The 62,535-nt window shown below is 36.8% G+C and overlaps 1 protein-coding gene across 6 annotated transcripts; it reads left to right on the top strand.

The window, feature by feature from the left end:
• Positions 1-2,357: 2,357 nt before the first annotated feature.
• On the top strand, positions 2,358-58,380 carry LOC106785339 (visual system homeobox 2-like). 6 transcript variants are annotated; one of them, XM_014745714.1, is made up of 8 exons: positions 2,358-3,137; positions 3,561-4,687; positions 16,412-16,453; positions 35,292-35,382; positions 36,933-37,062; positions 55,076-55,250; positions 55,589-55,840; positions 56,515-58,380. In XM_014745714.1, the coding sequence occupies exons 2-8, from the start codon at positions 4,222-4,224 to the stop codon at positions 56,676-56,678; spliced, it is 1,320 nt and encodes a 439-aa protein (XP_014601200.1). In that variant the 5' UTR covers positions 2,358-3,137; positions 3,561-4,221; the 3' UTR covers positions 56,679-58,380. The 6 variants fall into 6 exon arrangements, with proteins under 6 accessions (XP_014601200.1, XP_014601201.1, XP_014601202.1 ...); XM_014745715.1 differs by having other exon boundaries at positions 2,358-2,683; XM_014745716.1 differs by having other exon boundaries at positions 36,939-37,062; positions 56,515-58,379.
• Positions 58,381-62,535: the final 4,155 nt, after the last annotated feature.

Consider the following 62,535-nt stretch of genomic DNA (forward strand, 5'->3'; position numbering starts at 1 on the left):
GAGATAGAGGTATTATTTCATCTAAATATCCCTTGATTATATTTTATATAAGGATTAAAGGAATATTAAAAGGAAGATATAAGTTTCATTCAATTGTTTACATTATTCACTTATTATGAAAATATCCACGAAGTGTGTATAATGTAAAAATAATGCACGAGTTTGAGGAAAAACCAATGGGCAAATATATATTTTCTTTCGATCAAAACCTTTTCTTTCATTTTTTCTTTAGTCATTCATTAATTAGTTTACTACAACGTTTTTTATGAATGAATTGTTTCATTTAATTCTATGATATTTTTTTTATTCAGAAATTATTCTAACACGTTGTATGAGAAAGAGGTAGATAAATAATTTGCAAGTCTAATGAATTTTTATTTTCAATGAAAGTTTTCATTCATTGAATTATACAAAGTTTCAATGATAATTTTTAATCATTCATTAATTAATTTACTACAACATTTATAATGAATGAATTGTTTCATTTAATTCTACGTTACTTTTTATTCATAAATTATTGTAAAAGTGTATGAGAATGAAATAAATGAATACCTTATACGTGAGGTATGTGAGGGAAAACGTTTCATTCATAAATTATTATAAATTTGTACGAGTAAGATAGATGCCATGTAAGTTGCGTTTACATCAATGAAACTTTACATTTGTAAATTACTTTAAATTAATACGAAAGAAATTAAAAAATAAAAGAGAGGGAGAGAGAGAGAGATAACATGCAAGAAATAAAACAATATATTATGCAAAAGAAAATATCTATATTTTTACAAAAAAACAATCTCACATAAATAAAAAATCCCGCACAATAGAAATTGAGAACTAAAAGAAGAACGCTTTGGAAGGATTTAAAAAAAGAAAAAAAAAAAGAAAAAAAAATCATATCGTTAATATTTTTACTTTCCCAAAAACTTTCAGCCCTTTTTATTCCTTTCTCGTCCCTTTTCTTCCCACCCTAACTTCCTGTGTGTCCTTCGCCAAGTAGGATTCCAAAAGGATCAGGAGACGCGACCTTAAGGGCGTGTTTCGATTCACGACCGCCAAGAGAGGGTGAGTTATAAATCGATTTACGTCACGGCCAATGAGGGTTGAAAGTGACGCTTTCTGATTGGCTACTGCCCAGACCACTCCCACGTCGTTAATAGAGAACCCACCAAGCGAGAAAAGCCCGGTTTCACAACGCGACACAACAATTCTAATCCTTGCATTTAATATACTTGAACTTTTCTATCTTTATGAAACTTCTTATCATAAATATGCTTACCCCCCCCCCTAAATCTTCCTCTAGATAATCCTATTACGCGAATATCTTTCAAATCAATATATTTACTTAACGTTAATAATTAACCCCATTGTTATCGTTCAATCAAATAATTAGTAAAATAGAAAAAGAAAGAAACAAAATGGGTACAGGGAAAGAGAAAAAGGAAAATAAATTAATTGAGACAATCGAGATGATCGAATAACGTTCTAATCGAATATATATACCTTAATTAATAATTAATAACTACAAACTTCAGTCACAAATTAGTAAAAGTACCTTCCAACGATAAACTAATAATAAATGATTAAATAATTACGTTAAAACAAAAATATAAAAATCATCCTCTTCCATAAGAAAATAATGATTGAAAGAAAATCTGAAAAGAAAAAATGGAAATATGAATAACTGTGTATATATGGAATCTCGAAAAAAGAATAAGGAATAAAAAGTGAAGGAAAAACTAAAAGAGTAAAAAAGGAAAAAGAAAGAAAAAGGATAAAAGAAGAAGGTAAGAAATAGCAAGAGGGAGAAAGAAGAAAGAAGAAGTTTTTTGGGGTGTAGATGAAAACGCGTAGCGGCGTTTCGTAGGCGTATCCTAGGCCTCGATGTTGAGGCGTCAACTATAGTAAAGCCCACCTTCTGTGTCGGGTAACTAGGGCTATGTCTGCCTGGTTGGGAGTGTGAAAAAACGGACCAATCGGCGATGCGAGAGGGCCACTGTCGACTTAGGGACGGCCACCACCCACCCCTTCTCTTCTTCTTCTCTCTCTCTTAGGGTAGAATCGTGCGCGCGCGCGCCCGTACCACACCACACCATTCGAAACGAAACTGAACGAAAGGGAAGCTTAGGCATTACGAAGGGGGTGCGAAGAGACGAGGAGGAGGGGAGGAGGAGGAGAGGAGAGGTGGCGGTTAAGAGAAAAGAGTGAACCGAGTGAATATGAGAGAGTGCGAGTGCGAGTGTGAGTATGAGTGAGCGAGTGAAAGAGAGAGAGAGAAAGGAGAGTTGGTGGTGGCCGCCCCTGGGGGCTCCCAACCCCGTACAGCCGACACCGAACGAGCTCAGTTGCCCATCGCCGCGACGACGACACGGTTGCGCTCCGATCAAGATCTCGCGAGTGTGAGATAATATATTACATCTATATATATACCTTATAATATTTCATCAATCAACGTTTACGTTTTTCTCATCGAAAAAGAGAAAAAAAACAAAAATCAATATATAAATAAATTCATCTGACGTATATTATATTATAATAAATACAAGTAATTAATTTAAGTTATACATTGGAACACAAGTTTGAAATCCGGATGAGAACATTTAACAATCATCAGCATCAGCATTAGCATCATCAGCATCAGCATCAGTGCATAAAATAATTGAACCAATAAGCAACATATTATTTGGTGCATAACTGAACTTTTGTCGTCGTATTTGTTGATTTATCTCACTCACCCCCCCCCCGTCTCACCAGATTATGGAAAACAACTGGGTTGTTTTATTCGTCACGTTGATTATTGGATAAAGAGAGAGATTGTTCCTTTGGTTTACTATATATATATTTTTCTTTTTCGACTTTTTTTTTCTTGGGGGAGTTTTCGTTTGGTTTTTATTCAAGGAAAGATAAATAAGTAAAGTTGTATCGTGAAAAAAGGATTGCATTTTGTTATATACTACTACTACTACTACTACTACTACTACTACTACTACTACTACTACTACTACTACACGTATACACGAGTATTCTGGTGAACTTTTTGATTTTTATCGTAACTATTTTCCTTCATGAGATATGGTTTATGCAAAGTGTGAGATAAGATATGAAAAAAAACGTGAGAAAATATAAAGAAATAGCCTGAGGTAAAAGAAGACGTGAAGTTTATCTCATTTCTACTATTATATATATATATATATATATAATAGTATATATATATATATATTCTTTATTGTTATATATCTTGAAAAAGAGAAACAAAATATATCATTTCTGTTTCACTCTCTCTCTCTCTCTCTCTCTCTCTCTCTCTCTCTCTCTCTCTCTCTTTCTCTCTCTCTCTCTCTTTCACTATTTCGCATCCACGAGAACACCCGTTGCCGTCGCTAACTGAAAGTTTGCCCGCCGGCAAACTACCACCACTTGTACTTTCTTTCTATTTCTATCTTTCATTTCTATCTTAAGCAATTCATATTTAGATATATTCATATATATGTATATATATATATTCATCTAAGTATCTATTTATCTATCGAACCATTTGTCTATCATAATATATCTGGTTTAAGATACGAAAATATACAACGAAAAATAATAAGAAGAAGATAAATCAAAGGATAAGTGTATGTAGACATTTATCTAGCACCAGAAATAAGATAGAAAACTTAAACCTAGGGATATTATAATCCAACCTAGGGAAAATTAAAAATCCATTATGAAGATCTATGGGGAGAATAACATAGGATAAAAGGATTAACAAGTATTCTAACAATACCAAGTGAATATCTCAACGAAGTATCAACGAAAGTTAGCCTAGAAGAGTATTACGATCAATGATAAAAAGAAACGTTATAATAAAGAAGAAAGTTTTATTTGAACGTGTACATTTGTTACGGAGCGTCGGATGCTGTGTACGGACGGACGTGTACGGGTGAGCAGAGAGGGCCTATCGTCAAACAAAAATCGTGTTTTTAATCGAATATTCATCGGAATATAACGAAACGAGTATATATTTACATACATATATATATATATTACGTATAACAAAGATAAAAAGTTCCTAATTCTTAAATAAAAAAAGAGAGAGAGAGAGAAAAGAATAAGAAAAGGAATAAGAAGAAGAAGAAGAAGAAGAGGAAGAAGAAGATAGTCATCTCGCATGATGATGACATATTGAAAATTATTGATAATAAAAAAGGGACAGAAGTAAGGCTGAAGAAGGACAGCAAGATGCCGCAACGCACGCCGTTCGCGATTCAAGAGTTATTGGGTCTGAATGGTACCGGAAATGCAAGTGGTACCGATCGTGGCTCACCTCAAGGATCGCCACCCGCCGGCGTATCGGCGGTTTCTTATGCACCTAATGCACCCCATCACAAACTCTGGGATTACATGCCTAGCCTGACGAATCATCTAGGTAATCTTGGAAATCTTGGGAACCTAGGAAATTTGACGGCCTCGCGTATGGCCTACCTGAATGCTCAGGCAGCCGTCGCGGCTGCTTTTCTACCACCACCGCATCCTCATCCGGCGCATCATGTACCTCATCATCAGGTACATCAACCGGGTCAACTTCCTGCCTCACCTGCCGGTGTCAATGTTCATCCAGCGGCACACGCGCAACATGTACTTCCTGGTACTGCTGTTACCGCCAATCATCATCAACATAGTCCAACTCAGCATACACCGCCACACGGTACGTTAGATAATCCTTTATTTCATATTTTTCATATTATTTTCTATTCTATTTCAAGAATAGATCTCTGTGTATGCGTGTACGTGTGTGCGAAGTCACAGATATTTTATTTCCAAGTTAGTTCTACTCATCCTTCCGTCGGGTAACTCGACTTCAATCGATAGTATATAGTATCATCGTTCTCCCGTTAAACGAGCACTTAACGTGCCACTTATGGCTATCGTTTAACACCCTGAGCCTACTACTCGAGGATCGTATTACCGAAAATCGCACCTTTGTTGCTCGTACGGGAACGTGCCCCCGCACCCCCGTTCCCGTTCCCGTTCCCGTTACCGTCTTCATCCCCCMCCCCCACCCTCTTCATTGTGTCCAACGATATCTTTCTACGAGAATCGAGGGAATTTCCACAGACAAATTCTCTAACTTACAAACAACAGCTGAACATTTTCTCTCGGGGTTGTCTGCTACCCATCTATGACTAATCAAATTCTAACTAATTGCTGTAGATTTATATATATATATATTTCTACAAGGTAAATATCTACTTCTTCTTATTATATTTTTGTGTATTTGTTTTCTTTTATAACCATATTGACGTCATGAAGGAACGCGTTAGAATATAATGTAACGGTAGCCACGTTTTACGCGCCTTGCACGTTGTGGGAATCCGAATATTTTTGTCGGAATAATCCCCAACGTTATGAATAATTAGTGGTATAATGAGTTGAGTGTTGGGTAGAGACCTGCAATGTCTCACCAAAACACAAAGAACCTCGATGAATCGTAAAAATAGCTCTAAACGCGCGCGCGCAAAACTGTTCTCAACTCGTACCGAATTAATTCCTTGAATCATCGTCATTTATCAATCCCCATACCAATCCCCCACCCCCATTGATTTTCGCGAAACGTATTAGAAATCTTGATAAGTACGATTATTATTATTATTGTTCCGCAAAATGATCGTTCACCGGTATCATTTTATTATGGAAACGAGGATTAACTGTTTTGCAAAGAAAACAAGAAAAACGTGTGAAAAAATTGTTTCCCTTTTCTCCAGGGAGAAACTACCCCCACCCCACCACTCAAAAGAAAAACGAACATAATATATGGATAAAAACACACACACACTTAATTCAAGAAAAAGAAATATATAATATTTAATATGGTGTTAAATCTTGATTGTGGTAACAGATTGATTTAAGTAATAAAATATTACTCGAACCGAGAAATGATCTATAATCGGTGATCAATTATAAAGTCATTTTGGAAGAAAAAAGGTATAAGAAGTATGATTACATACGTATCATCGGTCAGCGTTAATCATTGAAAGAAAAAATGCAACATAGAATTTGAACGTCGGCTCGTTCGTTTCGTAGTGAATTTTGAGAACGTTTTTCGAGTATCGGGTTCCCATTCGAGGAGGGGGTCAGGACAAAGGATCAGACCTTCCATTCAAACGTCACTCTGGCACCTCGTCTTACAGTAGAGAGCATTTTTATTTGCCCCGCGTGCGTGCGCGCGCGCGAGCACTCGTCTCTCTCTCTCTCTCTCTCTCTCTCTTCTCGTACGTACCTTTATATTTTGTCTTAAAAAAATCTTGGGCAGACTTAAAGAAGAAAGTACAGGCCAGGGATAGGAGGACTCGGATCAAGGATTTTGTTTTCTTCTTTATCATTATTTTAAACGATAGATAATAATAATAATAATAAGAGGAAGAAGAAATATAATGATCGTTCTTGTCAATAAGAATATTCATATAAACTAGGATGGAAAGAAAAATCATTGAAAATAAGATGTGTGTGTTTCCTCTCAATGAAATTAATTTAAATATTATAATACTACTATTACTACACTACTACTATTAAGCGATGAGATTAGAATAAAAATAAGAAAGGAAAATCATTTAAAATAAGGTGTTTTTTCAATGAAATTAATTTAAATACTATAATACTACTACTACTACTACTATTACTACTACTACTACTACTATTGCTATTACTACTATTAAAATAATGATTAGATTAAAAATAAGAAAATGGAAAAAAGGTAATTGAGGAAGAAAAAAAGAGAACACTAAAAATGATTTTATCTCCTTTATCTTTTTCTAAACAATAGATAATAATAAAAAGAAGAAAAATATGATCATGGTTGTTGTCAATAAATAATTCATACGAACTAGGGTGGAAAGTAAAATCATTGAGAAATAAAATTTTCTTAATGAAATTTATTTAAATATTACAATACTATTACTACTACTACTATTAAAAAATGATTAGAATAAAAATAAGAAAATGAGGAAAAAAGGAAGGTAACTAGGGAAAGGAAAAAAAAGGAGAACAACAACAACCAAAAATGAACCTTTGATGAGGGTTGATGAAATCGATAAAACGTCTAGAGAGACGACGACACGGAGAGAAAATCGTATTTGCCTGTGATCGGGATGAACAAGGGTGTGGTAGAAATGGTGGTGACGGGGGTTTGGAAGGGGTGGGGTGGGGGGGGGTTGTGAAGAAGTGGAGAAGGTAAAGGAAAGGTGAGGCCCAAGAGGTATTGTTCCAAATTCTTAGATTCGTTCTCTCGCTCTTGATTCTCCCACTTTCTTTCTCTCTTTCTTTCTTTCTTTTTTAATTTATTTTTTTTTGCCTCGCCATATCGACTTTCGCACACAGCTTTTCGGTTCGTTTGAAGTTGGCAATCAACTAGATTGCCTATCAACGCTTAGCGGAGGAGGACACATACTCATTCCCTATCTACTTTTCTTCCTCACTCACTCCCTCACTCACTCACTCACTCACTCACTCGCTCACTCATTCTTTCGTAGCTTATTCCCTTTCTCTTTCTCTCTTTCAAACGATCTTACACATCTCTTTTTCCCTACTGCAGAAGATTTGCTTGCTTCTGCTAACGCTTCTCGACACGAACCATTCAACAAATCGTCGTATAATCGCGCAACCCTTGCTACACACCGTCCTCTTCTCTGCATTATAAGGAAAAAAAAAAGAAAAGAAAGAAAAGAAGAAAAAAAGGAAAGGAAGAAGAAGAAAAAAAAAACAAGCGCGATAGGGTATTTGACCTTAGAGTGAGAACAAATTTACGCATACTATTACATGTTCTACGAATGATAGAGGGTGGTAGGTTGGATGAGGGAGAGGACAAAAAATATCCAAACGACGTATTTAGACAAAAAAAACTCGAGAAATATTTTGTTCCCGCGATACCACATTTGACGGGGGCCATCAATTTATTGTATCTAATCCGAAATAAACGAAAAATACGAAAAGAAAACAAAAAGAAAAAAAACCTTCTCAACGTTTAAATAATGGATGTAATCGTAAGAATTTCGAGTAGGTACTTGCACGCAGGAACGACGCGCGCGCACACACACACACACACACACACACACACATGCAGAAACAGAATACAATTTTTATCAATGAGGAGGGGGTGGAAAGGGGATTAAAAAAAAGAGCTCACAGTAGAGGAAGAAAACGAAATGAAGAAGGAAATAAAGAAGGAAGGAAATAAAAGAAAGAAGGAAAGAAAGAAAGAAGGAAAGGTAGACAGAGAGACGAGTAACGAGAGAGAACGAGTAAGAGAGTGAGAGTGAGAGTGAGAGTGAGATAGAGAGAGAGAGAGAGAGAGAAGGAAAAAGGGATTTCATGGAGAGGGGATTAAATTCTGCGCACCCGGGGGTGGTTAGCTGACGGTGATGGTGGTGGTAGTGATGGTGGTGGTATCGGTTGGTACTGGTGGTGGTGGTGGTGGTGGTAGTCAGCGATGAAGGAGGAGAAGGAAGAGGATATGGAGGAGTAGGAAGAGGAGGAGGAGGAGGAGGGTGGAGACGGAGGGTGCGGCCTATAGGCGCAGGTCGATACTGATTAGTACTTCAAAGCGACTCGAAACCCGTAACCATCCCCCGTTTCTCGTTCGGTGCCGCCGACATTTGCGACAAAGCCATACTACCCGAGCTAGCGTCGGCACTCGAGCAAAAAATCTTCAACAAATTAGCGAATTATGAATTCGCTCGGTCTTTGTTTTCTGGAAAGTGCCTGGAGTCGGTTGTAAGAGACTCATAATACAATCCTCTCTCTCTCTCTCTCTCTCCCTGTTTCTACGTTCACAATTCTTTCTTTCTCTCTCTCACTCTCTCTTTCTCTTATATACTTTTTCTCTCTTAGGTTACGTGCGAACTACTTGCACTCTAGGAACACACGGCTTCCACGCCTTCTTTTCTCTCTACTCTTATACTATATTCTTACTCTCTCTACTACGTGCCCGCACACGATATTGCGCGATCACGCGTGTGCGTAAGTGCCATGCAATTCAAATTAGCCTTCTATACGGTTAAAATCCGATATCGTTCTCGCGTCAAACCCCCCGTCGCGAGACCATCTCTATTTCTTTTATTTCCTCGATATCCCACCCCCTAAGCCTCCCCCGCTCTCCCCTCTCTCTCTTCTCTCTTCTCCCCATCCCACAATTCCTTCCGTTCCCTTTCCTATACTCTCCCTCACCACCCCCACCTATCTGCTCATTCTCTCTCTTATTCTTATTTTTTACGGCTCTTATTAATTTCCTTTTTTTATTTTGCTAATTCGTACACGAGAAAAGTCTTATCGTGTTTTCTTTAAGGCTTCCTATTTCTTTTTGTTTTTTCTTTCTTTCTCTTTTTATAATATAGTAGGGGTTCGTAGATTTTGATAAGAGAAATAGATAGTTGCCTATTCTTTTTGTTTCTTTTTTCTCAGTAATAATTTCTAATTAATTCAGAGAAAAAAAGGATTGTAATATCTTGAAATTAGATTATGATAAAGTAAAAGAAAAAAAAAAAAAATTATTTTGATTCAGCGCGTTAACAGAATATTATAGATGATCAAAAATAATCTGATTTGACATTAAACCTTGAGAAACGTATTAGTTATCTGCGAGATGTGTATTTGGTATTTTATTTTCTCGAAAGACGAAAGAGAAAATCTTAAGTAAGAGATAATATTATTAAATATCGATTATAAAATATATATATATACATATATAAGGGAATGGTATAACTATCGGAATCGATATTTCTGTAGAAGGTCTTATGCAATCGCCGAAATGCAAATTAAACGAAATTAAACAGTTAATTAAAGCACCGCCGCCCTCGGAGAAGTTAATTGAGATTCTTGGGAGATTTGTCGCCCGGAATGTCTTAATTTAGTCCCTTAAGCGTCCTAACTCGCCTTAACAACTTAGAATAATTGGATAACACTACCGAGGGCGCTTCTCTCTCTCTCTCTCTCTCTCTCTCCCTTTCTCTCTTATGCGTACTTTAACTTTCTAGGTAACAAAGAAATGTTAGAAAATACAATTTTTGTTGCTAACGCTCGAAAAAAATACATTTCTTTTCGATTATCGTCATCATCGTCAATAAAATATACTTTCGACGAATAGATATTCGTTCTACTGGTCGAATCTTTTTTACCGTTTAATAAATCGCATACAAATAGTATAATATATAAAAAATCGCACCTCTTCGAGGACAATTAATCATGTGAATTATTTATTTTCCTCATTTTTTCTTTTTTTCTTATTATAAATAAATGCAATTTATATCTTGGATAATGCATAGATCATCGTCATCGTCTTGTTTATTATCGAAACTGCGAAACTGCGTAATTGCGGATAGAGGAACATTTTCCTCCCTCATTTCCCCCCTGTTTCCACTCATCACCATCGATTGATTCGCCACAAATTTTCTCCTGCATTGGTCAGAAATGATTTTCTCTCATTACGATAGAATCTCTCTCTTTCTCTCTTTGTATATATATATTCGCGGTGTCAATCATTTGACCCTCGTTCGTAATAGTAACAGACTATCGCCTAATCGCCTAATCGCGTAACGCGCTTCAACAAATCAATCCGAGAGGAAGTATACCTCTCCCCCCATCCAACGACGAAATCTCTAATCGTATCTTCTCTCTCTCTGGTAATTATATATCCCGCTTGCGGGCTATACTATACTAGTTTATCTCGCAAACACTTGTCGATGATTACGAAAAATTGATTGATTACTTTCATATATATATAATGAAAAAGAAAATATTATCTCATTCACAACATTTGAACGATTCAATTCACTTGCACGATACTCTGATGGCAGCAAGAAAAAAAAAGAAAAACAAAATATCGTCGATAATTACAATTTATCAAACTTATTAAATCGATACAATAAATAATTATACAATAAATACTAATATAAAAATATGTTATTCCAAACAATTAAATTAATCAATATATATAAATCAATCAATCAATCGTAATACTTTTCTAAGCGTTAAAAGCGCAGCGGCGTTTGAAATTTATTATATGATATAATATAATATACACAGAGATCCGATTGAAAAGCTTATGATCTTTTACCAATTTAATAAACGATATTGTTTTATTTTTCTTAAACTTAAGAGCAACAAAAACCCCCATAAAAATCTAGAAATAGCAAACTTTTACATACCACCTTCCCCCTATTTAGCCTCCCTCTCATAGATTTTATTTCGATATAATATTCCATTAAAAAGAAAAATAAAGAACAGAGAGAGAGAGAGAGAGAGAGAGAGAGAGAGAGAGAGACAAGAACTCCTCATGGGTTAGAATAATAGATAAAAAATTGGAAGGAATCGTGGTCGTAAATTTGGACCCTTTGACACCCAAGTACAAGTAAAAGGTTTGAAATCCAAATGGGGTTGGTTGTTGGGTTGGTTGCTTGACGTAGGGCCCTACGAAGTGTAAGGTTATATGTCGAGGTCGTTCGTCGAGGTCGTGTCCGGGCCACGACGAGGTGTTAGGCTGTGTTGTATTCTATATAGTGTTAGTACACCTACTAGTGCGCAATACTAGTGGGAACGCGTTATGGCAATGGTGTTAAAGCGACATAGTAGTAGGTGCCAGAGAGCTAAAACCCCTCGGGGGAGCTGCGGGGACGTTAATGAAATAACACGGGAATTAGTCTCGGACATTAGCAGCAAACTATGTCCATTAGCGTGCCTCGGCGAACTCGCCGGAGTTTCACCCTCCACCACCCCCCTCCCCACCCTATCCCTCCGTTCGTGGAACATCCCTCGAGCAGCCAGCCCTTTCGGTCGATCCCCCCATTCCCTTTTCCCATTCGTTCATGCCACTTCCATGCCAAAGTCCTACGATTTCCACAGGGACGATTTCCCTAACTTTCCTACAATCTATTTTTATCTATTTCCCTATGTTCTAATAGTTATTTTCAATATTATTCTCTCACACCTTTTCCCTCCCCATCAAATAGGAATTATGAATATCGCATATTATTATCCAACTATGACTGATTGAATGTAAAATATTCGTTTATATAATACCGATAAAAAAACAAAATGACTCATATACATTTTTGATATAGATGAAACCCCACAATCGACTACTGAAAGATATTTTTCTTTTTTTTTTTTTGAAACATAATGTTAACTTCAAATAACAAGTTTTCTTCCAAGATGCAACTTATTAGGGTGAACCGAACATTCGCGGGTTTAGTTGTGTTATTTCAGATTAGTGTAATATTTTGAAGTCGATAAAATTACTTTGCGTGCAAGTAGAATATTAATTTAAAAACGCACGCACTTTTTTGGTTCACTCTAATATATCAACGCCGATCGTATAAAAATCGATTGGTATTTCTTAAATGAATCATTGAAAGATAAATAAATTAACGATTCACGTATGTTTATCATGGAGCTAACGAACAAACAAACAAACGAGCAAAAATAAAATCGCAAAACAACTCTTTATATAATAAAAAGTCATATTAATCCCAGTTCATCTAATCTCGACCGTAGAAAAGAATTATAGCAAGATCTGTGATGTAATTCTCATCGGGTTCTTCTTAACACTAGTCCCTCTCTCTCTCTCTCTCTCTTTCTGACGTTTAGTATGCGTATGCGTGAGGTGTAGCGAATGCATACAACGTAGTCAGTCAGTCAGTCCTCCTCCTATGGTGTGGTGGTCGTTGTTGCGGGCTTTCAAGCGAACGAGCGTAAGTCGCTCAAATTGGTATGGATTTCCAGTCCAACACCTCGATTGTCCCCCCCGGTGAAGAGTACTTCGCGAGCATACATGAATTCACGCCTCAAACACACACGCGCCGATCGTCATCTCTGTGCGTGCGCGAGCTTACCTCACCAACACACACATAGACGTATATACACAGAGGACAGAGGAAAAAATACGTAAAATACGTGCATGCTATATGTACATGCACATATATATGTATACACGTATATACACAGAAGATACAGAACAAACACGCAAATACGTATAGACGCACTATACGTGCATGCATGTGCATATATATACATATATATACGTGTGATTCAGACGCAGGCGCAAGAAAGTAACGCGTAGTTAGTTGCGTGTGCGTGAAACACGGAAAACGATGAGGAACCTTGATTGCGTGCCTCTGAATACATTTCCAGCCGTTCTCTAAGTAGCAGCTCATTCCGAGCTTGCTTGCTTGCTTGCCTGCTTCCAAGTTGGGAAAGCGGAAAGTAGTATAGTAGTATATAGGTAGGTAGGTAGGTAGATGGGTAGGTAGGTAGGTAGGTAGGTAGGTAGGTAGTAGCCTCTTCGAAGGGCCAACGTGGACGTGCGTGCGTGCGAGCGCGCGCGCGCGCGCGTTCAAACGATTTTCTTCATCTCCAACATTCCCCTAACCCCTCCCTCCTCATCACCGTTCTTCGTCATTCACGTTTGCTCTTCTTTCTCTATCCGTCTTCTGGCCCCTTCTCCTCTTGTCGCTAATTTGTAGGGTGAAAAAGAACTCGCAATTTTCCGTAGAATCCGCGACAAACTTACTTACACGATTATATTCTCGTAAACATACTATTATTCCTAATTATTTTCTTTTCTATATACTTCTCCATAATTCCTCTCTCTCTCATCTAACCAATTTTCTTATATAAATATATGAAAAATAAGGGTAGGAATTATAGTTAAGGTAAAAATGTGTGATACGTACACACACTTACATGGAAATCAAGCGCACACGCGTATGTATGTTTCTTTTATTGAATAAGAATGAAGAAGGAAAGTAGAAAAAGGAGAGTGAGAGAGAGAGAGAGAGAGAGAGAGAGAGAGAGAATAAGCTTTTCAAGGAGTAACCGCAAATCCTAGTATAATACTAATAGGGCCATAATAGGGTCAATAGGGCTTAGCCGTGCGACGACAATAAGATCCTGTCAAAATACACGCCTGTAACACGAGACTTAGGAAGTGGATTTTTCTCAATGGACTTTGCCCTTGTCTCTCTCTCTCTCTCTCTCTCTTTCTCTGGTTCACTCACTCACTCTAACTGTCTCTCTCTCTCTCTCTCTCTCTCTTTTTCCGTGTCGTGTTAGTATTATGTGGTTTTCAAAAAATTTGAAACCTCATGGGCCTCTGCAACCCAGCCGGCAGCAGAGCCAGGCAGTGTAAGGACTGACACGATGATCGAGGTTTAAATTTCTCTTCATTCTCGATTCCTAGTTGGCAGCAACGATTATTGCCAAAAGGGGGGACGACGGACAGGGGAAAAGGTAAAAAGGAAGAGGGAAAAAAAAAGAAAAAGAAAAAGAAAAAGAAAAAGGAAAAGGACAAGGAAAGAAAGAAAGAAATCGGGTAGAAAAAGAAAGGCCAGGAAAAAGAATGTATAAGAATGCTATAGAAAAAGAGAGAAAGAAAGAAAGAAAGAGAGATCCTTAACGCGACACGCAGGCACGCACGCGTCCTTAAAAAAGTGAACAATTTAAAGAAAAATTCTATTGGACGATTTCCAAGTAATTGATACTTAAATATAACGGGAAGGGTGATATTGCACAGGGGTTAGTAACAGTTGAAAATAAAAGAAGAATGAACGAGAGAGAGAAAAAAAATAATTTTTCGAATGTCATTAGACATGTTTTTCATAGATCCGATCCCCCCAATGATATTCTTTTTTAGGTTAATTTATCAAACAAACGGCGCAAACTCGGTTCAAGCTCGGCATCCCTATTTTAAGACGACGACGGCTCGTTAAAGTCGTTTTAGGGTGGAGCTCGACTCAGCAAGCAAGCAAGCAAGCAAACCAAACCAAGCCAGTCTACCCGTTCCTCCTCCTCCTCCTCCTCCTCCTCCTCCTCTTCTCCTCCTCTCNTCCTCCTCCTCCTCCTCCTCCTCCTCCTCCTCCTCCTCTTCTTCTTCGTCTTCTTCTCCTCCTCTCGACAACCCACCCCCGCGCAAAAGTGTTGAGCTTATATACGAAGGCACACAGCAAAGCCGGAAGGGGGGGAGGGGTTTTCAAATGACACAGAGTTTCACCAACACTACTAACATTCAACCCTGAAGGAGGAGAGTGACTACCTACTATGCGCCTAACTTTCTTAGAGAAAGACCAGGGGGAATCTTTTTCAACCCCTGTTTTTCAAACCCTACAACTGTGGTGTCCTCGATGTTACTTCGGCAAAAGTATTAGTAGTAGTAGTAGTAGTAGTGGTAGTAGAAGATGAAGAAGAAGAAGAAGACGACTTTATTAGAAAATGGCCGTACTGAAACATCTTAATACTACTAGCGAGACTTAACCTCCTCGCTAACTCGACCAGGAATGCTTCTCTTCCCTTTTCTTCTCTTTCTTATTCCTCACTTATTTTTTGCCCCTATTTTTTTTCTCTCTCTTTTTACCTACCCCAACGACGCGACGAATGAAAGGACGAGTAAGTATATCTAGCTAGCTCTTCTCTCTCTCTCTCTCTCTCTCTCTCTCTCTCTCTCTCTCTCTCTCTGTCATCTTTTGGAATTGAAATAGCTCGTGCTACTTCGTAATGGTCAAACAAAATTTTCATCTTCTTTAATCTTTTTCGAAAGCAAGAAAAAAAAAGAGACACGATGCGCGATATTTAAAAGGCTAACTTTATCTCTCCCTTTTTTCTTTTTCGTTCTTTTTTTTTTCCTACATACTAGGTAATTTAACGAGGCAGAAATGAAGAGAAAATAAGAAATTAACGAAACGGTTTAGAAATCTCATCGGAATTACCTTTATATATATAGTTTATGTTACAAGTATTTTTTTCTTTTCTTCTCTTCTTCTTCTTCTTCTTCTTCCATCCTTGCACACGCATAAAAAATAAGTATGTAAGTATATACGTAGGTATGTATGTATGTATGTATGTATGTATGTATGTATAAGGAAAATTACGTTCTGTTCTGTTCTCTCATTACATTATCGGTACCTATTTTAATTGAATTTAGACGAAGCAGAAAAGGTCAGGACTCTTGGCTTTTCGCAGGGACTATTCGACGAAGAAATGCGACCTCGTGTCGTGGAGTTTCACGGAGTTTTAATTAATCGAATCGCTGCCGACTAACTCCTCCTCCTCCTCCTTCTCCTCCAACCCACGTCGTTAAAAGAGAGAGAGAGAAAACGGACTCCGCGAAAATCCACGGAGATTACTCGAATTAAAAATATATTAACGAGGTGTAACGAAGTAATCAAGTTTACACACACACACACACACACACACACACAGACACACACATATATATATATATATATATATATTTTATACTTTGAATTAATACAAACAAACATACGCACAGAGAGAGAGTATGTAGAAGAAGGAGAACACGAAAATGATGACGATGATGATGATGATGATGATGATGAAGAAAAGGAATGAAGATAGAAAAATATCTTTTCGTTTTTTTTCTTTGTTACAGGATTCTCACAGACGAAAGGCACCTTCTCGAATGCAAGTCCAGGTGAGAGATGATGATTTTAATGTCAATTGTAATTGTCATCGTGAGAAACAAACTTCCCTAGTTTCTTTCCAATTTATTATTATTAAATTAAAAGAAAAAAAAGGAAAAAGAAGAATATTCTGTTCTTCGTTATCATCGTCATACAGATGGCTCGTTTGCTTCAAGGATGACGTCATCCTAACGAAAGACGAGTCAGGAGAGAGATAGGAGAGAGGAGAGAGAGAAAAGAAAGAAGAGAGACACTCATTTCATATTCGGGTGCACGATGATGATTCTGATTTTTCCAAGCCATTAAACAAAAGTTTTCTCGGTTGGTTCGCAAACCGATGCCACTTGTAACGAGAAACGACAGTTTGAAAATGATCACCGCAACTATGACCTTCCCTTAATATTATTATTATTATTATACATATAGATATTATATATTATTTTTCATACATGGTTATCGATCATCTATTTCTGATTCGAATTTAAATAAGTTCTCTGTCCTTTTCTTTACCATCATCATCATCATCATCATCATCATCATCATCATAATCATCATCATCATAATCATCATCATGATTATCATTATCATTATCGTCGTTAACATATTACAAATTTTTGTCCATTATCCATGAGAACGAGGGAAAGAAAAATTTACGGAAACGATTTATTAAACAAAAAAAAACAAAATTGGATATAGAAGAAAAATAAATAGGAAAGGAAGAAGAAAAAAACTTAAGAAAAGAATCTGAAGAAAAAGAGAGAGAGAGAGAGAGAGAGAGAGAGAGAGTTCCAATTACAGGAAAAAAATGTACTAAACGAGAGAGAGCTAACTCGTATCGAGTGTCCTGTCAAAACATTTAGAAAATTTTCTATCACCCGGACCACGCCCCCCTCCCCGCCCCGAAGCACACACATTGAAACGCTAATCGGTAAGGAGAGAACTTTTTTTCCTTCTAAAGAAATTCGATTCTGAGGCTAGGAAAAATATCGTTAGAACGATTAGAAAGAAAATAAAAGAAAAGAAACGAGACGAGATGAGAAAAAAAAGAAAGAAAAAAGAAGAAGTAAAAGAAAATAAGAAAAAATTGTTCACGTGCAATTTTTTACATTCTTATTTATTATTGTTATTATTGTTGTTGTTGTTGTTGTAGTAGTTGTCTAAGAATAAAATGAAAATAAATTTCTTCTTCTCGGCTTCTATATTACTTTTGTCTTGGCTGCTTTCACGAAGTAACGAACCTTAATCAAGTTCGAGGGAAAATAGAAGGAGATGGAGGAGGGAGACCAATAGAAAGAGAGAGAGAGAGAAAAGTAGCAGATATATTTCTATCGACGAATACAAAGCTCTTCCTCGGTAGGATCGAAGGACTTGGGAATAGAGGAAGGGGTGTGGGTAGAATGGGTTGGGATGGTGCTTTCCGGGGTGCAGGGAAAGCGATGGAACGGTAACGAGCTTTCCGTCAGAATTGCTTGTTTTAACAACTGTGCGGTACTTTGAGAGCTTAGGTACGAGTTGCACGAAATGGAGCGACGGGGTAAGAAAGAGAGAAAGCGAGAAAGAGAGAGAGAAAGAGAGAGAGAGAGAGAGAGAGAGAGAGAGAGAAAATACGGCTGACGGGTTTCGTAAGGTAACAGCGCCTTTGCGAACGTAATAGTCCAATTTGTTGGTAAAAGAAAAATACCGAAAGATTTCTCGGAGTAAAGGAAAAGCTCCTTCTTCTTCTTCTGCTTCTTCTTCTTCTTCTTCTTCTACTTCTTCTTCTTCAAACTACCCCTTTTGCCCGAGGCTAGGACGATAACGGTACACTCTCTGTAAAGACGTCTGAGAAAATTGGAAAGGCGAGGGAAACATCATCGTTGCTGAGAAGAAAACTTACAAGCTTTCCCACCCCACTATTACACCTCCTTCTTTTCCTTATATATACAGAAAAATCTCCTAGAACACGAAATCCCATAACACGGTTTTGCTATAACACGATTCATTAATTGCGGCAACCCTTCTACAACGCGGCATCCTATAAAACGGTTTTGTTCTAAGACGATAAACAAATTACGAAAATCTTAATACAACATTGTACTTCTACAGCACTGGATAATATAATTTCGTTTAATATATATTTAAAAACTAAATTACCTTAAAATAATATATATATATATAACACGGGCATTTTTTAGAAACCTATCTATCGTGTTATATAGAAGGGTTATCTGTATATATATATTTTATTGTTACTTACTATCGAGATACCTACTTTGATAATATCGAGAATCGACGGATATTAACGTTCGTATACCACGCGTCTTAACTTTGAGATGGTGTGGTTGCAATAAATGAGGGTAGAAAGGATGTACTGGGGTAGGGTTAGGAAAAGTCTCGAATAAAGAAGTAGATGAGATAGTGGTGGTAATGGTAGTGAATGAAAAAGATGAAGAGAAAAAAAGTACGACGTCCGATCCAATCATCTTCGTTGCTTTCGTTATCGATCTCGTCGCGTAGCTCGTTGGAAATTGACTACTATCTTCGTTGAAAAGAAACGCGTAAGACGGTAGCCTAAGAAAAGAAGAAGGAACAGAAGTAGGAGGAGGTGGAAGAGGTGGAGGAGGATGAGGATGAAGAAGAAAAGAGTAGAAAAGCCGCTTTATATAAAAGGTTTAAAATCGTAGTCCAAGGCTGACTAAAATCACGGTCTCGATGGAGAACGCAAAATGGTAGAACATATTTCTTTTACTTTTATTTTCTTTTTCTTTCATTTGTTAAAATAAAAAGAAGAATAATATAAGAAGATAACCATTGCTTGATTACTAACAATAAGTTTAAAGATCGTACCATTGTAAGGATAAATTAAATCTCCCATTCGAACATCGTACAATGCAAGAAAGATAAATTTGACTGATCCATCCATACGATTAAAACAACTAAATATTATACGTTATTTTCCATTCGATCGAAAATATATTACATATCTGTCGCGAGTATTCTTTTATCTTTCTAAAAATCAAAGTTAAAATGGGTGGAGATGGAGTGATGAATAAGAGAGCAAAACCAAAGACATTTGAAACGTTTCTTTTGTAAAAATAAATGACGAGGAAAACAAATATATAAAAAAAAAAATGGGGTCGTAAATTTACGAAAGTAAATTTACTAGAAAATGTCCACTACTGGTTTTCTCTCATCTATTCATTCTGTGCACTGTTCACCACGACTACTACTACTATTACTACTACTACTATTTTCCTCTCATCTCTCTTATTCCGTTCAATACACCTTCGTAAATCTTCCTCTTCTAATATTCTTCGATTTCCTTCCTTCCTTTCTCCACTTCTATTGCAATCCATCCATCCAACCAACCATCCTTCCTTCTTTCCTTCCTTCCTTCCTTCTTTCCTTCCTTCTTTCCTTCCTTCCTTCCTTCCTTCTCTAGCATTTGATTGTAACCGGGCGGTGACTCGAGGATGCGCGTGTGTTCCCATACAGCTCCTTTCATTCGAGAGACTCCATAAGAGTAGAAGTGGATGGACGAGACCGAGGGTGTCGTTCGAGAGGTGAAAGGAAAGATATAAATAGAGAGAACCTACCACCAACGAGAACTTGTACCAGAGAGAAAGAAAGAAAGAGAGAAAGATAGAAAAAAACCTAAGAGAGGGAGAGAGTGTGTATAAGGGATGGGTGGGCGTGAGGGGGTGAGAGGGGGTGGGGGAGTGGGGTGAGAGCTGCTACGCCGGAGGAGGCGACAAAGATATTAATTAAGAATTAACACGCGTACTGTGAAACCAACCCTTAATTAGTAACAGTCAACGCCTGGAGCAGCAACAGCAACAGCAGCAGCAGAAGCAGTTTGTTTGCACGGACCTGTACTACTGGTGGCTGTCGCCAGGGCGATTCACTCGAGATGGAGGGTAAACGCGGGGAACGAGTCGCGATCAAAAAACATACCGCGGGACACCCAAGTCATTTCTATGAAAACCTTTATATATATATATATATATATATTACATATACATATTTTTTTCTTTTTTCTTCTTATTCTTCTCTCTCCATTTCTCTCCATTTCTCTCTCTCTCTCTCTCTCTCTCTCTCTCTCTCTCTCTCTCTCTCTCTCTCTCTGTTTTTTTCTCTTTTTGAAAACAATAAGGATTTGCTNAAACCTTTATATATATATATATATATATATTACATATACATATTTTTTTCTTTTTTCTTCTTATTCTTCTCTCTCCATTTCTCTCCATTTCTCTCCATTTCTCTCTCTCTCTCTCTCTCTCTCTCTCTCTCTCTCTCTCTCTCTCTCTCTCTCTGTATTTTTCTCTTTTTAGGTCTATCTTTTCTTTTCTTTTTTTGGGGGAGTTTCTTTTTTTTGATTTCGTCGTCGTCGTAGTCGTCTATACGCGAATCTTCAATTTTTACACCTAGGTTCTATTTTTTTTCAATCTTAATTACCACACACAGAGAGAGAGAGAGAGAGAGACATACGCACATACACGCGAACACTCCTATTCCTTTCAACCCTTCCCCCCCTATATCTATATAACCACCCACTTTTCCTCCATTAAGAAGACTTGACTTTTTATTAGATACTAATTTATTATTCGCGTACTCTCTTTTCGCGTATACGCTTCTTTTTCTTCTTCTTCTTTTTATTTTTGTATGTTCTTTCTAAAGAGGTAAGATAAATTATTAGGTCAGTTTGTTGTGTATCTAATTTAATATAATTTCTTTACTCGTTCTCTTGTCTCTTTTTCTCTTTCTTTCTTTCTTTCTCATATTGACGTTACAGGTGATGTAACGTTTAATTTACAATTTTTTTTACGTCTAATTAGTGTCAAATACACTAATTAACAAAAAAGAAAAAAAAAACAAGAAGAGAAAAAAGAAATAAAATTGAAGGTATGATAGGTAACGTTGATTCAAATTGATTTTATTACGCCGACGCGATTTCATTCAACCCCAAGTAATAATGGACAAAATAATACAAGAAGAAGAAAAAAAAAAAAGATGAAAACATTTATCAGATAATATTTATGAATAGATTTAAACGGACGATCGATATACACGTAGGAGAGGGGGATATGTGAGTATATGTCGATCGATAAAACTCGTTGTGCTACTTTCTTTTCTCATTCATTTAAAAATCTCGTCATATCTCGAAAAATTGTTTCTCATTACTTTGGCTGTTACTTACATTGAAATTATTTCTAATTATCATGGATATTATAACCTTATTTCAATTGTTTAGCTTACGGCCCGGCACAGGCATCACCAACACAATCATCAGCACAAACACCAACACCTTTACCTAACGCGAAATTTTTCTTTCGCGTAATGCCGAAGAAATATAATAATAATAGGCCGAGGCTTTTCCTTGCACAGAGAAAGTGAGTATGAAAGAGAGTGAGAGAGGAAAACCGGGAGATTTTATTCTTTAAGACGTTTGCCCCGGAGGCTGAGAGAATGAAGAATATTAAGAATTAAATAATGGTTATATAATATTATAATAAAAGGGTAGAGACCCCTAACGCGCTTGTAATTTTTCCTTGGACGGTAACGAACGAACGACGACGCGTTTATTTTCCGTTTGCGACCGTATTCGTGCTTCGTTTAGGTTTGAAGAAGAGGAATAAAAATATATATATATATATGAAAAAGAAAATAAAAATTACAACAGAAGAAGCAGAAGGGAAAAGAAACAAAGTTAAACAGAGAACAAAAAATATATATCTACCTCTAATAACTTTTAATATACGCTACCTAACAGTGAAAACATATATATATTTCTTTTAGTTTCTCCTTTCCTCTACCCAGCCACCCACCTATCTACCTTCTTCTCGTACACGAGAAAACGAAGAAACGAGTAGAATAAAGAAAGAAAGAAAGAAATGAAGAAAAACAAGTTTTCCCGTTTCTGTCTATTAAAACGTCAAGATGCTTTAAAACAGAAACTTTAAGAAGCTTTTCCGTATATTACGTGCGCGCGCGCGTGTTTATAAGATGCAAGTTTAACGTCTCGGATACTTTTTCCTACGAGAATTATTATCTAATTTTCTATTATAATTGATAAATATAATAATATATAAATAACTCGCGTACAGATGGTGTAACCAAATTTATTGAAAGAAAATATAAAAGATTAGCTAATAGATGATGAACACATGTATATTCTCTTATATTAAAAAGGTTTCATAGGAAACAGGATCGATGTACTATACGTATGTATGTATGTATGTTACTTAAGCCATGCAAGCACACACATATATATATACTCATACATACATAGGTAGTAGCGTCGGTTTGCTTGGAGCACGTGAAATCATGACGTCACGAATTGGAGGCCATTTTGGCTCAGCTGGTCTTGACAAAAGATTCCGAATGGTAGGACGCCATATCCTGCGACGACGGTCGTTAATACAATGGACAATGATTCGCTTACGGAGTCCTACGCATACTCTGACGTTTGCATAAGTAAGAGAGAAAAAGAAAGAAAGAAAGAAAGAGAAAGAAGAGAGAGAGAGAGAGTTGTGCGCGAACGTACCTCACTCACAACTTTAACCCCTTTCATAAGCAATAGTCCGGTAGTTTGCGCGAGTAACGTACGAGGAGAGTAAGAGGGAAGAAGATGGGCTCTCGAGGAAACGTGAGAGAGAAAGAGAGACAGAGACAGAGAGAGAGAGAGAGAGAGAGAAGCATATAAAAAAAAAAGAAAAAAAGAATAAAAAGGGGGCCGGCCTATACACGTATTCTCGTGGAAATATTTTGACACGGATGGGCGTGGTGTGTTAGTAATAGTAGTAGTAGTAGTAGTAGTAGTAGTAGTAGTAATAGTGGTGGTGGTGGTGGTGGTGCATGTTGGCAAAGGTGTAACGACTATGACAACACTACCGTCGTATGAGGTACGAGTTTATACGACAATATAACAACACAACGATGATGATTTCTTTCAAGAGGGAGAGAGAGAAAGGGCCCCTCTTTTCTTTCTTCTACTCCTCCTTCATCTTCTTCTTCTTCTTATTCTAACAGTAAGTTTTAGATTTCACTGAGTCTCTCTTCTCCCCCCCCCACCTCTCGCAAGCTTTAAAACGATACAAGGATAAACGTTACACGGTGTTGTAGTAAGGCTGAGAATGCTTGAATCAACCAACCAACGGATGGATGGATGGATCCCAACAACCATTCCCGACTTTTCTCACTTTTAGTCGCGAAGGAAAGTAGGAGAAGATCGAAGAATAAAGGAAAGAGCGAAAAAGACGAACTAGAATGAGAAAAAAAGAAGAAGAAAAAGAAGAAGAAAAAGAAAAAGAAAGAAAAGAAAAGAAATAAAGAAAGATAGAGTGAGAAGAAGATCAGTGTGCCCTTCTCGTACGGGATACAGTGCTTACATTGTGGGTTCGAGGCTCATTGTGAGACACGCTACCCATGCCCATTGTCAAACCTTTCCTTGAGTGCCGGAGATTCACACCTTTTCAACGCTGCGATTTTTCCACGATGGGCGCGCGTTCCATTGAGCGGAAGATAAACCCCCCCCCTCCCCGATGCGGGAGGAAAAAAGTAAGGGACTTCTAGTCGGTTAAGAAGAAGAGAGAGAATACGAAATAAAGATAGAAAAAGATAGAACGGCCGAAAGAAAAAAGGAAAAGAAAGGAAGGAAGAAAAGTTCGAAAATAAGGAGAAGAGTTAATCCTGTTGGAGATCGAATCTTCTTCTCTGAATAGACAAATTTGCGAGACACGTTCTACATTTTTTATTTCTTCTTTTTTTTTTCTTTTTTCTTGAAACGCGTGTCGATAAAAAAAAAGAGAAAGAGAGAGAGAGAGAGAAAATACGCGGGTGTGGAGTCGTCGACGTTTATATTTAGAAACCGACACGTGTGAAACGTGTAACTTTGTCTGGCGCCAAAGAGCAAAAGTACATAACCGCGTCTCTTCCTCGGCATATACAACTCTACTAGAAATATAAAGTTACTTCGAAAACAGTCGACAGTCAGCACCTTCCTGAAATGTTCCACGTGCTTCTTTCTTTCTTTCTTTCTTTCTTCTTCTACGACGACGACGACGACGACGACGACACATCCGTTTTCTTGCGCGATGAATTTTACTTACAGAAATTTGTCCGATTTACATACATATAACACGTACACACACATATATACATGTGTATTCTTTTCTATCTATCTATCTATTTATCTATCTATCTCTTTCTGTGTGTCCCATAAATCGTATCAAAATCATGTCCGATATTATATTAGCTATATATATATATATATGTGTGTGTGTGTATAATCGAATTAAATCGAATCGTCCGAACTAACACAAATTTGCCAATGACAACGGACAACGATAACGACAACGACAACGACGACAACGACAACGACAACGACAACGACAACGAATTACGAGAGCAACCATTCGTGGACAATCGCAATTCGAATTTCATTTAATTCTCGATATTTAACCGATCTGTTTCAAACGACCAAAGAGTAATTTATATATATCTTTGCCCTTGTCGTCATTAGTATCAATCTCTCTCTCTCTCTCTCTTTATCTTTGTAAATTACGACTAACCTACCTATTATCGATTTCATATCCGTATAAAACGTGTATATCCAAATTCTTTCAATACGATTCGCGAGTATTAACATATAAAACGCGAGTTCCCATAATAAGAATCAAAAATCATTGCGTAGTCCTTCATCGATCGGGGGTGGAAAATGGAAAAAAAAAACAAAAAAGCAAAAGGAAAAGAAGAGAGAGAGAGTAGTAGTAGGAGGAGGAGGTCCATTGGGTAGTAGAAAAGAGCGACACGTACTATCCTACGAGTGACGCTAATTAGTCGCTTGGCACGTTTCATATTTTAACAGCAATTAGCGCGTGCGATCCAACGTGCTGCTCGGCTTATTATTACTATTACGTGGGGGGCCAGAGTAACCGCAGACGCCGCAAATTTTCCGCGCTTTTCCACAAGTCGTAGTAGTAGAACACAATAGCATCGTCCAATTCAATTATTACATCCTCGACCAGTGTTAGAGATAGAGATAGAAATAGAAAGAGAGAGAGAGAGAGACAGAGCTAGCTAGGCTAAAGTGAGAAAACAAGAGAGAGAAAAAGAGCGAGAGAGATTGAGAGAACATTGCACAACCCTTGCGTCTCCATCAAGCGGAGATTTGCGAAGAGCAGAGGGAGATAACTGGAGAGAAAGAGAAAAAGAGAGGGTAGGAAACCAGGGGGAAGGGGGAGTGGGGTTCTGGGTGGATGAGGGGGTGGGTGGTTGGTTGGTTCGTTCGTTGGAGAGTGGGTGTAAAAGCTTTAACCGGTGGTTGTGCTAGTACCGGTGGTGGTGGTGGTGATAGTGGTGGTGGTGGTGATGGTGGTGGTGGTGGTGATGGTGGTGGTTGTGTGTAAGCGATCGTACAACGTAGCCTTTATGAACATCGTAAATTTTCGACGACAGTGCGAACAATTTTAGCAGACCATCGGCGTAAAGTCGATGCTCGTTGTAACTCGGCGTTTAAGGATAGGTCGAAACGTACATCTTTCTCTCTCTCTCTCTCTCATTCTCTCATTGTCTCCCATCCTCCGACAAGCACCGAGAAGAAGTGCGAGGGAAGGGAGTGTAGTAGGAGGAGGAGGAGGAGGAAGAGATAAAAGGTGCGAGAGAGGAATTAATAGGTACGGAATGTAGCGGTAACTACGCTTACCAACGCGACGGGTAACTTCATTAAAAGTGCTATCGGCTTGCCTTTCTACCCCGGAAAAGCCGCCCGTAGAATTATCGAAAATTACGTCGATCGTCGTTAAGGGAAGCCGATATTCCCCCAACGTGTATTACTCTATCTATCTATCTATCTATCTCTCTCTCTTCTTACTGTTATACTTCTCCAATATTTGCCAATAATTACGAGTGGATATACACTCCAGAGCAACGATTTTAATCTTCCTTCTTTTTTCTTTTTTTTTCTTTTATTTCTTTCTCTTTTTTCTACTTATTTCTATATCTATCCCTTTACATATCTCTCTATCTCTCTCTATCTCTCTCTCTCTGGGTGTTTATTTTTCGTGGTTTAATTACATAAAAGATAGTATTTAAAATAAATCTACGTTATTTATTTCTTTTATATCAAGCCACGTCGAAAATCTTCTTAACATTACCTTCTAATTTCTCGTCGCATAACGTACATATGTGTATTTGAAGAAAGATTGATTAAGAAAAAAGAAAGGGTCAAACATTTAGCAAGTCTCATCTAAACTGTTTTCCAAATCTTACATCTCCGAGTTTATTGCATTATCACAAGTTCCTATTTTATTACCGCGACAAGTAAAAGGAATAGATTTTGTATATGTATTATATACGTGTATATGAGAAAGCAGTGAAGAAAAGAGAGTATAGAGAGAGAAAGAGAGAGAGAGAGAGAGAGAGAGAGAGAGAGACAGGAGTTAATGGGGACGGACTCTAGAAGTGGCTATAGCCTAGAGCCGTGTTAGGGCCAGGCCATTAAGCTTAATGACATAATGAAGTAAATGGCTGTGCATGCCATGCCATGCCATGCCATGCCAGGGACTATAGCTTATAACCGCCACCCTTTCCACCCCCGCGCAATATACCGCGTGCCAGGAATTCCTGACTTATGCCGGGTACTGCCCAGTCGAAAGGGGTAGTTTCCGTACTCTCTTCTCTCAGTCGTCCCTCTTTCAAACCCCCACCTACGAACCTAACCCCCCACTAGCCCCTCGCCCACCTACTCACCCTGCCCCTTCTTCTTCTTCTTCACTAACATCACCAGCACCACCACCACTATCACCACCTACTTTTCCTCCTCCTCCTCCTACTCCTCCTCTTCCTTTTCCTTCTATTACTCCTACTGCCTGTATTTTCAACGGCAGAACATATTACATAAGGGTTGCCGCTGGAATACGCATCCGTGGGCTCTGCTCTGGCACACTGGTAAACGAATTTATGTATGTCGGAGTCGTTCCCGTAAGGCATCAGACAGAGATGTGTATGAGAGAGAGAAAAAGAGAGAGAGAGGATAGAACGAAACTCATATCTCCCTGTTTTCCAACAGACAACGATGATTCGCTAAAAATCGACTACTATTAGGGTGAAAAAAAAGTTCGCGCGTTATTGTTGTGTTATTTCAGATAGTGCAATTTTTGTTGAAATCAGTAAAATTACTTTGTATGCAAGTGAAATATTAATATTAAAAAATGCACGAACTTTTGATTCACTCTAATACTACTACTACTACTAAACCTTTTCAACTCTCGAGAATTTTCACGTTTAATCTTACAATTATCGTAAAACGTGTTAACCGTTTATTTTATTCCGTAATATTTTCCGGGACAAAAATTAACATCTCTCTTTTGATCATTCTTCCTTTTATTATTCGGCATATATGCGAATATAAGATCGTTTAGTTTGAAAATGAGTGCAAGTCCATTTTCTATTGTTACGAAAAAACTAAAAGTTTGCATATTTATCAATTAAAAAATATAGTTTTTTAGTCAACCCTGGCAATGTGTTTCTATTAATTTATCAATATGAAATTTCATTATATCAATTTATTTTAGGCGAATTTAACAAAAACAATGTATATTAACAGGCTGCAAATGAACTTACATCAATTTCAATATAAGCGGTCCAATTATAATCTACGAACGTATTCCAAAATATCATGTTTTTTTTTTTTTGATTTAAGGGATATTTTTCAACAGAGATATCTGTGGTCTTGTTAATGAAAAAAAATTTCGTAGAGAAATAGCAAGGGGAGGAGAAAAGAAAAAAAAAAACAGAAAAAGAAATAACCATAGCGTTTTGATTCTCGTTAGACGTTCGTAGGATATAATTTGCAACGGATCGTTTAATTTCGAATTTTTGTCCGAACGAACGAACAAACAAACGAACGAACGGACGAACGAGAATTGAAGAACTAAACTAAAGAGAAAATAGATTTAAATATTTTTTCCATTTATATCCTCCCTCCTCCAATTTAATTCTTAACGATAGATAACGATATTTTGTTTGATTTCTACCAAAAGTTGATCAGACGAATAGATTTATCAAAAATATTCTATATATAACAAGTTATCGATATAAATAATATAAAATCACGGTATGTTTCGATGAAAACGTAAGGGGGATATCGGGTAGCCGAAATTTCTCAACGTCGTCCTTGAATATCTGCTTGAGGAAGAGACTTAGGTCGAACAAAGTCTTCTTAAATAAAGAAAAGAAAAGAAAAGAAGAGTCTTGTTTTCGGGCAATCAACACTTACGTCTTTGTTCTTAACTGGCAGCTCAATGCCTGACCATCATAATATTCACACCGTTCTTCATTGGGTCTCAGATTTCTAGTACGTAGAATGGACCAAGAAGGCTAACGCGTGAAAAACACGTTCACGAAGAGCTCGCGAGGTGTGAACTTTGCAAAAGAAAAAGAACAAGAAAAGGGGGTGTTGGTAGGGGGCGGGGATGGATAGAGAAAGAAGCAAAAAACAGAAACGAAAAGAGAAAAAAGGGATTACGAGGTTCCAAGAAACGAGACTACCAACGAGATTCACTCTCTCTCTTACTTTTGTTTTTTATCTTTCATCTTACATACACACATAGATATATAAGTATAAGTACATAGGTATTTTCATCATCGATCTGGTCTCTCTCTCTCTCTCTCTCTCTCTCTCTCTCTCTCTCTCTCTCTCTCTCTCTCTTTCTTCCTCGAAGTCTCGGAACGTTTTGGAATTAGAATGAATGCGTATATATAACGCGATTCGAAGGTACTATTACGTTCGAGTTCGCACGTAAGTCGAATTCTCTAGAGAATCGAAGATCCGATCGGTGAAATTAATTCGATCTGAAAAACACCGTGAAAGCATTGGCAGCTTAGCACCCCCCTATAAGCTTCTGATCGGTTGGACGGTTGTTGTTGGTCCGATCGGTTGGTTCGTTCGTTCGTTCGTTGGTTACTTGCTTGCTTATACCATGTTACAAGTGTTTTACACGATGTTGCATGCTCTAACGAAACTATCGAAAACGGAGAGGGGTCTTTAATCTAGCGAAACATCCCGAGGGACGTGTTCTGAGGCCTCCACTTCGCTCGGACACGCTCCATTCGCCCCCTACCGACTATGTAAACGTCCGTGTTACTCTCATCTACTCGAAGGCTACGATAAATGATTACCTCTTCACCATGTTTCTTTCCCTTTCCCTTTACCCTACATCCTCACCACCCCCTCACCACCCCGAATCGATCCACCTAAAGAAATGAATATCTTTATTTCTTCCTTCTAGAACGTGAACGCGCGCACGCACACACACTAGCAAATAAAAAACAAACAAATGTCAAAATAAATGGTCTATTTAATCATTTATTACACAAGCGTAACGTCATTTTATTTTCATATTTATTCTGTTTTCTTTCTTTTCTATATATAACGTAACAAAATAATATACTATATTATTTAGCGTGATATATTTTTGGAACAAAATTTTATCCTACAGGAGATCGTTGGAAGTGGGTAAGGGGTGGGGGGTTAAAATTGAGTATAATTTCTATTTAGGAAGGAAAAGCTTCTCTTGTACGATCGATGAAAGGGGTGACAGGAAGGCGTGACTAAATTCGAGACTAGCGCGTCGAATCGACGAATAATGTTATTTCGTATAACCGAACCAAGGGTTCTTTCTTTTTTTCTTTTTTTTATTTATTTTCTTTTTTTTTCTTCTTCAATTCTAATCTTAATTATTTGTATCAAAAAGCATCATCGAAAAGATTGGCAAATCGTTTATATAGCGTTGAATTGGAATTATTATAGGACGCTCATTGGGTAAATCAAAATCGATTCAACCAAAGTGGCTCATTTTCGAACACGATCTACGTGCGAGACTGAGCTGCCAAGCGAATAACGAGCGAAATCGTACGTAAAATCGTCGCGGTACTGGAAAATCCGCAAATTCGAGTAAATTCGAACGCACCCGAGAGAGAGAGAGAGAAAGTGAGAGAATGATAGATCGACGGAATAGTAGTATAGTAATAAATAAATTCCCGATGTATAACATACAATATATTTTGTTTGTTAAACAAACCAAGAATTTCAGAAGATAACGTGACAAACGTTAAAAGGTAAAGAAGAATTAAAATGTATAATAGATTAAAGAAAACACTAAAGAAAACGAAACAAGACGATGTAAAAACAAAAAAATGAAATTTGCGTTTTATACGACGGGACGGAAGAAAAAGAAGAAAAAGAAGAAAAAGAGGAAAAAGAAAAAAACTTAAAGTACGCGCACATGCAGACATACGTAGAAAACGACGAACGTGATCTAAGAGAAAAAAATCTAAAACTAGTAGTATAGTCCCGAATTCAATACGAATTTTCAATTATCAGGATACAAAAGGGGACCCCGCGTCCGTTACGGGGGTTAATTCCCGATTTAAAACGTCTTGCTCGCGTACACTCCTCCTTTTTAATTCCGTCTTTCTCTTTCTAAGCGTTGAAGTAGCACGAGCTCTAGAGGGTGTTCTGTTGTTGCTAGTGGTGGTAATAGTAGTAGTAGTAGTAATAGTATGGGATGTAACACAAACGAAATCGTACTGTCTCGTGAAAAGATTTTCAAATTAAATTTCGAGATTAGTACCCGGCCTTAATACGGACAAGTGACGGCGGAAGATGTCCCAGGGGTGTGCTACGTGCTACCTTTGGTCCATCCCATGGGACACGAAACTCAACGATGTTTCGACCATCTCACCAGTTTACCATTACGAATACTACTACTACTATCACTACAACCATTCCCAGTAACTACTACCCTTTTAACATCTCCTTTTATTTGCCTCCTCCTCAAACTTTATCTTTCCTATTTTAACGAATAACAACAACAAAATCCAAAAAACTATGCCATTCCTTAAACATGAACGATTAAATTAAGTCATTTAATAATTATATCTAACATCTAATATAAATATATAAATAAGATGAGAAAGAGTGTCTCTCTCTCTCTCTCTTGTAACATAGATGATACATACACACTCTCGCACATATATCCAACAACCCACCTATACGAAAGCATACCCATATATATATGTATATATACATAGTAAGCAGAGTTTTGCTTCTCGGTCACAGTCTGTCGCAAAGGCACGGACTTAAGGCCTTAACAGCTACTAAAGCAAAAGCTCCTTCTGTCTCGCTCTTAAGCACGGAAAACAAGCCGTGTTAGACGAAGGGGGTATTTTGAGGGCCGCCATTGGCTATCCAGGCTCCTTCATAGTCGGTTGCTTGGTAACCGGCCCGCCACCGGCGCACCGATGGCAACTACCCCCGTGTGTAGCGTGACAGCACGACGCACACCCTCGTTTAAGCATTGCAACCCCCCACCCCCTCCCTCCCTCTGCCCCACCACCCACACTTCTACCCTTCTCCACCGCTACGGGATGTACCCTCTCTCTCTTTTCACACAACGACGTTATAACCTACGCGTATATTCGTACATGTCGCGAGAATATATTTAGTGGCGAAACTACCACTGTTTTCCCCGTTGGATCAAGAGAGAGAGAGAAAGAGAGAGAGAGAGAGAGAGAGAGAAAGAGAGAGAGAGAGAGAGAGAAAGAGATAGGGTCTTTCGAGAGTCTTTCTCTCTCTTTCTCTCTCTCACGCCCTCTCTCCCGGAGAGTTCTATAAAGTCTGCTCCTCGTCGAGAGACCGACGTTTCGCTAAAATTCACTAAATCCTTCCTTTTCTCTCGTCGACTATTTTCCAACTGGTCGACTCGCCACCTTTTTCAACCTTTTTATTTTTATCTTCTTTCCGAAAAGTTTCCTCTTCTTTTTCTTCTTCTTCTTCTACTTCTTCTTCTACGAGAGGATTCTTTACTCGAGTTAACGATTATTTTTTATCATCTTTCTTATATCGAAGATAAATAATAGATACATAGAAAGATTACCAAGCTTGATAACTCTTATAATTTATAAACTCCTTTGTCCTATCCGCTAACTTCCGATTGCTCTGTCAACAATAAACAAAAAACTACTATCATAAATATTTGATTTGGTTTTTACCGATATAATAGGAATATAAAGGATTGTTTAATTCTTTAAGAAAACTATAACCTAAACGTGTTAACGTAACGTAGAATTACATGTAACTCAACTAAGAAAATATTCGAGAACAACTTAATTATAAGTCTGACTTGTATCATTTACGTTTTATCCAAACGAAGTATACCACAAGTCATGCTCGTGCAGTTTATTCTTTTTCGCCTAAACTTCTTATCACGAGTCTAACTCGTTGTTGTAGGACGACGGATTTTTCTTCTTCTTCTTCTTCTTCTTCTTCTTCTTCTTCTTTTTCTTCTTTTTATTAGGACTCTTCGTCCTGTTATAATAACTTTTTTATTGCTACTTCTGGGAGTGATTTATTGTTTTTACCGAGGGTAGGTTGCTAACCTTAGATGTTAATTGAACAAATTATTTTTTTTTGAGGTGGAAAAGGTGGGACATCGTAGAACGTGAACTTCTTACGTGGGAAGAAGATTGAAATTGAGAGATATATTTGAGGAATGACAAATTTGTCGGATTAATTTTATCCGAAAAGAAATAAGCATCGATTTTTTTGACAACGTTAAAACGATCGATTCGATTGTCCGTCGCAAATAAGCGTACTCTCTTCGTTGGTAAGAGAAGAAAGAAAGAAAGAAAGGAAGAGAGAGAGAGAGAGAGAGAGAGAGAGAGAGAGAGAGAGAGAGAGAAAAGAAGAAAAAAAGGTTTACGCGGAGAAAAGCGCGGGGGTGGGGGTGGGATGGGATGGGAGTTCTCGTAGAGAGGCCTCTTTAGAGCTCGTGAAAACAATAGATCGTACGAAGTTGGGAACTCGACGGAATTCAGTGTATTCCAAGGTACTTACATACATATTTACCTTTTTTATTTTTTTCCCCTTCGCTCTCCTACCAACTTTTTCCATTTTGTTGTGTTTTGATTTTGTTTTTTTTCCATAGATACACATAGATGCATAGATATTGTTTGATCGAAATTTATTTTTTTGAGAGAAAAGAATGATAATTAATCGGTTTAAGAAAAAGTAGAGAAAATTAGTGATCGGTTAGAAGATTTTCGAACAGCTTACTAACGTCATCGTACTTATGGTTGGCAACATGTTTGACTGACTACGTCAGCAACATAAGCCAGTCTACGCTTTCGGGGTCCAATTAGTCGAGGGAACACGTATAACCTGTATCAAGGCCGTAATTAATAGTTAATTAGCCTAAAGTAGTAACGTGGGCGGGCAGTAGGAACGGCAGCGTACCACCAACAACGCGTTTCATCACAGGCTTTAGCAAAAGAAGCTCAACAGAAACCTGGCACTAACAGCAGCAGCAGCAGTAACAGCAACAGCAACAGCAGTAGCTGTCGGGTTAGCTGATGCTGGCTGATGCTGATGCTGATGTTGGTAGTGGTGGTGGTAGGTAACGAGAGTTAGCCTCGGGGAAAAGGGCTTGCAATTCATTGTACACGGTTGAACCGCTTTTCGCTCGTTAATTCGAAATTAATGTATAATTGATAATTATTTTCGGCTCGTGGATCCAGGCCGTCGTCGTAGTCGTCTACTATTGCAACTGCAACTGCTATTGCAACTGCTACTGCAACTATTACTGCTACGATTTCATCGTTACGTATTTCTTTGTAGATAGAAAAAAATTATCGTGTTAACCAGAAACGCACGCGAATTTTTCTCTACTATCTTTATTATCCCCAGGGATCTCCCCTTAATTGGCGAATCGCAAATTTTATCCCGTTTAAAAAGAAATAAATAAAGAAATAAAAAGAAAGAAAGAAAAATCGTCAAATGTTCAACGTGTCATCGTTAAGTATATTCAATTTCTTTGTTTTTTTTTGTTCTAACCACTATTCGATCAAATTTTCTTTCCCCCCTCTCTCTCTTTCTGTCCCTTTCTATTATATGTTTCATTCTATTCGTCAAGAACGGGGTAACACGATACATGTTAACAGGATCTACAACGTTAATCCGATTAATATTGCGTTAGAAATTTGTGTGGTTGAGAATTGTATTAACGAGCGAGGTGTACTTTTGAAAATGGAGAACGAATAGATCGAACAAAGTTTGCTATACATACATACAACCATCTATCTATCTATCTATCTATCCATCTATCTATCTATCTATCTATCTACATGAGCTAAAGATGATAACGTTAAATTAATTTCCTAAATAATAATCTAGGCTTGTAACGTAGCGAGAAGGAGAGCTTGTTAAATCATGAACACGTAGGCTAGATTTTCGTAAAAGAGAGAGAGAGAGAGAGAGAGAGAGAGAGAGAGAGAGAGAGAGAGATAGGTAGGTACCCATATTCTCTGATTCATTGGCAAGTCAGGTATAATGGGTAATTTGATATGCGACGTAGGTGAGCGGCTCGCTAACATACAAGAGAGAGCCCATGTAATTATCAATTACAGCCGGTGCCACAGCGAATAATGAGCTCTGAATTCAATGAAATATTACTGCCAACTCACTCACTCACTCACTTACTCACTCACTCAGCGGATCTTTCATAGGTACCAGAATATATCACGGACCGTGGTAATTTCAACAAGATTTCAATCTCGAGAATATATATGTAGATACTTTAGATTAAAAAAAAAAAAAAAGAAAAGAAAAGAAAGAAGAAGAAGAGGAAGAAAAAAAAAGTGTCTGAGTAACCAGTAATAAGACGAGGAGAATCGATACTTGAGCTTGTCCATGCGAATTATAGTAACGTTAATTCGTTAATAACCATTCATCAACGCCGATCGATCGATCGATCGATCTTTCTTTCTTTCTTTATTTCTTTTTTATATCTCTTAATTATCTTCTTACAGGTGTTGGACATAACATCGAGTCGGGCAAGGATTTCACAGTCGACGGTCTATCTGGTTTTAGTAAAAAAAAGAAGAAGAAACGTCGTCATAGGTGAGTCTCTTGCATAAACTCTTCTTCCTCCAAGGTAAATCATTTAATGAATATTTTAAAACAGAAAAAGATAAAAGAAAAAGAAAAAAAAAGGAAAAGAAAGAGAGAGAGAGATTATTACTATTAATATTATTTTATTATCCTCTGTCGTTATATCATCGGACACTATCGATTTTGCTTGGAATATACATTTTTTTCTCCCCCATCCCTTATATTATATTATTTTTTGTTGTTTCTTTTATCATATTATTTTGTTTTCTCGTCGTGACGATTCGAAATATTTCATCCTTTGGTATTATCTACCTCTCTCCTGCCCCCCGTTTTTTTCGCGTTAAAATCGTTAAGGGGTGCAAACGGAAACGCGAGGGGCTTTTATAAAATTTCATCTCTGTTCACACGGCAGGTAAATCTATTTTAAAAGTCTCAACGATATTATATACACAAACATACGTATACATATATGTATATATATATATATATATATATCATTTTGGAAAGCATGCTCGGGATTCGGAAACGTAATCAACGACTATTGATAATTATTGCTTCGTGTTATATATTACGAATCGAGTATTAAATTTACGATTGTTAAGGATTTTTTTTTTTTTTTTTTTATGGGGATAAATCGACGACGGTTCAAAACAACAAATTATTGGCCCCCAAAATTTTCCAACCATTTTTTTCTCTACCATTTTGTATTATTTACCGAAAGAAATAATTTTTCGTAAATTATCGTAACACACATTATATCCTTTCTTTCTTTCCTTTTTAAATATAAGTGACTTTCGATCCCTGCGTTTTAACCAAACGTATGCGAGAAAGAGAGGAAGAGAAATAACGTGTGTGTATGTGTACGAGGGATATAGTAAACGTTGGAACGATTTTCGCGCGTCCACCTTAACGAGAGCCGATGATCGTCCGGGAAATGACTTTCAATTTCGAGGCTTTCGTTCGAGCAACACAAACCCAACGATGGCAGATGCCAGCAGCTCGTTCCACGTGTACAACCTACAATTTGTCGAATCGCGAGACTAATTGGACTGTCTTGTCGTTAAACTCGTTCTCGTTCTCGTTTTACTCCCTCTGCTTCGATATTTTTGTGATCGATACTCTCGATAAATGGAGATTATAAACATTGAAACTAATAAAAGAAAAAAAAGATAAAAGAAAAAAGAAATGAAAATATAGAAAATAAAATGAAAATAAAATGAAAATAAAATGAAAATGAATATGAAAATAAAATCAAGTCAAACCAAATAAAACAAAACGAAACGAAACGAAAAAATAAATATCGAATGAAATCCAATTGACTAATGGGATTCTCGATCAATGTGAGTGTGTGTGTGTGTGTGGGTGTGTAATACGTGAAAATCCATTTAAAAAGCAAAAACGTACGCGCAAATATTCTGATCTATATTTTTTCTTTTCTTTTTTTTTTGCGCTCATCCAAAATAAAAAAGAATAAATCCATTTCAACACGAAAAACCGTAGGGATAGTTATGTAAGATAAAAAGCTGTAATGGCATATAACTAGGTTCATGTGGTTGTTGCTCCAGGACGATCTTCACGTCTCAGCAGCTGGAGGAGTTGGAGGCAGCGTTCAAAGAAGCCCATTATCCCGACGTCTATGCTCGCGAGATGCTCAGCCTCAGGACGGATCTGCCCGAAGACAGGATACAGGTGAGGAGATAAATTCGAAAATACAGAGAGAGAATGAAAGATCCTGCGTGTGCGTGAACGATAAATAGAGAAAGAGCAAGAAAGTAAGGAAGAATGAGTGACAGAGAGAAATCAGGGGGGAGAGGGACAAAACTGGGGGTCCATGAAATTTGAGAATGTCTTCTGACTCTGCGAATTTCCTTCCTACGATCTTACAATCTTATCAAATTTCCAGAAAGAGAGAGTCTTTGTTAAATATCTACGAACTAATTTATGTTAACTAATTATATAAACACCCTCCCGTAAAATCTACTGTCAACGTTATCATAAACATTAATCCTTAATCTCGTATTAGCGAGAAAATCAATTTCTCTATATCTGACATATAATTAAATAAAAATAAATAAATAATAAAGTGTTAGACGCGCGAAATAATTCTGATAAAACAGAATCATAAACGTAGAATGAAAATTTGTCGTCGTAGATTCGCTTATAGGAGGTTTATCATTTTGATGATAATAATAAAGAAACCCATGGATGCCGGCACACGAGTCGGAAAGAGTTAGATGGGCGTCGGTGTAAAGAGGAAGGGCCGGGCCCCGTTCGTTGTCATGCAAATAGGGAGGAAGCTTGAGTCGTGGTTGGAGGACGAAAAGGCACACGAGCAAAAGTGTGCGCGGAAGAAGAGACCATAGAAGAAAACAAAAACAACAAAAAAAAGAGAAAAAAAAGGAAAAGAGAGAGAAAAGAGAGAGAAAGAGGGATAGGGATAGGTAGATAGATAGATAAAAAGAAAGACAGAAAGCACCACGTTTTCTCTCTCTCTCTCTCCAGAGAGGGCAGAAAAAAGGGAAAAAAAAGAGAAAAGAGAAAAAAAAAGGGAGAATAGTCGTGTGTGAGTCTGACGGTTAGTTACCGCGGATCCACGAGAAACAGTAGGCTGAGATCGGTTTCCGCATGGCGGCTTACGAACAAGGTCCTCTCCTTCGCCGCCCTCGGCGAACCTCTTCCTCTTTCTCCACCTCCTCATCCTCCTCCTCCTCCTCCTGCTGCTGCTCCACCTCCTCCTGCTGCTACTACTCCTCCACCATCATCACCAGCTTTTCCACTAGCACTAGTTCCACCACCACTACCTCGTTCGTTCGTGGTCGTCGTGGCCGTTGCCACCCTCAGTCGACCCTTTCGTCGTCGTCGTCGTCCTTCCTCGGACTCGTCCGTTTCCCTTTTCAACGATGCGTACGAGAGAATAGGAGTCCTTCTCCGTCTTTCTTTATTTCTTCTTTTTTTTTTCTTTTTTTTTATCTTCCTCTTTCTCTATGCCTCGGGCAAATTGGAAGAGAAGAAGGCTAAGGCTCCTAAATGGGGAGGAGAAAAAAAAAGTTTCGCTCTCTTCTTCTCTTTCCTTTCGTATTTATATATATATGTATATGTATATGCATATATGTATTTTGTTTTTTTGCCATCCTTTTTTTTCCTTTTCGCTATTCTCTTCCCTATATCACGTCGATCTCTAACGGCTAGAGGGGTGATGGGTGAGGAGGCGGAGGTATCGATTTTTCGATTAGATTCAAACGAACTTTTATAGATAAAAGAAAAAAGAAATGAAAATATAGAAAATAAAATGAAAATAAAATGAAAATAAAATGAAAATGAATATGAAAATAAAATCAAGTCAAACCAAATAAAACAAAACGAAACGAAACGAAAAAATAAATATCGAATGAAATCCAATTGACTAATGGGATTCTCGATCAATGTGAGTGTGTGTGTGTGTGNAAGAAAAAAGAGAGTAAAGTACAGAAAGAAAAAGGGAGATATATATATATATATATATATATATATATAGAGAGAGAGAGAGAGAGAGAGAGAGAAAGAGGAGACACACGCATGGTTATTATATTTTGATATAACTTGAGGAGGGTGCCCGTCAAACGTGGAGGGTAAAAGAGAGAGAGAGAGAGAGAGAGAGAGAAATGAGAGAAGAGGAAGGGAGGATTTCGAGGGTGGGGTTCGTCGAAACTCGGTGCTCGTGTAGACTCGCGTACGCGGGTGAGTGAGTGAGTGAATACGAGAGAGAGAAACAGAAAGAGAACAAGAGAGAGAGAGAGAGAGAAAGTAGCAGCACGGTGCAGGAACGACAAAGCGGCCATTGCAGGATGGGTGCGGTCCCGCGGGCCAATCAGAGACGCGAGCCGCGGACCGTTCGGCCAATCAGGCCGCGCCTTCTACCCGTCTTTTGTTTCTAAATTCGCGCGCGCGACATAACGAGGACGAGAAAGAGAGAGAGAGAGAGAGAGAGAGAGAGAGAGAGAGAGAGAGAGAGAAAGAGAGTGAGACGGAAGGGGGAGGGGGAGGAGCGGGAAGAGGGCTTGCCTGGTAATCGTTAACGGAGATATTTTTCTGCGCGAGTTATCCCTACCTTTCCTTCCACCCTTTTCCTACCACCCTACAACAACCCCTCTCCCTCCTCCTAGTCCACCCACACGTCCAGCAGCAGCAGCGTGTTCGTTCTTCCTTTCGCGAGAGGACGATTTTTCTTTTCCGTTTGTTTTTCTTTTTTTTCTTTTATTTTTTTGCATTTTCTTTCCCCTAATTTCTTGTTCTCCCTTCCACCTCCTCTCGACTCCCCCTTCACCCCATTCTTTCTCAACGATTACTTTGCGACTCTCTTTGCGACTCTCTTTGCGTTTTTCCTAATCTCCTAGAATCTTTCTTCTTCTTCTTCTTCTCTTCTTCTTCTTCTTCTGGTATTTCTTCTTGTTACGTCTTGTTCTCGTTGTTCTTGTTTTCGTTGTTGTTGTTGTTGTTCTTCTTCTTTCTCCACTTTCTTTTCTCTTGCCTACTTCCAATCCAAGCCAAGTTCTATCAGTCTGAGTAGCGATGACACTGTATCTCGGAGGAAGATAATTATTATAAAAGGACCGACGTCTATATTCTGGGTGGACGTTCGTTCGAAGAGATTGCTACTCTCTTTTTTAAAGAGAGATAAATTATAAAAATAGGAAAGAGAGCGAAAGAGAGAGTGAAACAAGCGTAGAGAGAAATACAAGTTCGTATCTGTATGAATTTATTGCCAGAACTATACGACATTCCCTCCCCCCTATTTTTTTACAATTCTTCACTATTATTTTGTTCGTACAAAGAAAAATACAATCGTAGGAATCTCCCGCAGTGAAATTAATCGAAACGTCTTCAACAGACTTTTCTCCCGTACTATGGTTCGTTACAATCGAATTAGAAAGCATAAAGATTTCTTTATCCAAGGGAAGGGGGTGGGACGGACGAGATTTATTTTTTTTTTCTTTAATCTTTTATCACGTTAACTATTTTCTTCCATTTAGTGTATATATATATTTTTCGCGTTATTGAAAGTACCACGATCAATCGACAATCTAATTCGACTTTAATAAATCGTCCGGATCGTTTTGACTAGACCCTCGTGGTGGTTGGTTGGATGGTTGGTACCTACCAGCATCCTACAATTCTGATTGCTACGAGAATCGAGCACAAACGGACGTAATTTCGGTGCTTCGAAGAGGGCTCCCGATACTTCTTCTTATGGGGGTGCCAAAATTACACCCTGACTTATACCCTGCCACGCGTCCTTTTCACGAATCAATATATATATATATATATATATATATNAACGAACAAAAGCATTGAGTTGATTTGTGTTGTACACATACATACATATAGAGTAGTTTGTAGTCGTAGCAGTAGCAGTAGTAGTAGTAGTAGTAGTAATATCTTCGGCTCACGTCAAACGAGTTCGCTTGCCAAAGGAAAGAGAGTCGACAACGATGAGTAGGGTGATACGTTTGAGAAGAAAAAAAAGAAAAAAAAAGAAGAGGGGATGATAAAAAGAAAGAAAGAAAGAAAGAAAGAAAAAGAGAAAGAGTGAGATAGAGATAGAGATGGAAAAAGAGAGAGTACCGAAAAGCTCTCACAGTCTCTCATATATTTTCCCAGTACGAAAGATTCATCGACGACGTCCTAAGAGAAAGAGAGAGAGAGAGAGAGAGAGAGAGAGGAGAGAGAGGAGAGAGAGGAGAGAAAGGAGAGAAAGAGAAAGAGAGGATGGCGAAAAGGCGAGAAAGCTCGTTAGGTTTTAGACGCAATCAATTTAGGCTCCGTCCTTTGTCCCAAAGCCGCTGTTTCAAGCTGCAACGCTCAATATACATATATATATGATATTACATATATACATATTTATATGAGTACACATGTAACTATATAGTATTTATATGGTCGTGTATATGTATGTATATGTATATTACAATATGTATATAGAATATACACGCCGAGGAGGACTCGTCCGAGGACATCGCACATCTCAAGTATTTAATGCGTTTCTCGTAGCTTTGTAACCCCTCACGTAGTCGTCATCATCGTTGTCGTCGTCGTCGTTGTCGTCGTCGTCGTCGTGGTGGTCGTGGTTCGTGGTTCGTGGTCGCGTGGTCGTGGTCGTGGCTCGTAGTTGTATCGTAGTTGCTCGTTGCTCGCCCAGCACAAATCTCTCTTTCTCTTTCTCTTTCTCTTTTTCTCATATATATATATATAATACACGTACACATTCTCTCGCGCATCTCTCTGAATTTCTATCTCTGTCTCTTTCACTCGAACGAACGTGTTCCTGGTTGCTTGCCTGTGTGCTTGCCTGCGTGCCGCGGCCATCCGAAAGACAAAATCAATAATCGGCCAGTGACTAACGCCAAAATATATATATATATATATATATGATACGTGCAGGTGGGGTTTTTCTATACTTGGTATTACTATTCAACTCCTATCTTTTTCTATTGATATCCAAATAGGAATAATACCTAAACAACTTATCTCTCCGATCTCTATATAATATATTTATTATAATTGATAACAAGATACTCAAACGAGTTCAATTTTCAATTATGAATAATAATTCTCGATGATAGGGGAGAGAGAGAGTTACTCGATCTGAAGTACTAGAAAACATTGATAATAAATCAAATACCATCGACGTAATTTGTGAAATTAATTTATACGATTGACAATAATCCAACTGTGAAATTTCATTCGACGCGCATATAGATATATATATATATATTAAATTGAATATTTGTCAAAATAGTTCCTTCCTCTTATTAATAACAAATGTATTAATTAATACATTCTTTTTTTTATTACTTTGATTCACAGAATAGGATTAAGAGTAACTCTCCTATACCATATACCTATGTATAGATGTATTTTGTTCATTCTTTTTATACATATACATATACATATATATATATATATATATATATATATATATATATATATAACATAATAAACGTAGAACTTTGTCGCAGAGTCACGTGCAAGAGAGGTGGTAAAACGAAAGTGATATTAATGAGAGCTTGCGTCTCGCTCGAATCGATGGTTTTAGCGGTCATTAGATAATGTGCCGCCGCTTGGGCTTGTTAAAATGACACGGCTGCGTCGTTAGAGTTATCGATTTCGAAGGGATGAGGGTAATATCCGTTAACGTATATACATACGACGAAACTTTGTCGAGTTTAACCTGCACAGAGAAAAAGAAAAAAGGAAAAGAAAAAAAAGAAAAAGAATGAAAAAGAAAAGACCAAGTTTTCTAAATCGTTAGAAGAAAGGGCTTGATCAAGTAATAGTAGAATTTTCTTTTAATACACCTTTACCTAACACAAACACAAAGCTTGGAAGAGGGGGACATAAAACTCTACTTAAGTTTAAAGTAGTTTTACCGAAACAAAATCTACTAACCAGTATAGTAGATTCTTTGATCTTTAAACTTATTCGAGGGCGTCCACGTGCGAATCGTTCTAACCTACGGATGCATAAAATTATTTCGAGTTTCGCTAGTACGCGCGAGTTTTGGAATCGGATGAATTCAAGTTAAACCAAATATAACCACTTTGAAAATTTTCTAATTGCATCGAGGAAGCTGATATTTTCTTTAATTATCTCTATACTTTCTAACGTGGTGAAAATGGATCAAAGCAAAGAGATGGATTAAATGCTCCTTTTACGCTCCTTTACACCCCTCCCCTTTTGCCCCTTCCTCTTTTATACTTAGGCGTAATTTTTTTGTTAACTAACGAATACTTCAAATAAGAAAAAGGATTTTAAATGTAAAAATCCGATAATCGTAATCACGGATAAAACGTTAAACGAGCGTGGTGAAATTACTTTTTAATTCGGTTTTTCAAATTGACGCAAAGAGAAAGGGAGAAAGAAAAAAAAGAACTTTTTTTTAATAAAAAAAAAAAAAAGAAAATACAAAGGATATCCTACTCGTGGCGTTACAGCGAGTAGCGAGAGGAGAGTCGCCCATTAGCGAAGAATTTTGACGTCGTGGCGCTTAGGTTTACGTGTGGTATTACGTGTGGTAAGAAGATGGAAAGCCCTTTTGCTTTGGGTAGGGGGAAAAAATTGAGTTGAAGTAGCGGCGAATGCCTTAACCAGGAGAGCAAGTCATCGACAAAGCTCTCTCTCTCTCTCTCTCTCTCTCTCTCTCTCTCTCTCTCTCTCTTTCTAAAATTTCAAGAGAAAAAGAGAATGAGAGAGAGAGAGAAAAAGAGAGAGAAAGAGAAATTTCTTCTTAGATTCTACGCAAGAGTTCCATGACAAAGGTTCCTCAAGAAGGAAGGCCCCTTCCTGACAACAGGGACCCATTGTTGGTCCCCCCCTCCAAAAGCCCGTTTAACTTCAGGCGCCATTCAGGATTCGTTAAAACGGTCTGCCAGGTAGAGAAACGCAACCTACCTCGAGTAGGAGGAGAGAGAGAGGCCTTCGACATTTTCTTTTCGTTCCTTCGAAATCAACCTCGAGGATCCTTTCTCCTCCTCCTTTTCTCAAGACACACACATAGATACACACACACGAACTCGTACATATGATTCTAACGAGCCTAAACACGTTTTCTAAACGGATGCCCCCTTTTTAATAAGTGACTTCTCATTGATTATATTTCGGACCATTCAACATTTTTTTTTCTTTCTCTTTTCTTCCTCCTACCCTTCTTCCGTCTTCTTCTCCTTCTCCTAGCCCTTTCTTCTTTTTAGACATCGATAGGTTATTTTAGTTACGTGGTACTATTAATCTCTTCGAAAGAGATAATGAGGATAAGCTTCCAATTTCTATTTTCCCTCTCTCTCTCTCTCTCTCTCTCGCGCGCGTCGTATATTTCGAAATATCGATTAAAAAAGGATTATGAGATAAGAGAAATAAATGACTCTTAAACGTTCTACTTATTAAGATTATTTTCTACGTAAGATAGGACAACAAAATAATAATAATAATATTAATATATTAATATATTAATATATTTTTTTTTATCAGATAAATTTTTTGTTTTTTTTATGTCGAAACTTGCAAATACACACTCACGTGTATATATACGCATAATAAAATAATAATAATATATAAAACAAATATATATATTTATATTTATTTATAAGTACATGTTTCTATGTAAAAAATGAAAGAGAAAGATGGAAGCGTTGTTGAGTATAGCACCAGACTCGTCGCATCGTACAAAATGGCGCTTGTGGTCGGAGCCACGCTTTCGAAGCAAACACAGCGTACTTACTACTACCAGCAACTCTTTTCGCAAAAGCATCGTTCGTAAGATCATGCGAGCGAGATACGAGAGTACAGGATTCGATGCCGACGGATATAAGAGAGAAAGAGAGAGAGAGAAAGAGAGAGAGAGGAGAGAGAGAGAACATGATCATCTCTCCTATCTTACAATCCTATCTTTTTAAACAATTTATTTTCATTCTTCTTTATCTTATTCCTTCTAGTCTTTTGATACAATAACAAGCAACCAACTTTCGTTTGAATTATTTAGGATTATCACCAACGTACGTGGTGGATATAGCTCGATATTCTTTATTATATAATATAACAGAGATAGAACAATCTATCGTATTTACTTATTTATAATAAAAAATATAAAAAATCAAAAAACACTTCGATCGCCTACGATTTCATATTTTCTATTTCTTCTTTTTCTTTTTCCTGTTTTTCTTCCTAAATATAACAACGAATCCTCGAAGAAGAGCTCACTAACGCGAACGAGAAAATACTTCTAGAAATGGAAGTTATTATAAGAACTCTCTTTATTCTTTCAACATTATTTTGTCATCCAATCGAAATGAAGTTAACGCTATCGAGTCGAGTGAGTTTCCAAGTTCCTAGTTTCGAAATCGATGAAGTGTAAGTAAGAAAGAAAGTGGGGAAACGTTTATCGTGCCAGGATATAAGTTAGCAAGAAAGTAAAACGATTCTTTTTTTTTCTCTCTCTCTCTCTCTCTCTCTCTCTCTCTCTCTCTCTCTCTCTCTCTCTCTCTCTCATTCTCTCACTCTTTCTCTTTTACGTGTCCTTATTTTCAAGGAAAAAGTATAGTTAAAGGGTTACGTGTTACGACGTTTCATAGAGATTTCAAATAGTCATAGAGTATGTATGACGAAGTTAGAATACAGATAAGGGAGGAATGGAAAAAGAAAAAGATAAAAAAAAAGGAAAAAATAGAAAAAAAAACTCTAGTCACGTTTGCTCGTTCGTCTCTAGCTTTTATTTTACACACCACCCATCCACCCTGACGACGACGATTCGATTTCCATTCGGTTAAACGAATCGATAGATTCGTAAACGTGAAGAAGAAGAAGAAGAAGAAGACGAACATGAGAGAACATTCTATGCGAAGATATATTTTAACGTACTATACTATATACCGAATAGGATGATTCCTATATGCTCGTGCGGATTGTTCTACTAGATCGACGAGGAAAAAAGAAAGAAAAAAGAAATCATCGTTCTCTCAAGGATATAATATTGAAGAAAAAGAAAATAAAGAAGAATAAAAAGTAGTAGTAGCAGTAGTAGTAGTAGAATAGAATAAGAATAAAAAAGAAAAAAAAGGAGATAACGAGGAATCGAGTCACGTTCGTTTCATCCTTTGCTTTTTCCTCGTCTTTTCCTTTTCTACGATCTCCCCCGAACCTCCTACCCCCGCCCCCTCCTTTTCCCTTCGATCTTCAACATCAACCTCGTCCTCGTTCCCAACCCCCATCCACCTAACCTCCCCTCTCCCAGACCACCTCGTTCTTCTCCTACTTTGCGAAGGAATCGAGCTAAGAAAAGGTAATGGCGTGGAAACGGCTCAAATGACCCGCGAATTTTCAGCCTGCAGACGAGACTTACTTCCTCTCTTCGTGTTTATGTTTAGTAGGCACCCGTAAGTCGTAAGTCGTCTACGAGAATTATATCAGGATATTACCATTTGGGCTCTGAATTTATGGTAATTTGTGATATTCCTAACTTTGTCTCTCTATCATATACGAAGACAGGCAAACCCAACCAAACCTCCTGGGTTATCATTTTACATCGTAAACTCGGATTTCCTGTTGATCTCAATCTTATATTCTAAAGTAATAATAGTATCCGTCTATTATTTTAGAAAAATTGGATTACTGTTTTAATGTTCTTAATATTTTATTATTATTATTATTATTGTGCTTATAACTAGTACGATAATGTGTTTTTGTTTTATAAAGGCTCATGCAAATAATTCGATTTTTAGTATTGATCTCTTTTCTACAAATTAATATTACGTTTATTAAATAATTATAATATTTAATGTGATTTTTTTCAATATCTACGAAAAAGATACGAAAGATATTTATTCTAAGAAAGAAAGGACCCTATTTAACGTATTTGATCAGAAAGTTAGTGTTATTTTAACGAGAAAACAACTTGGGGTTCATTTCTACAAGGAAATGATCGGCATTTTTGAAAAAGAAAAAGAAAAAGAAAAGAAAAGGGGGAAAAAAATTAAATTCTCTTCTCGAAGCAAAGGCTGACAGGTGGATGTATCCTGAATGAGTATCCGAGAAGGACTCTAGGGAAGACGTTAACACGTCCGTAAGACCGGACTAACGCTGTGTAAATATACCGGAGAAGGGAAATTAGCCATTCTCGGAGAAGTAAAATAAATATTTTCACAATAGTCGATCGTTATATGAGAGATTATGGAAATTTTCGATGAAACTGAAGATTTGTTTTCCAATTTTTTCCGGAACGTCTAACTTAACCAACATAAAATAAATAAACAAAAAAGTATATTTTCATAAAAAAGCAATTTTTCCCAATCACGCATATAATAATTTATTTCATTTAACCAAAACGTCCGATCCATTAAATAAAATAATAATAAAAATCAATTATTTACAAAAAAAAAAAAATAAAAACAACAACCCAAGGAATTGCACATAAACTGCAGAAACTAATCGCGAACATATGTACCGTTAGACGTAATCAACTAAATAACAAAATCAATGATAAAAACTTAAAAATCGAAAAGAAACGAGGTAAAAAAAATAAGGGGAAAAAATCGTAAAGAAAAAAAAACACGCGAATAACGAGAACGAAAGAAATATACACACGTACATACGAACGAACGAATGTAAAATTGTAAAAACTATTAAAAAATTTCGCATAAAAACGAGAAGAAGAGCTAGAGCCCACGGCAGGGATGAATATATATATATATATATATATATATTTTGGCGTTAGTCACTGGCCGATTATTGATTTTGTCTTTCGGATGGCCGCGGCACGCAGGCAAGCACACAGGCAAGCAACCAGGAACACGTTCGTTCGAGTGAAAGAGACAGAGATAGAAATTCAGAGAGATGCGCGAGAGAATGTGTACGTGTATTATATATATATATATGAGAAAAAGAGAAAGAGAAAGAGAAAGAGAGATTTGTGCTGGGCGAGCAACGAGCAACTACGATACAACTACGAGCCACGACCACGACCACGCGACCACGAACCACGAACCACGACCACCACGACGACGACGACGACAACGACGACGACGACAACGATGATGACGACTACGTGAGGGGTTACAAAGCTACGAGAAACGCATTAAATACTTGAGATGTGCGATGTCCTCGGACGAGTCCTCCTCGGCGTGTATATTCTATATACATATTGTAATATACATATACATACATATACACGACCATATAAATACTATATAGTTACATGTGTACTCATATAAATATGTATATATGTAATATCATATATATATGTATATTGAGCGTTGCAGCTTGAAACAGCGGCTTTGGGACAAAGGACGGAGCCTAAATTGATTGCGTCTAAAACCTAACGAGCTTTCTCGCCTTTTCGCCATCCTCTCTTTCTCTTTCTCTCCTTTCTCTCCTCTCTCTCCTCTCTCTCCTCTCTCTCTCTCTCTCTCTCTCTCTCTTTCTCTTAGGACGTCGTCGATGAATCTTTCGTACTGGGAAAATATATGAGAGACTGTGAGAGCTTTTCGGTACTCTCTCTTTTTCCATCTCTATCTCTATCTCACTCTTTCTCTTTTTCTTTCTTTCTTTCTTTCTTTCTTTTTATCATCCCCTCTTCTTTTTTTTTCTTTTTTTTCTTCTCAAACGTATCACCCTACTCATCGTTGTCGACTCTCTTTCCTTTGGCAAGCGAACTCGTTTGACGTGAGCCGAAGATATTACTACTACTACTACTACTGCTACTGCTACGACTACAAACTACTCTATATGTATGTATGTGTACAACACAAATCAACTCAATGCTTTTGTTCGTTCCTACGAATCGATGATCCTACCCGTACCCCTACCCCTCCTCCCTTAGATGAAAATCGAATTAAAATCGAATTAGAAGCATTTTTACGTGTGATTCAGCGTACAATTATTCCCACGTCCGGTCATATAAAGGGCAGAACGTTGGATCGTAGATCCTCTCTCTCTCTCATCTCATCTCCACCCTCTATGAACTGTTCTTACGAACTGTTCTAATCCCTAGAATGTTACGGGGTTGTGGCTCCGGTTAGATGACTGCGTTGGCTGCTTGTTTGATTCCTTGCTCGCTTCCTTGCTTGCTGAGCTGCTGGGCTGCTGGTGTCGTCGTGCTCATGAATTTTCTATCGCTCGTCGAAATGATTAAATGATCTTCGTTGAAACGAGGGGTAGTAGTAGAGTAGTATAGACTCGACCGTCGCCCTTTTACGTGTCTAACGTGACACTGGCAAGTGCCATTCGAAATTCTCCCCTATAGCGGGTAGGTGATCATCTATTATTTATATTAATAGGTACGAACGGAGTCGAGAATCAGTGGTGGGAGAAGATGATGCGAGCAAGTGCTTAAAGTACTTGAATATTAATGATACAAGGGTTAAAAGCCTTCGTTGATTACCTAATCGAGCGAGCTAATCATTCTACTTTACTATATATATATATATATATATATATATATATATCTTTCCTAACTTTATTTCATTATCATTCTCTCTTGACTTTAAACTATCCAACTTGATTACTTGACTTTTGTTCCCTCGTTAGTGGGGAGCTTGAGAAGAAAAAAATAACAAAGACGCGAATAATATTATATTTTAAATCGCTATTATTTTGATGAAATAGAATAATAAACGTCGTAATTAGTCTAACTCTCTATTTTAGTTATTTCTCCAAAGATTTTTCGGAGAGAATGCTCATAAAGTTTACTGCCGCCGCCGCCGCCACCGACAAACAAAGCGATGATTTCCGGATGGACGAGTGGAACCCCACAAAAATTGACCGATAATGCACACACCAGAATTCTGTCCGTAGTCTACTAGTTCTGGGAAAACGAATCGACTTTAGCGGCGTAGAAACTGGCAGGCAAATAAATAAGGGCGTCGTGGAAAATCGTAGAAGTACGAGTATATCCGAGCAATTTGGGCGTTACGCGCGATTGTCAACGGTAACGCTTATAAATTCTCCTAAAGCTCATCGCAAAGAGGGTGGCCTGGTTGTGTTTAGCCAGACTACTATTATCTCTCTCTCTCTCTCTCTCTCTCTCTCTCCCTCTCTCTCTCTCTCTCTCTCTCTCTTTCTTTCTACCGAGAAACCTGAGAAAGGGGATATAAATCTCGACTCTAACCGAATTAAGTTGGAAGTATGGACCGAACTTTCGCCACGCCCTTTGCCGCCGATGAAACGCTATCGAAACCACCGAGTCTGCGTGTTGTGAAAAGCTCGAGATTCATAGACCAAGCAGAGAGAGCCAACCGTGAATTTAGCAAAAAAGACTAACACGGAAACTCCGCGAAACAAATGATCGCTCTTGTTACAGATTATTCACAAATGCGGATAACTACTACTACGGAAAATCTACGATCGGATCTAATGATTTTACTGCTCCATTTCGTTACTCGTAATCTATTATAATATATTTATCATCGTTAAAATCTATTTGGTTATGTGTATACGTTAAACGTAATTTCTTTTTTCTTTTTTTCTTTTGTTAACGCAAAATTTTCTACGATAATAATTAATCCTGCATCTTCGTTACTTTCAAATCAACGAATCGGTAAATGAATCCAGATATACGCTTTCATAGTTAATCGTTGAATATTATATACAACGATGAAATATCAAAAGATTTACAAGCAAACGTATAAACAACGAAAATGATACGATTGATACTATAATAGAAAATGATCGAATTTACTGATCAATGGTTAATGAGCTCGCTCGTGCGAACGATTTCTCTCCTACCAGTTTTACTAATAATTCGACAAGTTAGAAGGAACTACTTTCCAAGGGTAGAAAGAGACCCTTTTTGCCGTTCGGTAAGCAAGTGTCCCTCGTAATGATGTTCCCGACGCGTGCCAGAGTCTCAGCATGGGGTACACATAACCCATGGTTAAAACCCCCAAGATCTAAGTCCGTCCAACTCGACCATTTACCACTCGATGACCGAAGGAACACGAACGAAACGAAGAAGGGCAACGCCTCGTGCACTTATTATGCGTCAAATAAGTCTCCAACGTTTTCTTCCACCCTCTACCACGAAATTAATTGGCTAGGCATCATCCCTATCATCGTGGGATTGTGGACAACTTATAAAGGGATATGTTGCTTACACTTTCGCGTAAATTTTCACACGAAATTTACAAACATTTGAGAGATTTATCCGTCATTATTATTATTATTATATCATTTATTTGACGTTTAATCAAATCAAACAAATAAAAATATCAATGAAAAATATTATTCTTTATACTAATCACACACATTTCTAGTCGCGTGACCGTAAAGAGAATTCACGATTCTCGCTATTTTATTCGCGCAACACAAAAGTTCAAAATCATAAATTCACGGCCGATTGCATGCGGAATGAATGATAACGCGATAAAACACAATAATGTATTTACATTCGACGTGTACATCTACAATCCATGTATTTATAAATCAAATACGTTTGAACGAGAACGTTTCGACGTGTAATATCGGATTACCAACGATAATCGGATTTCACAGGGCATCCATCGTTATTTCCGTCGTTGATGAAAACTCGAAAATATGATTTTCCATAGGTTACGCCTGACGACCTTTACCTTTTCCTCCAAACGATTCGAAAAAGGGGTGGTTCCTTTTTTTTACCTTAATACGAATCACAAGTCACAACTAAGAAGTAGAGGAAGAAGAAGAAGAAGAAGCAGGAAAAAAAGGGAAAGAAAGAAAGACAAGAAAAAAGAATAAGAAGATTAAAACAAAAAAAAGGGGGGGAAGGAAAAAGTCAAAGAAAAAGACTCGATATCTCATTATCGAACGATCGCAAACTAAACTCATCGCTGGAGAGTAAGTAACGAGATCTCCAATTATCTTCAGGGACAGTGTCTCGATCGTACTTATTTAGAAACATTACGGAAAAAGAAAGATAGGGAGCAGAATGAAAAAGAAGAAGAAGAAGAAGAAGAAGAAGAAGAAGATAAAGAAGATAAAGAAGAAAACGAAGAAGAAATCGGACGCGAGACTCGAAGAAAACGCTCAAATAACGAAGAACAATATGAAGTGAAAAAGGTGGAGAGAGAAAGGGAGGGGAAAAGGTGGTGGTAGTAGTAGTATTAGTAGTAAAGATATTTCCGTGATTAAAATAAAAACTCGTTGGGGTTTGGTTAGGTGATTTTTCAAGGGTCCTCATGAGTCCAGTTGATATACCTGGAGTATATACGCGATTCACTCGAAGGCATCATCGTTGATGCGTAATATACAACACGTACTTACCTACACAAACACCGTTGACGTTGGTTTAGGTAATATAACGTATAGTATTACTCGAAGACAGGTGGGAGTCAGTCATCATCTTGGTGTTCATCGACGTATCGGTGGTGATCTATAGTAACTCATACTAGGATTTCCTGTTAGTACCGATTGCCTCCCCTCCCCTTCCCTCCTCTCACCTCCTCTCCCCTCCTCATCCTCCTCTTTGCAAAAGCCTCTATCTTTCCTCTCTTTCTCACATCCCTTGCAAGCCGTCGGCAAGCCGTCTCGCGTCTGCTTTCCCCTTTTACCCTCACCTATCTCTCTCTCTCTCTCTCTCTCTCTCTCTCTTTATTCCCATTTCCATTCTCATCTTCTTGTTTTGGTCCAATAGTCAGTCGTCGGTCTGATCGATGATACGCCAACAGGCAGTACTGCGCATGGCCGACTAAATACAAACTCGCTCCTTATTATACACAGGGTGTGCCAATAAAGGGGGTGGCAAGAGCGAGAGGAAGAGAGAGAGAGATTGTGCGAGCGAGCGAGTGAGAAAGTAAGGCAGAGAGAGAAAGAGAGATAGAAAGTATGAGAGGGGAGGTCTAGGAAACGAAGGAGAAGGTGGAGAAAAGGTAAAGCCGTTCTCTCGTTCTCCTTCGAGTCGACGAACTTGCCGTCATAAAGGAAGCTCTTACTCGTTGACGTTGCAACTATCGTTACCATCCCTCTCTCTTTCCTCCCGATCTCTTCATCTCTTACTCACACTCCTTCCTTCTCATCCCCTTAACTCGTCTAAAATATTCTAGGACGTCAGAAGGATACACAATTTCCGATCAGGAAGGTTTCCTAACTAACTAACTTGAAAAACGATCGATCAATTTTCTAAAAATGACAAAGTTTCATAGTGTATGTGGTGTCTTTCTGTTCTCTTTGCCAATTAACAACAATTTACAACACGATTAGATCGAAAATACTTCGTTAGGTTTTTATCTATCCATTTTTTTTCTTACCTCTTTTTTTCTCTTTTTTTTTCTAAGGTAATATTTTCCATTTACCCTTTAACAGCGACGCTATGAATTTATTTCAAAATTTATATTGTTTATTTTATATACATACACATAAAACCGGGCGGATTAAGTTAAAATCGCTCGGAAATAGAAGCGAGAGAGAAATAGGACCGGTCCGATACGGTCCGGTCCCGGTCCCTGTGTGAAAGCAAACGTTCGATGACGTTAACGTTAACGTTGATAAATCGGCAAAAAAGCGACGGCTTGTTCGAATCTAAGCGGAAGATAATTTCGGGGTGGCAGGCCAAATTGACAGGGCAACGCGTTTCCATTCATTCGAATTACGTTCCGATTCTGGCGGTGACTTTAGTATTGTTGCTACAAATTGGTACACGCCCTGGCCCCCCTCCTACGTCCTCCCCTCTAGCAATGGCTTCCCTTTACCTCTTCTCGCTCCCTCACTCTCTCTCTCTCTCTCTCTCTCTCTCTCTCTCTCTCTCTCTCTCTCTCTCTTTCTTTCTCTATCCTTCTGCATGCACGATTTGTATACGTCGAGCTTTTTAAATAACATCCTCGGATATACAATTGTATACTCAAGAGACGAATGCGAGTGACGTTAACGTTCCTTTTCTAATCTCACTTTTAATCGACTCCAATAACTATCTATCTATCTATCCTTGTTTTTTGTTTTATTTTATCCGTTTGCCTATCTTTCGTTAACTAAGATTAAATAATAGGTTCATTTTTCTGTCTCTTGTCTTTTTTTTCTTTTTCTTCTTTTTCTTCTTTTTCTTATTGTTAGCTAACTACAATTATTATCAAAAATTATTCTCTCCCTACTCAGTCTTGTAACAAATTTGACATCGTTGGTAAGAAAAAGAAAGATCTGTTTCATTACTCCGAAAAAATAAGACGAATAAAAAGAAAGAAAGAAAGAAAGAAAGAAAATGGTACAGAAAAAGTAAAGTAAAAGTAGAAAAAAAAAGAAAAAGATTCGTGACATCGAAAAGAAAGAGAATTTTACGTAAGATACTACTTGGAGGAGAATCCTCAAGAAGCCGACGACTCGTACGATAATCGCACTTTATGTGGATTTAACGAGTGAGAATTCGGAGGAAAACACAGTCTTGCGTTTCTCTCGTGAAAACGAGTCACACTATCCTCTCCTCTCTCTCCTTCTCTCTCTCTCTCTCTCTCTCTCTCTCTCTCTCTCTCTCTCTCTCTATCCCTTTATCTCTCTAGTCTCGTTTCACGATTATTATCTACGTGGAATATTTACGCGCAATTAAGCAAATAACTCTTAAAAATTGGAGAAATGAAGATGAAGAAAATGAGAGAGAGAGAGAGAGAGAGAGAGAGAGAGAGAGAGAGAGAGAGAGAAAGAGAAAMAGAGAGAGGGGAGGGAAAGAAAGAGAGAGAGCTTTTAACGATCAGTCGTATTTAATCGAGCTCGCCAGACGGACTTTAACTTGAAAAAGACTAAAGATGATCTCGTTAAGATATATTACAATTTATCATTTATGATTAGACTCGAATAGATACTTATTTTAGATATTACATATATGTATGTATATATGTACCTATATAAATATATATGTACGAGTAAACGCGTGGAAATCGAGCTCGTTAAAATCGACTAGAGGAGAATATGGCACGTGTGTTCGCGGTAGGTGGTCGGATCATCCGGATCGTTAGCAAGTAGCCTAACTGGATCAAAAGAATGAAAAAATAGGATCGTGGCTAGAGGCCTTTTAAATATAATAGTTAACTGCGAAGAGGCATCCGTGTTGCATAAGAGTATGTATTTGTTAGTATGAGAAGTGATTAGATACTTTCAATGCTAGCGAATTATAATAATAATGATATATATGATAAAAGTATATATATATATACCAATTTCGAAATATTTTAAAAATGATTTCTTATTAATGTTAAAGGGATGTTTGAATTGTGTATTTCAGGTGTGGTTTCAAAATCGGAGAGCTAAATGGCGCAAAACTGAAAAATGCTGGGGTAGAAGTACCATAATGGCGGAGTATGGTCTATACGGTGCGATGGTTCGACATTCTTTACCACTTCCAGAAACTATTTTGAAGAGTGCTAAGGAGAACGAATCGGTGGCTCCATGGTTGCTTGGTGAGTATAGGATTCGATTTTTTATTTTTAATTAATATATATAAAACACGCATCCGATAGGGAATAAACAAAGTCCGTTATAAATAATTTCAATAGCTTGTTGATTTGTAACAACAAAAACAGACGAATAAAAAGAAACAAAAAAAGAAAGACGCAATCAAACGAAGCAAAAATGGAAAAGAAAAGTAATAAGGATAAAAAAAAGGAAATTATTATTTGTATTGATCGTACGACGAGAGTGGCAAAAAAAAATAGAGAAAAAAGAAACGTTCGTTTATAAGCAATTGGAGCAATCACGAAAAATGTCGAATTTTTTTTTTTCTGTCCGTTTCTATCAGCGCAATCGTCTAAGACAAGCGGCTTTAGTCAAGATTTCGAAAATAATCAAGAACTGATTGACTGTGGGCCCGTAGGGATGCACCGAAAGTCGATCGAAGCGGCGGAACATCTCAAGTCTGGTGGCGAGGACAGCGGAAACGACCATAACGGGAGCGGAAGTAGCCCTCATCATAATCATCACCAAGGTGGACCTACCAGTTCCGAGAGTGGACAAGAGAGCCAAGATGGTATGGGGCCGTCTTCTTCGACAGGCAAGTTTTATCTTCCTTTTTTTTATTTTTAACAATAATGATCGGTACGCGGTTCTTATTTTTGAATATTTCAATCGTCACTAATTTTTGTCTGATCAATTAACCGGATAAAAATAAAACCGTGCATTAGTAGTCAATTCGAACTCTACATTTTTCTTTACAACAACGTCAACTTCAATTACGTTTTTTGACGATTACATTTTTTCTTTTTACAAATCTGACCGCGCAATCTTTAAAGTATGATCAATTTACTACAAACAGTATTTATACTTTATATTAAAAGCCGAATATTGTCTAAGGGTTAAATTGATAATGCGTGTACTTAATTATTCGCTACGTAGTTATACACACGCTAACGGTTAATTGATAGATAATTAAAAGAACACAGAATTACTTAATAATTTTAAATTTAATTGTAGATCTTTTGTGGTTTCCTGTTTCTAGCCTATCAAAATAATTCTATCTAAATTAAATATTAAATCCTTGTCATTTTTGCATATTCGTTAATCCACTTGTATCTTTGTTATATTCGATTATATCGTATAGCAGTTAAAATTCTTTAAAAATTGTCTCGACTATTGTCAAATTTATAAAAAGAAAAAGAAAGAAGAATTAATAAAAGGAATAAAACAAAACCCCTCGATAAAATATGGCATTCTGTTCGTTTTCTTTAGGAGTCGTACAGGACACAGAACAACTGAGGAACGAGAGCATCGCCTGCTTGAGGGCGAAAGCTCAGCAACATCAATTGCAACTGAGCTTGCAACCAACGGCAGCTCCAACAGGCAGCTCTTATCAGACAGGACCGCAATCGAGCACACTCCATGCTTCGGTTTAATCATTCTCGTCAAAGTTTTTCATCTTGATTCTCGAAAAAAAAAGAAGGGGGAAGAAACATTGACGACGACTTTAGTCTGGACTATTCGCCTAATCGTCGAATAAAAGAACAAAAAAGGAAAAGGAAGAAGTAACAAGAAAATAATACTACATTTCTTCAATCTATATATATATATAACGAACGTAAGGAAATGACAAAAAAATAATAAGAGAGAGAGAGAGAGAGAAAGAAAAAAAAGTAAAATACGTTCGAAGAGGAAGATCGAGATCTCGTTATATGGATCGATCATTAAAATATATTTTCTAATCGATGAAGATATATTGATGATATTATGGTGACAAAAAACAATGAATCTCCCAAATTATCGACTGCTGACTCGTGAGGACGATCAGGGTAAACGAAGTGACATTTTAAATAAAAAATACAAAAAAGATACAAGAGAGAAACACAGGTAGAGAAAGAAATAAAAAAAGAAAAATATTAATTTACGTGAGCAACGAATAAATCGAACAAATATACATATATATATATATAGATATATATATATATATATATATATTTCGATATCCAACACGAATGAGATACCTCCTTTGGTATATGTATATATGTAATCCGATCAACGAAAATTTACCAAAAGAAAAGAAGAAAAAAACACAGGAAAAAGATAATAAAATAAAATTGACGGTCTCTATAATATACGTATGCGCAACGAAAAGAAATAAGGGAAATACAGAAACTTCATCAACGAAAAATCAGTGGCCTATCAATGGCCATCTTTAAATCGATACTTTAACAAAACGAAATCGATACGAAGAAATAAACTAATACCTAATTAAGAAATAATAGTCGCTTTTAAATAGTGTGAGAGTGAAATAAAACGACAGAGAAAGAAAAAGAAAGAAAGATATAGAAAAAGATAGAGAGAAATTAAAAAAGAAAAGAAAAAGAAAGAAAAGAAACGAACGAATAAACAATTAAACGAACAAATAAATAAATAAAATAATTAATTAATTAAACAAATACACGAGAAACGAAGACTTTTCGCCTTTTAACAAAAATAAAATAAAATAATATAAAATAAAAGAAAGAAAAAAAAGACATACTACGCAAAATGATTCGCAACGAAATGTTAAATAGGAACGACGTTAGGTACATCGAAATGAGTGAATGTGTAATTTGTATGAGAGATTGAAAGAGAGAAAAAGAAAGTGAGAGAGAGAGGAAAAAAAAATTTTGAATTATTTCAAAACAGAAAAAAAGAATGAGTGAAAGAGACGCACGTAAAAAAAAACGTTTATTAGCGAACACTTCCTATACCCAAGTACTTAAAGAAGACATAACTGTTGTCAAATGTGCAATATATCGATATAAGTTTTAGTTCTATAAGGTATATTATACTTTATTAATGGATACACCTACGCGCGTGGTGGTACGGGAGTAAACGGCGATTAACGATATATATGTATGTATATGTATGTGCGAAAGAAAGAGATTACGATGGTATGCAAAAAAATATGGATCATGTTTGATGATTTACAAATTTCATTTTTAATCGGATCTCTTAAAAAAGAAAAAGAAAAAGAAAATCATCATTATATATCGAAAACGTCATTACCTTTCTCCTTAATCCACTACTGTATATAAATATATATATAAATACAAAGGGTATATATATATACTATAAACATATATATATACATATATATATAAATACACACAAAAATAAATATATGTGGTTGAGAGGCAAGTATAGTAAAATGAGATAAAATAAAGTAAAGTAAAAAATAAAATAAGATAAGGTTAAATAAAGTAAAATAAAATAAAATAAAATAAAATAAAATAAAATAAAGTAAATTAAAGTAAAGTAAAGTAAAGTAAAGTAAAGTAAAGTAAAGTAAAGTAAAGTAAAGTAAAGTAAAGTAAAGTAAAATAAGGTAAAGTAAAGTAAAGTAAAGTCAAATGGCGAAGCTTATTTCTTTTCGCGATTTTTAATGCTCTCGCGTGAAAATAATAAATCACCATTCTCCATAGAACGCCATAAGTTCCTCTAATAAAATCTCTGTAAGATAGAATCGTGAAATATTCGATGTAATTTTTGATTTCATTCGGATCTATCGCGTTTCGTTCGTCTAATTTAAGAACCAATAAAATCGGTCATTTGTAACATCTTCTAACTCGTATAGACGAATTGTTAATATACGTAATACGTTTTATCGCGTATAAGGAAGTATATTTTCTAGAGGAACAAATTGGCGGAGAATCATTTACGATAAAATATACGTCAATGAACTTGTTAATAATAAAAGGAAAATAATGACGAAGACGACGACGATGACGACAACGACGATGATAACGACGAAGACAAAGACAACAAAGTAAAAATAAAAAAACAAGAAATAAAGGATTAACAAATAATAAAAAGGAAACAGAAAACAAAGTAAAATACGAGCAAAGCAAATGTTTAAATCGTGAAAGGAAACTCCGATGACACACAACGCAGGTCGGATCTAGAGATCGAGATCTTACTGTATCCGAATGCCCCAACGCATGCATAGTAGTCGGCTAGTGTACGTAATAAATAAAGTTTCTGAACAAAAAAAAAATGGATTCAATAATTTATCAAATTCTTCTTATGGGACCTTAAATACATCTTCTCTCCTCTAAACTTCCTTATTCTTTTTCTCGTATCTTTTCTTTTTCATTGGAAACAAATAAATATTATATATACAAATTAAAATATTGATATAATGTTACGTTTTATAGTGAAATCATTTTCAAAATCGTTATTAACTTAAATTCTTATCGAAACATCCAGATAAATTAAAAAACATCAATTTAATGGAAGAATTAGAAGGACATCCACTCTTGAACCCACCTCATGTGTCCCACTCTGAGGGTCCTGCCCAAATGTTCCTAGCGTATGAAGGATAAAGAAATAAATGAATAAATAAAAACTAACTGAAATATTATATATATATCTCAATGAATACAAAATATTTTTATTTTAATGATATTTAAAAAATATTCGTAGCTTGATTTCGTTATGATAGAAGCGAATATGCTAAAGTTATGTTAAAAACAGAAATAACTTATCATTAGTTTCTTACTTTATTCTTAAGGAAGTTTTATCATGAGATTAATTATAAAAGTAATTATAAGAAGGATTCTCCTGATTATTTCATATCGTATCGTTTCTTTTCAGATGGCTCCACTTGCTGAAATGGACAATGGTCCTTTATTATTCTATGCCTTTTTTTCTATAGTGACGACATCTGGAAAAATGATGTTACCGACCAGAGTTTAAAAAATGTAGATAAAATCTGCATTATCAACGTAATTATGAGGAGTTGAAACGTCGGTAAGTTAGATGTCGGTAAGTTAAATGTCGGTAAGTTAAATGTCGGTAAATTGAATGTCGGTAAGTTAAATGACGGTAAATTGAACATCGATAAAGCAATACACTGTAGCTTTCCCAAATTATATAATTATAATAAAAATTAGAACCTTTTTTTTTCCTCCTCGACAAGAGGGATTTAAAATTCTTTTGCTCACTCGTTACCAACTGTTATATTACATGTATGTGACATTTTAAAATTAAAACAACGCATATATGAAACATGAACAGTAGCATTAAACGTTTTGCGATGATCACAGAAAAGCTGGCATAGAACCTCAACAGCGACAAAAAATGAATAAATACTCTTAATTGCACATTATTTGCACATTTAAGATCAATAGATGCACATTTTATTAATTAATTATTTAATTAGTAAGTAATTAACAATATAAATACATAATATATAACAATATTCTGTGATAGTGTATATAGTATATTTATATTGTCAGAAAATTTAAAATAATTATATTTAATTTTAAGTGTCTAAATACGTGTGTACCTTCAGAAATGCGTTTTTTATACATATATATTTTAAAAAGTAGAATAAAATCAAAACGAATACATGATAAATCCAACGATGATCACCTGTAACAAAAAGAAAACTAAATTAATCATACAATCAAGTGATACAATAGCCTAACATACAAATCGTCCAAATCGTAGATGCACTTTTCGAATGAATTTTTAATTTATTTTTATTAAATCTCTATTTACCGTTGTAATGAAATTAAATTTATCGCGTGATTTTACATTTACATAAAATATATAAAAATAAAGAAATAAAAAAAGTACAAATATTAGGTTACTACAAAAAATAATATCTATTAATTATTATGAAATACTTTAAAGCTGCATTACATAGGAAAGAAAAATTGCAAATTTAATAAAATACGATCAAAATGAAAAATTTTAAAGACGAAACAAGACAAGATAAATTACTGTAATATTTACCGAACGTTATTTAAGCTTCAAAATTGAATAATACAAAAATTGTAATATTTCTGACTCTAACTAAATACATATGCATCTTTTGAACGATATGGACACGAATTTGGTGTCCCAAGGAGATGGAATGGTCCATCATCTCCAATTACAACTACAAATTAATGACGAGCAAAAAAGTAATATAATAAAATATAAAATATGACTAGAGAGCTATTCCCGAAAAGTTCGAACCTGCTGTTGAACTTTTGAAAATAACTCAATAGCCTCAATAGTAGTTGCCCTCTTCAGCCACATTTAAGTGGGGGCCTCTTCGGCATAATGCCTCTTCTTTCTTCATGCCCTAAATGCTGCGGTGAGGCTTTTTCTTAACATTTACTCGAATGCCTCAACAGATATTTGATCTAATCGATGAACCTATTATTAACACTTTGCATTAAAAAGGTAAAATAATATCAAACAAAAGCAGGAACTTTTTCATACATCATATGGTCTTACTTTTTTACTCGACCACTTTCATCTTTTATCTTTACTCTACTTTGTATTTACTATACATATATAGCAAATGAAGTATTCAGTAGGAATTACTAAAGAGCAAAGCGTTAATATACTTAATATTAATTAAGTATCCAACTTATTCAATTATCTTCACTTTTTCGAAAAAAAAATTAATTTTTAAGAAAACGCAAAGACTTTTGAATCGTTCGATACTGATTTATATCTCGCGGTACAGAGTATCAGCAATATATGAAAAAAATAAAAGAAATATTTAAATGACAAATGAATCTAAAGGTTGCTGAAACTTTGTATAATATTCGGAGAAGAAATTTTCCACTCTTGAGTGGAAATTACAATCGCGCGACWTCTCCGGTCTCTACCTACTTACAAATAAAATAAACATTCACACCTAAGTATGCTACCTGCCCGCCAATTACCCGTATTTAAAACGATCAAACATACATACATACCCACCCACTCACTCCACGATTCTCWCACATACCACCAGGGTGCAAAAGCCTAAACTAGAGAGCATGCCCCGGGGCACCTCCGACACCCTAGTTCAAACGCGTGTTTTCTAGATTTATGGGAGTACGTACCAATGCTGTAATCGTCTGCTAAGGCTAATGATTATTGCATAAATGACTAATGCAAAAATACAAGTATAAACTAGTATATATGCATACTAGTTATATACGAGTATATTATAGTTTCCACAAATAAATGCGATAAACTCTACTATGCAAAACGATTGTTAAAAAAAAAAAAAAAAGTTCGTATCGTACGCGTGACTCTACAAGTTATTTTTATTCAATAACTTTAAAAAATAATAAGTAAATATAATAATATAAAAAAATATAATAATAATATAATTTTACGTATCGCGAAACGATGTACAATGCACATACCTAGCGCACACACAAGTGCAATGTACACCGTGCAATCACTAGCACAATGACAGCCGCYAATAGGGGGAAAAACTTAAAACTAAACCTATACTAACCGTTTCTCACCCATACG

Source organism: Polistes canadensis, unplaced genomic scaffold (assembly GCF_001313835.1).
Source record: "Polistes canadensis isolate GaletaPanama2010 unplaced genomic scaffold, ASM131383v1 scaffold_48, whole genome shotgun sequence".
NCBI classification, from domain to species: Eukaryota; Metazoa; Arthropoda; class Insecta; order Hymenoptera; family Vespidae; genus Polistes; species Polistes canadensis.

Excerpts from the sequence above, each read along its gene's own strand:
- LOC106785339 (XM_014745714.1), top strand. The coding sequence starts at position 4,222 with ATGCCGCAACGCACGCCGTTCGCGATTCAAGAGTTATTGGGTCTGAAT. Across the intron at positions 55,251-55,588 it reads GGTGGCTCCATGGTTGCTTG|CGCAATCGTCTAAGACAAGC; the intron begins GTGAGTATAGGA and ends CGTTTCTATCAG. Across the intron at positions 55,841-56,514 it reads GGGGCCGTCTTCTTCGACAG|GAGTCGTACAGGACACAGAA; the intron begins GCAAGTTTTATC and ends CGTTTTCTTTAG.